The 71,326-nt window shown below is 46.9% G+C and overlaps 4 protein-coding genes and 1 pseudogene across 4 annotated transcripts; 2 read left to right on the top strand and 3 right to left on the bottom strand.

Annotated features, from left to right (window-relative positions):
• Positions 1-20,162: 20,162 nt before the first annotated feature.
• On the top strand, positions 20,163-22,828 carry LOC124664815 (annotated as a pseudogene).
• An 11,543-nt stretch (positions 22,829-34,371) lies between these two features.
• Positions 34,372-41,654, bottom strand: LOC124659624 (noroxomaritidine synthase-like). The gene is made up of 4 exons (XM_047197459.1): positions 41,223-41,654; positions 40,408-40,509; positions 34,875-35,464; positions 34,372-34,786 (listed from the first exon to the last, which is right to left on the bottom strand). Exons 1-4 carry the CDS (start codon positions 41,652-41,654, stop codon positions 34,372-34,374), a joined length of 1,539 nt encoding a protein of 512 aa, XP_047053415.1.
• Positions 41,655-42,165: 511 nt separating this feature from the next.
• LOC124659584 (noroxomaritidine synthase-like) lies at positions 42,166-43,772 on the bottom strand. Its single transcript, XM_047197427.1, has 2 exons — positions 42,652-43,772; positions 42,166-42,580 (listed from the first exon to the last, which is right to left on the bottom strand). Exons 1-2 carry the CDS (start codon positions 43,770-43,772, stop codon positions 42,166-42,168), a joined length of 1,536 nt encoding a protein of 511 aa, XP_047053383.1.
• Positions 43,773-45,022: 1,250 nt separating this feature from the next.
• On the bottom strand, positions 45,023-45,816 carry LOC124664814 (DNA polymerase epsilon subunit 4-like). The gene is made up of 2 exons (XM_047202248.1): positions 45,616-45,816; positions 45,023-45,555 (listed from the first exon to the last, which is right to left on the bottom strand). Exons 1-2 carry the CDS (start codon positions 45,814-45,816, stop codon positions 45,136-45,138), a joined length of 621 nt encoding a protein of 206 aa, XP_047058204.1. The 3' UTR covers positions 45,023-45,135.
• Positions 45,817-58,155: 12,339 nt separating this feature from the next.
• On the top strand, positions 58,156-61,076 carry LOC124662034 (type IV inositol polyphosphate 5-phosphatase 3-like). Its single transcript, XM_047199920.1, has 7 exons — positions 58,156-58,380; positions 58,461-58,560; positions 58,656-58,712; positions 59,026-59,116; positions 59,208-60,233; positions 60,308-60,416; positions 60,508-61,076. Exons 1-7 carry the CDS (start codon positions 58,345-58,347, stop codon positions 60,859-60,861), a joined length of 1,773 nt encoding a protein of 590 aa, XP_047055876.1. The 5' UTR covers positions 58,156-58,344; the 3' UTR covers positions 60,862-61,076.
• The last annotated feature ends 10,250 nt before the right edge of the window (positions 61,077-71,326 follow it).

The raw sequence follows: 71,326 nt of genomic DNA, 5'->3' as shown, positions 1-71,326 counted from the left end.
CCATGATTCACCAAGGGTGCAACTCTATACCGAAGAAGAGGTAAAAGAGGCCCGAGAAAACGATGTGGACTTGCTAGAAGAAGCAAGAGAATTAGCTTTGGCAAGAACAGCCATTTACCGACAAAACCTCAGACGCTATCATAGCCGGAAGGTTAACCCGAGGGTGTTCCGGGAAGGAGACCTAGTGCTACGCCTAGTGCAGCGCACTGAAGGCCGGCACAAACTCCCCCCCCCCCCATGGGAAGGACCCTTCATTGTGAGCAAGGCTCTCCACAATGATGCCTATTACCTGATTGATGCACAGGAATGGAAGAAAGCAAAGGCGGACAGGTCCAGAGAGGAGACCAAGCGTCCGTGGAATGTAGCTCTGTTGCGTCCTTTCTACTCTTGAAGTTGTGGTGTAAGAAGTTCCTTTTTGTACCTTATTCCCTATGAATAAAAGATGTCGGAACCTCGAATGAGTCTAGGGGACTACCTCTACTAAAGTTGCATGTAACATGTTTATTTTTTCAGTTTACCGGTTGCTTATTGAACGTTTTTTTCTTTCCGGTTTAGTAGTGTGCTAAACCCTACCGGAGTCTTCGACTCTGCTGTTGTCCGCAACCCGGCTTCATGGCAAGCAAGATAAACCGGTAGGGGATAAGCACATGAACTGCGAAGAGGGAGAGCGGGAATGAACAATCCGGAAAAATTTAACTAACCCCGGTTGTACCGATTTTTTGCAAAAATTTCGAGTTATTTCTAAGTTCAAGAAAGTGCTTGCTTGGTAAAAGAACTTTGTGCTCATACGCCAAAAACTCCCAGAGAAGGTAGGCAGAGCCAAAGCAAAAGAGCCAAGTGTGCATCGAATTGGATGCGGAAACAATTTCGGAATCATTGCAGTGCAAGGCAAAATCGGAACGAAAAGCAAAGTACTAAGTTAACGAACCAACATAACTTAATAAGTTACCGGTATAAAAGACACCGGCATAAAGTTGTACCACAACCAAAAGGATGAGTTTTATCTTACATCATAAACCCCGGCATACCGGGGTAGAATTTAACAAGTTTTGTTATGAAGCAAGCAGGAGCAGGTAAACTTGTTGTCGCAGTAAGTGCTTAAACAACGGGGGCTTCAGGGGGAGCGGCATTGGCCTCGGTGAAGGAGATATGCCCTAGAGGCAATAATAAAAGTGGTTATTATTTATATCTTTATGTTTATGATAAATGTTTATATATCATGCTAGAATTGTATTAACCGAAACATTAGTACATGTGTGATATGTAGACAACAAGAAGTCCCTAGTATGCCTCTTAAACTAGCTTGTTGATTAATGGATGATTAGTTTCATAATCATGAACATTGGATGTTATTAATAACAAGGTTATATCATTATATGAATGATGTAATGGACACGCCCAATTAAGCGTAGCATAAGATCTCGTCATTAAGTTATTTGCTATAAGCTTTCGATACATAGTTACCTAGTCCTTATGACCATGAGATCATATAAATCACTTATACCGGAAAGGTACTTTGATTGCACCAAACACCACTGCGTAAATGGGTGGCTATAAAGGTGGGATTAAGTATCCGGAAAGTATGAGTTGAGGCATATGGATCAACAGTGGGATTTGTCCATCCCGATGACGGATAGATATACTCTGGGCCCTCTCGGTGGAATGTCGTCTAATGTCTTGCAAGCATATGAATGAGTTCATAAGAGACCACATACCACGATACGAGTAAAGAGTACTTGTCAGGAGACGAGGTTGAACAAGGTATAGAGTGATACCGAAGATCAAACCTCGGACAAGTAAAATATCGCAAGACAAAGGGAATTGGTAATATATGTGAATGGTTCATTCGATCACTAAAGTCATCGTTGAATATGTGGGAGCCATTATGGATCTCCAGATCCCGCTATTGGTTATTGGTCGGAGTAAGTACTCAACCATGTCCGCATAGTTCTCGAACCGTAGGGTGACACACTTAAAGTTGGATGTTGAAATGGTAGTTCTTGAATATGGAATGAAGTTGGAATATTTGTTCGAAGTCCCGGATGTGATCCCGGACATCACGAGGAGTTCCGGAATGGTCCGGAGAATAAGATTCATATATAGGATGTCATTTTATGTGAATAAAATGTCGCGGAAGGTTCTATGGAAGGTTCTAGAAGGTTCTAGAAAAGTCCGGAAGAAACCACCAAGGAAGGTGGAGTCCACAAGGGACTCCACCTCCATGGCCGGCCAGCCCTAGATGGGGTGGAGTCCCAAGTGGACTCCACCATAGGGGGCCGGCCACCCCCACATGGGAGGTGGGAATCCCACCTTTGGGTGGGAGTCCTAGTTGGGCTAGGTTTGCCCCCTCCTATGGAAGGTTTTGGTTTCGGGTCTTATTCGAAGACTTGGACACCAACACTTGGGATCCACCTATATAATGAGGGGCCAAGGGAGGGGGCCGACTACCCCAAGACCATAAGCTGGCCGCCCCCCTTGAGTGGCCGGCCACCCCCTCCCAAACCCTAGCTTTGCTCCTCCACTTCATATTGCCCGCATAGCTTAGCGAAGCTCCGCCGGACTTCTACACCGCCACCGACACCACGCCGTCGTGCCTGTCGGATTCAAGAGGAGCTACTACTTCCGCTGCCCGCCGGAACGGGGAGGTGGACGTCGTCTTCATCAACAACCGAACGTGTGACCGAGTACGGAGGTGCTGCCCGTTCGTGGCGCCGGAACCGATCGTGATCAAGATCTTCTACGCGCTTTTGCAAGCGGCAAGTGAACGTCTACCGCAGCAACAAGAGCCTCATCTTGTAGGCTTTGGAATCTCTTCAAGGGTGAGACTCGATACCCCCTCGTTGCTACCGTCTTCTAGATTGCATCTTGGCTTGGATTGCGTGTTCGCGGTAGGAAAATTTTTGTTTTCTATGCAACGTTATCCTACAGTGGTATCGAGCCGTGTCTATGCATAGATGGTTGCACGAGTAGAACACAATGGTTTGTGGGCGTTGATGCTCTTGTTATCTTTAGTTGAGTACTTTGCATCTTTATGGCATAGTGGGATGAAGCGGCTCGGACTAACTTTACATGACCGCGTTCATGAGACTTGTTCCTCGTTCGACATGCAACTTGTATTGCATAAGAGGCTTTGCGGGTGTCTGTCTCTCCTACTATAGTAAAGATTCAATTTACTCTTCTATTGACAACATTAGTATCAACGTTGTGGTTCATGTTCGTAGGTAGATTAGATCTATATCGAAAACCCTAAACCACGTAAAATATGCAAACCAAATTAGAGAGCGTCTAACTTGTTTTTGCAGGGTTTGGTGATGTGATATGGCCATAATATGATGATGAATATGTATGAGATGATCATTATTGTATTGTGGCAACCGGCGGGAGCCTTATGGTTGTCTTTAAATTTCATGTTGAGTAGTTTTTCAAAGTAGTTGTAATAGTTGCTACATGGAGGACAATCATGAAGACGGCGCCATTGACCTTGGTGCTTCGCCGACGATGATGGAGATCATGCCCGAAGATGATGGAGATCATGTCCGTGCTTTGGAGATGAAGATCAAAGGCGCAAAGACAAAAGGGCCATATCATATCACATATGAACTGCATGTGATGTTAATCCTTTTATGCATCTTATTTTGCTTAGATCGCGACGGTAGCATTATAAGATGATCCCTCACTAAAATCTCAAGCTAATAAAGTGTTCATCCTTAGTAGCACCGTTATCAAGTCTTATCGTTTCGAAGCATCTCGTGATGATCGGGTGTGATAGATTCGATAAGTACTTACAACGGGTGCAAGACAGTTTTTGCACATGCGGATACTAAGGTGGCCTTGACGAGCCTAGCATGTACGGACATGGTCTCGGAACACGTGATACCGAAAGGTAGAGCATGAATCATATGATTGATATGATGAACACTTTGAGTGTTCGCCATTGAAATTACACCTTTTCTCGTGATGATCGATTTGAGGTGCGATGGATTTGGTTCGTGTGATCACTAAGACAATGCGAGGGATATTGTTTTGAGTGGGAGTTCACCTAGATTTTTAATTATGTTGAATTAAAATTTGAACTCAATTTGTCATAAACTTAGTCTAAACTATTGCAAATATATGTTGTAGAGATGGCGTCCTCAATCAATTTTAACCAGTTCCTAGAGAAAGAAAAGCTTAAGAGCAACGGTAGCAACTTCACCGACTGGTTCCGTCATGTGAGGATCTTCCTCTCTGGCGGAAATCCGCAATATGTGCTTGATGCACCGCTAGGTGACCCTCCTGCGAAACTGAAACCGATGAAGTAAAAGCTGTTTACGAAACTCGGAAAACTCGGTACTCTCAAGTTCGGTGTGCCATCCCGTGCGATCCGGAATCCGATCTTCAAAAACGTTTTGAGCACCACGATCCTCATGAGTTGATGAATGAGCTGAAAGCTATTTTTGAGACTCATGCGGCCGTGGAATGCTATGAAGCATCGAAACATTTCTTCGAGCTGTATGATGGAAGAAGGCAGCTCCATTAGTGAGCACATGCTCGCCATGACCGGGCATGCGAAGAAACTCGGTGACTTGGGAATAGTGATTCCTAACGGACCGGGGATTAATCGTGTCCTTTAATCACCGCCACCAAGTTATAAGAACTTTGTGATGAACTACAATATGCAGAACATGAACAAGGAGTTACTCGAACTCTTTGGCATGCTTAAAGTCGCCGAGATTGAGATCAAGAAAGAGCACCAAGTGTTGATGGTCAACAAGACCACCAGGCTTCAAGAAACAGGGCAAGTCTAAGGGAAAATTCAAGAAGGGTGGCAAGAAAGCTGCCACGCCTCCTATGAAACCTAAGAACGGCCCTAAGCCTAATGCTGAGTGCTATTAGTGCAAGGAGAAGGGACACTGGAAGCGTAATTGCTCCAAGTATTTGGCGGATCTGAAGAGCGGCCTTGTCAAGAAGAAGAAAGAAGGTATATCTGATATACATGTTATAGATGTTTATCTCACTGGTTCTCGTTCTAGTACCTGGTATTTGATACTCGGTTCGGTTGCTCATATTTGTAACTCGAAACAGGAACTAAAGAATAAACGACAACTGCTGAAAGATGAAGTGACGATGCGCGTTGGAAACGGATCCAAGGTCAATGTGATCGCAGATCGGCACACTTCCTCTACATCTACCTTCGGGATTAGTTTTAAGCCTAAATAATTGTTATTATGTACTGCGTTGAGCATGAACATTATATCCGGATCTTGTTTAATGCAAGACGGTTATTCATTCAAGTCCGAGAATAATGGTTGTTCTATTTTTATGAATAATATCTTTTATGGTCGAGCACCACAAAAGAATGGCTTATTTCTTTTAGATCTCGATAGTAGTGATACGCATATACATAACATTGATGCTAAGCGAATTAAATTGAATGATAATTCTACTTATATGTGGCACTGTCGTCTTGGTCATATTGGAGTGAAACGCATGAAGAAACTCCATACTGATGGATTACTTGAATCACTTGACTTTGAGTCACTTGATAGATGCGAAGCATGTCTAATGGGAAAAATGACTAAGACTCCATTTTACTGGTATGATGGAGCGAGCTACCGACTTATTGGAAATCATACATACCGATGTGTGCGGACCAATGAGTGTAGCATCGCGCGGTGGTTATCGTTATGTTCTAACCTTCACGGATGATCCGAGTAGATATGGGTATATCTATTTCATGAAACATAAATCCGAAACTTTTGAGAAGTTTAAGGAATTCCAAAGTGAAGTAGAAAATCAACGTAACAAGAAGATTAAATTTCTACGATCTGATCGCGGAGGTGAATATCTAAGTTATGAGTTTGGCATGCATTTAAAGAAATGCGGAATACTTTCACAATTGACACCGCCGGGAACACCACAACGAAACGGTGTGTCCGAATGTCGTAATCGAACTCTCTTAGATATGGTTCGTTCTATGATGTCTCTTACTGATTTGCCGTTATCATTTTGGAGTTATGCATTAGAGACAGCCGCATTCACTTTAAATAGAGCACCATCAAAATCCGTAGAAACGACACCGTATGAATTATGGTTTAATAAGAAACCTAAGCTTGTCGTTCCTTAAAGTTTGGGGTTGCGAAGCCTATGTAAAAAAGTTACAACCGGACAAGCTAGAACCCAAAGCGGAGAAATGCGTCTTCATAGGATACCCTAAGGAAACTATAGGGTACACTTTCTATCACAGATCGGAAGGCAAAATCTTTGTTGCTAAGAACGGAACCTTTCTTGAGAAAGAATTTCTCACTAAAGAAGTGACTTGGAAGAAAAGTAGAACTCGATGAGATTAATGAATCTATACTCGTTGATCAGAGTAGCGCAGTACCGGAAGATGTACCTGTACCGCCTACACCGGCAACAGAGGAAACTAATGATAATGATCATGAAACTTCGAACGAGGAAACTACTGAACCTCGCAGATCGACAAGGGAACGTGCCACTCCAGATTGGTATGATCCTTGTCTAAATGTCATGATTGTGGATAACAATGATGAGGACCCTGCGACGTATGAAGAAGCGATGATGAGCCCAGATTCCAACAAATGGCAAGAGGCCATGAAATCCGAAATGAGATCCATGTATGATAACAAAGTATGGACTTTGGTAGACTTACCTGATAGCCGAAAGGCTGTCGAGAATAAATGGATCTTCAAGAGAAAAACAGATGTTGATGGTAATATTACTGTCTATAAAGCTCGACTTGTCGCAAAGGGTTTCCGACAAATTCAAGGAATTGACTACGATGAGACTTTCTCACCCGTAGCGAAGCTAAAATCTGTGAGGATTTTGTTAGCAATAGCTGCATTTTTCGATTATGAGATTTGGCGAGATGGATGTCAAAACGGCGTTCCTTAATGGAGACATTGAGGAAGAGTTGTATATGGTACAACCCAAAGGTTTTGTTGATCCTAAAAATGCTGACAAAGTATGCAAACTTCAGCGTTCAATCTATGGACTGAAGCAAGCATCGAGAAGTTGGAACCGACGTTTTGATAAGGTGATCAAAGACTTCGAGTTTATACAGTGTCATGGAGAGGCCTGTATTTACAAGAAAGTGAGTGGGAGCTAGGTAGCATTCCTGATATTATATGTAGATGACATATTATTGATCGGGAATGATATAGAACTATTAAGCAAGTGTAAAAGGTTATTTGAATAACGAGTTTTTCAATGAAAGACCTTGGTGAAGCATCATATATATTAGGCATCAAGATTTATAGAGATAGATCAAGACGCCTAATAGGGCTATCACAGAGTACATACCTGGACAAGATTCTAAAGAAGTTTAGAATGGACGAAAGTAAGAAAGGGTTTTTACCTATGTTACCAGGCAAGGTCTTGAGTAAGACTCAAGGACCGGCTACGGCGGAAGAAAGAGAAAGGATGAATCAAATCCCCTATGCTTCGGCGATAGGCTCTATTATGTATGCCATGCTATGTACAAGACCGGATATAGCGCATGCCGTTAGTTTGACTAGCGGATATCAAAGTGATCCGGGAATGGAACACTTGGACAGCGGTCAAGAATATCCTGAAGTACTTGAAAAGAACTAAGGATATGTTTCTTTGTTATGGAGGTGACCAAGAGCTCGTTGTAACAAGTTACACCGATGCAAGTTGGAACACTGATCCTGATGACTCTAAGTCACAATCTGGGTACGTGTTTATATTGAATGGTGCTGCGGTAAGCTGGGCAAGCTCGAAGCAGTGCACGGTGGCGAAGTCTTCAACAGAATCAGAGTACATAGCGGCTTCAGAGGCTTCATCGAAGCGGTATGGATGAAGAGGTTCATTGTAGAGCTCGGTGTGGTTCCTAGTGCATTGGACCCATTAATCATTTACTTGTGATAACATGGGTGCCATCGCCAATGCACAAGAGCCAAGGTCACACAAGAGGCTGAAGCATATCAAGCTGCGTTACCACTCGATTCGTGAGTACATCGAAGATGGAGAAGTAAAGATTTGCAAAGTACACACCGATCCGAATGTAGCAGATCCGTTGACTAAAGCTCTCCCTAGGGCAAAGCATGACCAACACCAGAATGCCATGGGTGTTAGGTATATTACAATGTAATCTAGATTATTGACTCTAGTGCAAGTGGGAGACTGAAGGAGATATGCCCTAGAGGCAATAATAAAAGTGGTTATTATTTATATCTTTATGTTTATGATAAATGTTTATATATCATGCTAGAATTGTATTAACCGAAACATTAGTACATGTGTGATATGTAGACAACAAGAAGTCCCTAGTATGCCTCTTAAACTAGCTTGTTGATTAATGGATGATTAGTTTCATAATCATGAACATTGGATGTTATTAATAACAAGGTTATATCATTATATGAATGATGTAATGGACACGCCCAATTAAGCGTAGCATAAGATCTCGTCATTAAGTTATTTGCTATAAGCTTTCGATACATAGTTACCTAGTCCTTATGACCATGAGATCATATAAATCACTTATACCGGAAAGGTACTTTGATTGCACCAAACACCACTGCGTAAATGGGTGGCTATAAAGGTGGGATTAAGTATCCGGAAAGTATGAGTTGAGGCATATGGATCAACAGTGGGATTTGTCCATCCCGATGACGGATAGATATACTCGGGCCCTCTCGGTGGAATGTCGTCTAATGTCTTGCAAGCATATGAATGAGTTCATAAGAGACCACATACCACGATACGAGTAAAGAGTACTTGTCGTGAGACGAGGTTGAACAAGGTATAGAGTGATACCGAAGATCAAACCTCGGACAAGTAAAATATCGCAAGACAAAGGGAATTGGTAATATATGTGAATGGTTCATTCGATCACTAAAGTCATCGTTGAATATGTGGGAGCCATTATGGATCTCCGGATCCCGCTATTGGTTATTGGTCGGAGTAAGTACTCAACCATGTCCGCATAGTTCTCGAACCGTAGGGTGACACACTTAAAGTTGGATGTTGAAATGGTAGTTCTTGAATATGGAATGAAGTTGGAATATTTGTTCGAAGTCCCGGATGTGATCCCGGACATCACGAGGAGTTCCGGAATGGTCCGGAGAATAAGATTCATATATAGGATGTCATTTTATGTGAATAAAATGTCGCGGAAGGTTCTATGGAAGGTTCTAGAAGGTTCTAGAAAAGTCCGGAAGAAACCACCAAGGAAGGTGGAGTCCACAAGGGACTCCACCTCCATGGCCGGCCAGCCCTAGATGGGGTGGAGTCCCAAGTGGACTCCACCATAGGGGGCCGGCCACCCCCACATGGGAGGTGGGAATCCCACCTTTGGGTGGGAGTCCTAGTTGGGCTAGGTTTGCCCCCTCCTATGGAAGGTTTTGGTTTCGGGTCTTATTCGAAGACTTGGACACCAACACTTGGGATCCACCTATATAATGAGGGGCCAAGGGAGGGGGCCGACTACCCCAAGACCATAAGCTGGCCGCCCCCCTTGAGTGGCCGGCCACCCCCTCCCAAACCCTAGCTTTGCTCCTCCACTTCATATTGCCCGCATAGCTTAGCGAAGCTCCGCCGGACTTCTACACCGCCACCGACACCACGCCGTCGTGCCTGTCGGATTCAAGAGGAGCTACTACTTCCGCTGCCCGCTGGAACGGGGAGGTGGACGTCGTCTTCATCAACAACCGAACGTGTGACCGAGTACGGAGGTGCTGCCCGTTCGTGGCGCCGGAACCGATCGTGATCAAGATCTTCTACGCGCTTTTGCAAGCGGCAAGTGAACGTCTACCGCAGCAACAAGAGCCTCATCTTGTAGGCTTTGGATCTCTTCAAGGGTGAGACTCGATACCCCCTCGTTGCTACCGTCTTCTAGATTGCATCTTGGCTTGGATTGCGTGTTCGCGGTAGGAAAATTTTTGTTTTCTATGCAACGTTATCCTACACTCGGGGGCTTCAGGAGGAGCAGCATTGGCCTCGGGAGCTTCCGGCAGCACATCCTCGGCACCCTCATCTTCACCTTCCTCTTCTTCCTCCTCATCGCTGAGGTAGTCCTTGACATCAGGAGGAGGGGGGATGAAGGTGCGAACCTGGGCGTACTCAGCAAGCCGGTAGGCCCGATCCTGCCGCTTCGCGGTAAGGACCGGGTCCAGATCAGTTGGAGCATCTTGGCGCATGCCGAGGAGCGCATCCAGATCCAAGTCCGGGTACCAGGACCACGCGGAGCGCAGCGCGGTATCGGCTCCAGCACGAGCTACGGAGCACTGCCACTCACGAATCCGGCGCCCTGCTTCCTTTAGCCGGTTGGCGGTGAGGGTGATGTTGGCTGGCATCGCTTCTTCAGGCCACAGCACCTTGAAGAGTTGGATGGCGGCGTCCGGCAGATCGGCAAGGATCCGGTCCACTGAGCGCATATGTTGGACTCGAGCGGAAAGGGCGACCAGATAGTCATACCCGTCCCAGTGCGCGTCCATGTTGGGGAACTGCCGCGCCACCCGATCCTCCATCACCTTTTTCACGGCATGCGTCTGAGAGTCCGGGAAGTGCTCTACAAGAAGAAGGGAAAAGCATAAGCGTAAGATACCGGAAAACAATCTACCGGAAGGAAAAGGGACACGAATACACTTTCAAAAAGAAAAAGCTTATGAAGGGACAAGGCAAGAGCTTACGGAGAGCCAGTGCATCAATCTGCATGACCAGCCGATCATATTCCTTATGATCAGTGGTCATAACCTCAATGCGGCGCTCCGCCGCTTTCCGTGCCTTCCTCTCCTCCTCCAGCTCGGTCCTCAGCACCGCATTGGAATTCGTGGAATCATCCACAACCTCCGCCAGCCTGGCTTCGGCTGCTGCCTTGGCATCCTTCAGCTCTTGGTCATGCTGAAGCGCGGCCTGGATAGCCTGCTCCTTGAGCTCCCTGTAGGCGGTCTTCTGGGCGTCCAGTGCCTCGCGGTGCTCCTTGATGAGCTGCTCCTTTTCACCTGGGTACCGGAAAGAAAAGTGTTAGAAAAATTGCCCGCAAAAGCACAAGTTAACCGAAAAAGGAAAAGCGGTACCTTGGAGTACGGTGATCTGGGTCTTGAGGGCTTCAATGGTAACCTCCGGGACAGCTGTTGAACAAAAAGTTCATAAGTATTAGAAAAGAAAACGTTCCGGTAAGAAGATGCCGGAGGGAAAATAGGAAACAAACCTTGGCAGTGGCTGTGGGCCTCAGCAAGGTCCCGATGCTCCCAGAGAAGCTCCTCGAAGAGTTGCTTCCCGGCATCCGCCGTGCTCTCTTCAAAGGAAGATAGTTGTAAGAAAGAGGCCGGTTCTCCATGCTTTTACCTAAGTTTCGCGCTAAGAGCTATGCTCTCAACACGAAACTCGGGGACTGGGAAGATAGACAAGATTCGGAAAGAAAGAAACCGGCAACAACAGGAAAATTGCAAAAAAGATTGGTGAAACTTACCACCACGTTGCTGGTGGCGTCATACCACGCACTGTCGAACTCCTTCACTGCGCGCTTGAGACGCATGAAGTGTTCCTCACTGGACCGAGGCCCAGCAGGGTCTAGCGCCGGAAGACGATCCTTCCCCAGGCCGTGGGTGGATGCGGATATATCCGCATCGTTCCATTTTTGGGCATAGGGGAGAAGGTGCCCCAGATCCCGACCCTCACGCTTTAGCTCAACGATCCGGCCCAGGAGGCCGGAAGGTTTTTCTTGGACCATAGCAGCGGCGGGGCTGACGTGCAGCACTAGAGGCTGCGGGCCGCCGGCTGAGGCGCTGCCCTCCACGGCCTTCCCTCGAGAAGCCCCCGGCTTGAGAAACTTGGTGATCTTGGGGGTCTCGGGCGGCGGCTTCGGCTTGGCCGCGGAAGGTCCTTGGCTTGGTGGCGGTGTTGGAGTGGCCCCGGTAGGCTCAAGAATAGGAGCTTCCGGGGGCGGTGTAGAGGAGGCCGGCGCGGAAGTATCCGGCGCGGCCTTGGTGGGGGAAGAGCTGGAGTGCTTCTTCTTCTTTCTCGGGGCGAGAGGAACCAGAGGTTCCGCCCGCCCGGCAGCTTCGTCGTCGGCGCCGGTGTTGCTGGCGCCGGTATCCAGGTTCTCAGGAGGGAAGGTGAGATCCTCCTCCGCGCGGTGATCAGGAGGTGTAACGGCCACGAGGATCCGGTGCGGCGCCATGAATGCTGGCGCAGAAGCCGAAGGGAAGTGACCTCTGACACTGGCGCGTCAGACACAGTGCGCATGTCACTGACAGGCACTGTACGCACGAGAAATTCTAGACTTCGCCGAGGAGGTGTTTAATGACTAAGTTGCCGGAGGATAAGATACCGGAAAATGCCTTGCAAAGAGAGAAAACATGAGTCCGGGCAAAGATGCCGGATCTAAGCTAAGCGCCGGATAGATTAAACCGGTATCCAAAGACGTGAGAACCTGGCATGGTCTGTTGGATAGAATCCGCCAGACTATACCAGCTTCGGGGACTAATGTTGGGGGGATGACCCCCGGTATGCCAAAGGCATGCCAAACCGGATGGTTTGAGCCATCAAGATACCGGTTTAATGTTCATACCGAAGCACAAAGATAAGAGTTTGGCTAAGTAAAGCTAAGCCGGTATCCCCAAGAGGGGTATACCGGAACTGGGTAAAGAAGACACCGGGCTACCGAAAAGAAGAGCATGTCGTCAGGACTGGTCAAAGATTCTCTTCAGAGCTAGAGGACAAGGATGAGCTAAGCAAAGTGGCTTTAAACGAAGGCCTGACGATAAAGAGGAGGATGACGATGAAAGAAGCCGGAGGACGTCAGCCTCCCTGATTAAAGAAGACCCCGATGTCATCTATGATTAAAGTAACTTTGTAAAGTAGTTTGTCTAGTCAAAGATGCCATTAGGGTTTCTTGCCCTGTAAGCCACTCTCTCCCATATATAAGGAGAGGGGGTAGCCCTCTCCTCCGGGCGAAGGGCGAGGTGACGAGGTATGTACGTACGCATAAGTGAGCACTTGTTCTGAGAAACTTGTAACCTGTGGAGATCAATAAAGAAGATGATCTAGAGCGAGTTCTTCCTTATGTCTTTCTTCTTCAACCTCTAGCCTTGGCTAAGTTCTTGAGGAAACCATCCGGAAGTTCATCCCATCTAATCACAAACCCTCCCCTGAATCCTCTAGCGTCCATTCGGCCCCAACTTAAGCCATCCTATGGCATCTGTCTGTTCACCACGACGACAGGAAATAGGGCGGGTAGCCCAGGTAGCACTCGCGTAGTGCCATGAACAGAGAGATCTGCTGGACGATGTGGGGGGCGAGGTCGGAGATCTTGATGTTGTAGAAGGCGAGGAGGTGGCGCAGAAAGGAGGAGGTCGGCACCGCGAAGCCGCGATCGAGGAAGCTCATGAAGATCCCGAACTCCCCCGTCTGCGGCAGGGGCTTCGTCTTGTTTGCCGCCGGTACCCGCCACCTTTCACGGTTTAACTCCGGGATGATGCCCGCGAAGATATACAGAATGAGCACCTCCTTGGTCACCTTGGACCTCGTCCATCCTTTTGCCGGCATCGCAACTGTTAGAGGTCAAGCTGGAGAAGCTTGGAGGTTGCAAGCAAGAGTGAAGAAGAAGAAGAAATGGGGCGGAGTGACCCTTACTAGGTCACGGATGGGCATTTATACTACCTCACTTGCCCCAGATAAGGAAGGATATCCGCTGTTCAACGCCACCCCGGAATCGACGCCCGGAGATCAACAGCCAAGATTCGCGGCGGAGTTAGCTACGTGGCCATTAACTAGCCGTTACCCGTCACATCAAGCCCAACGGTCAACTGCGGCGCAACGGCTTGCGCCTCGGCCAACATGAAGCTAGCCATTGAAATCGCCACGTGTGTCCGCTGGACGACTCACGTCGACTGGCATACGCCGACTGGACAACTCCGAATAGCTCATTATGACTAATGATTGGGGTCTTGTTTATTTCTTCTGTTTCAAGAGCTCGCCGCCGATTCGCCTTGATCCATCACCAAGCCTCTCCGCGCCTTGCCTCAAGCTCATGTCGAATCTAGGACGCGCTCAGGGACTACTGATGGGGATATGCCCAAGGGGGTGTACCATTAGTCTCACTCGCCGCAGGAGAGAAGGCGCAAGAATAGATCCAGTCGGCCATGGAGACTTGGCCTAAAATCCTGGTGCGACTGGGCCTAAACCTCTAGAGTGGTGACTAGACCGAAGGCCCAGGCGCCTGAAGACTTAGTTTACTTGAGCGCGGGATAACAGATCTCGGGTTTACAACAACTGATATGATTCGGACTTATCCGCATGTAACCCTAGATCGGGAGTGCCTATATAAACTCCCGAGCTAGGGCCTAGATGACACAATCCGAGATCGCATCTCACCTCCATAGCTCTCGGTGCTCTACCGACTAAGCCCCGCCATTGTAAATCTCCACTGAGTAATAGATCTAGCAGGACGTAGGCCTTTTACTCTCCGGAGGGGCTGAACCTGGGTAAAACCTTGCGTCTTGTGCACCTCGCTCCGTAGATGGCTTCGTCACCTTGCCTCCGCATCAACAAAGTGCTGCAACCGGTAGCACCTGCCATGGTCATATCCATGACACCTTGTCCCACGGTGTGAAGGTGACAGTGTGCACACCGTATGTGTCTCTTAGAATAAACTTTACAGAAATACTTATAAATTTTGGTGTTTATTAGTACTATCTTTGGATGCTCAAAGTGATAGACCGGGGTGTCCCTAGATTTGGAACGCGACTTTAAGGAGTGCTTTTGTAGCCCTACACGGTGAATTGGTGTTCGTTATCCAACCGGAGAGTGGTTCAGAGTAGCCTAGTGAAGAGATGATATTTATGTATTCAGTTATGATATCATTGTTGAGAGTGTCCACTAGTGAAAGTATGATCCCTAGGCCTTGTTTCTAAACATTGAAACACCGTTACAACCAGTTCTGCTACATGTTTGTTTGCTGCCATTTTTATTTCAGATTGCAATTACCACTCATAATCATCCATATTACTTGTATTTCACTAATCACTTCGCCGAACTAGTGCACATATACACCTGACAAGTGTATTGGGTGTGTTGGGGACACAAGAGACTTCTTGTATCGTAATTGCAAGGTTGCTTGAGAAGGATATCTTTGACCTCTACCTCCTGAGTTCAATAAACCTTGGGTGATTCACCTAAGGGAAACTTGTTGCTGTTCTACAAACCTATGCACTTGGAGGCCCAACATTGTCTACAAGAATAGAAGCGTGCGTAGACATCAAGCTCCTTTCTGGCGCCATTGCCGGGGAGGTAAGGTAAAAGGTACTCATATCCTCTGGCTACTAAGCTATCTTCTAGTTGCTGGTAAGTGCTCGAAGTTATTTCCTTTAGAATCTACAATTATATATTTTTGTTTCTTGTTTTTATTTTCACTAGTTAGGCTTAATGGAAAACAACAACAAAAATTAAAAACTATGGAAGTTTATCTGCATGCTAATAACAATGTTAGTAGTATGAATTTTTTGAACACCATTATTGCTAATGCTATGGAAAAGTCTAAGCTTGGGGAAGCTAGTTTTTATGAAAATGATATTTTTAGTTCCCCAGCTTTTGAGGAGAAAATTTGCTATGATGATACTATGCCTCCAATATATGATGATTACAATGATGATTATGTTATTTTCAGTCCACCTACTATTGAGGAGAAAATTAGTTATGATTACAATATGTCTCCTATATTTGATGATTATGGTGATGAGAATATAATGATAGCTATTTTGTTGAATTTGCTCCCACTACAATTAATAAGAATGACTATGCTTATGTGGGGAGCAATAATTATTTTATGCACGTGGCTCATGATAAGAATGTTTTATGTGATAGTTATATTGTTAATTTTATTCATGATGATACTGAATGTTATTATGAGAGAGGGAAACATGGTTTTATGTATTTCAACAATACTAAGTTTCACCTCTTTATGTTGAAAATTTTGAAGTTGCAATTGTTTTGCTTTTCTATGCTTGTTGCTTTGTGCTTTCATGACTTATTTCTTTACAAGATTATTTTTCATAGGAAGTGGTTTATACTTAAATTTGTTTTATATTTGCTTATTGATGCTCTCTTTTACTTCAGTTCATATTTCTTATGTGAGCATCTTCTCAGACTACCGTGCCTAGCTGAAAGGCGTTAAAGAAAAGCACTCTTGGAAGATAACCCATGTTTTATTTCTACAATTTTTCTTTTTTTGAGTCTTGGAAACTGTTACCTATGTAATAACCTCTCCTTATCCTTTTTATTTCATTTTTGTGCCAAGGATAGCCTCTAATAGGAAGAAGGTAAGATTTGGGGAAATTTTTGTCCTGAAACAGATTCTATGTTGTCACCAAAAAAATTTGTATTCCCAACCAGAACGTCATATCGATCTGATAATTTTTTAGAATATTCCCCAGGTTGTTATATAACTTCCGTTACTTTTGCACTATTCGATTTGAGAAACAGAGGATTTTCTAAAAAAATCGATCTTTACCTATTGTTCTGTTTTGACAGATTTCTGCCACTATTTGCATTTGCCTCTTAATCTTTTTCTTTTTGAGTTCTTTTGAGAGAAACAGCTTTTTGAAGAAGTTGCTACAGTAGCTAATAGTTTAATGGATGTTTGACTTGTGTTAGAACCGAACCAAAGTGGATTTGTTATTTTGATTGCACTAATGTTGCTAATGAAAATTGTGTGAAGTTTTGTATGAAGGAAGTTTTCAAGTGTAGGGAGAGAAGAATGATGTGATGAGATGAAGGATGGACAAAAGCTCAATCTTGGGGATTCCCATGTAATCCCCAAAAAATATCCAAGAGGTACATGCGTCAAAGCTTGGGGATGCCCAAGGCATCCTCTTTTTCATCAACAAATATATCAAGTCATCTTTCAAGGCGCTATATTTTTATTGCTTCATATGCTATGTGTTGTTCTTGGAGCATCTTTATTTTTGTTTTTAGTTTAGTTTTGTTTTGCTTGCTGTAGCATATGGTTGGATCCCAGCATATTTTTGTTGGAGAATGACACACTCCGTTTTCATTGCATAGAACACTCTAGTTTCCACTCTTATTGTTCTGCGAGTGTTCTCTTTTGCTAGTACTGCGTTTAGCTCTGGTTTTCCACTCGTATTTTGTTCAGAGCTTGTTCGTTTTCTTTAGTTAGGTACGATTATCTCTCTGTTCTTTATTTATTATTATCTATGAGAGTTGTTTCAAATAAATTGATTGGTGTTGGAGACGAGTAAAATGTTTCATGCTTATAGTGGTGCAAAAGGAAGCTTGTTTAGACTAAAGCTTAGACTCTAGCATGTCATGTCAGATCTTATTTTAATTATATGCTTAGTAGTTATTGTTGTATCATGACTTGTCTCAAATAGCTGAGAGTGCTTAATGTGTCATTGAAAGAATCATGTGTTGTTTCCATCATACAAAAGCATAATATTGTGGTATTCTCCTTTGATGCTTTATTGAGTTGACTTGGCACATGCTTATATCATGTTATGATTACAAACCAGTCACCTTAAGCCTCTAAGATCATTTAGTTTTAGACTTGTAATATCACTTTATGCTTTGATTAATAATGTTTTGTCGTAATGCATGATTATGATCATTATTGCTCTCTTAATTGGTCGCTCCCAGTCTTTTGCTAGCCTTCGCATGTACTGAGTATGAGGTCTACTCGTGCATCCAACTCTCAAAAACCAAAGTTGCCAATTGAGTCCATCATACCTTCCTATATGTGGTATTTCACCGCCACTCCAAATTGAATTGCTTGTGTGCTACCTTTAAACCTTCAAAAATTATTACATGTTTTGTGTTCCTGTTTTAGCTCATGAGGAAGTGTTGAATGTTTTATTGTCTCTTTCATGTTTTTTGGCTTCACACTTTGACTAGCATGCATAATGTGCTAGTCCTTAATATTGCAAAAATAGCAGGCAAGCGCGTGTCCATCCCACTAAAATATAAATTGAACCAATAACCAAAATCTCCTAACACTATGTACTTGAGAAATCATGAACTTAGCTTGTTCAAACAAAGGAGAAGAGGAACTTTATTGTTCTCTCTGTGGGAGCCGCTCTTGAAGCCATTAAACATGAAAGGATGATATATCATTTGATGCCATTCATTGACATAGACATACATACCTCTCGAAATAATTTTTAACATCTCTATTGTATTCAAAATAAAAGCTCTAGCTAGCACACGAGTAATCTTGCTACCCTCTGCGCAGGGCCTTTCTTTTATTTTTATGTTGAGTCTTCATCTTCTTACTTTATGCACCAATTAAGAGAGCATAGTTGTCATTCTGAGTATAGTGTGCATAGTTCCAAAATTTATTATTGATTGATTCATGATTATGTTATTGCTTGTTCTCAAACTACTTGTATCTAGTCACCCTTTGAATTTTAAAGGTGTCCTAGAATTTATGTTTTTCTATTCCATGAAGAACAAGTTGAATACCACTTTGCTATGTTTTCTATATGCTGAAAAACAAATAGTTGCTTTCAATGCACTATTATTCATGATCTTTTGTTTGAGTTACTTCTCATGTTGTAACATAGTTGCTAAGTTCTATTGTTAGAATTGTATCTATCATACCTATGTTTAGAGTACTTTAATCCCAGCTCACAATGCTTTTACAATAACTTGATCAAGATTATGTTAGCTGCATGTCACCTCAAAAATTATTTTTGTTACCACTTACCTACTCGAGGATGAGCAGGAGTTAATCTTGGGGACGCTGATACGTTGCAAACGTATCTATAATTTTCGATGATCCATGTTTGTTTTACACCAATTTCTATATGTTTCCTTTACACTTCGTGGCATTTTTATGCATTTTCTGGAACTAACCTATTGACAAGATGCCACAGTGCCAGTTCGTGTTTTCTGCTATTTTTGCATTTCAGAAAATTTGTACAGGAAATATTCTAGGAATTGGACGAAACGAAATCCAAAGTTCCTATTTTTCCCGACCCAAAGACGGAGTCCAATGCAGAAACGGAGGAGGGCGCCGAGGCGGCCACACCATACCTGGGCGTGGCCCCCTCGGGCACCCACTGACCTCGTCCATTCTCCTATAAATTGCCTCCCGACGCGAAAACCCTAAATAAACCAGCCTCTATCCACAAAAAGTTCTGTAGCTCCGCCGCCATCGAAGACAAGTTTCGGGGGATAGAAGTCTCTGTTTCGGCACCTTGCAGGACGGGGAATTTCCCCCGGAGCCATCTCCATCGACTCCACCGCCATCTTCATCGTTGTTGCTGACTCCCATGATGACGAGGGAGTAGTTCTCCCCCGAGGCTGAGGGCTTTACCGGTAGCTATTAGGTCTATCTCTCCCGCATGGTATGATCTTTATGTGATCATGAGCTTTGTAATCTAGTTGAATAAGTAGATGTTATTCTTCATCTATTAAACTACTCAAGTGGTTTTATTATGTGATCCCCGGAGCCACCTTGTTCCACGTTGTGAAGGTGGCAGTGTGCACACCGTGTGTGTCTCTTAGACTAAACTTTACATAAATACTTATAAATTGTGGTGTTTATTAGTACTATCTTTGGATGCTCAAAGTGACAGAGCGGGGTGTTCCTAGGTTCAGAACACGACTTTAAGGAGTGCTTTTTAGCCCTACGCGGTGAATTGGTGTTCTTTATCCAACCGGAGAGTGGTTCAGAGTAGCATAGTGAAGAGATGCTATTTATGTGTTCAATTATGATATCATTGTTGAGAGTGTCCACTAGTGAAAGTATGATCCCTAGGCCTTGTTTCTAAACATTGAAACACCGTTACAACCAGTTCTGCTACATATTTGTTTGCTGCTATTTTTATTTCAGATTGCAATTACCACTCATAATCATCCATATTACTTGTATTTCACTATCTCTTCGCCGAACTAGTGCACGTATACACCTGACAAGTGTATTGAGTGTGTTGGGGACACAAATTCTTCTTGTATCGTAATTGCAGGGTTGCTTGAGAGGGATATCTTTGACCTCTACCTCCCTGAGTTCGATATACCTTGGGTGATTCACTTAAGGGAAACTTGCTGCTGTTCTACAAACCTCTGCACTAGGAGGCCCAACACTGTCACAAGAATAGAAGTGTGCGTAGACATCACCGGAACATGTGTTCGTCGAACAACAAATTGGTGAGGTGGAAGTAGTCTTTGTAGAGCCGGCCATGCCCACCGACTCGGTTGTGCGGAAAGTTGGCCAAGCGGCCCTTCTTCGAGCCCGATACACGAGCATCTGCTTGGCATGGTGGTCGTGGAGGATGGTGGCCACAGCTACCATCAGCTGCAACGTCTCGTCGGACTCCTCGTCGGAAGAGGCGTCTATGCATTCGCTCTGGAGCATCTCGAGCAACTACCTGATGTATCCGCGAGACACCAATAGTGGATCATGTAACAAGTCAAATTGGCGCAAAATGGCCGAAAATGACGTTTCAAAAGTTCGTCGGGATCATACCGCGCAATTGACTGTACAAGTCCTGGACATCGAGGCCGGTAGCTGCTTGGCGCAGATGCGCGGCCAACAAGGACGCGAGCGAAGCGGGTAGTCCTCTCCACTAGTCCAACTCTGAGCCTGTACTCCGGCGAGGTGTGCCACCAAGAACCCTGGGCCACTACGGCGGGGTGGCGGCGTCACCCTCGGGCTGCAAAGGAGGGGATGTGGACGCGAATGAAGGCATTCTAAGTTGATGTCCCTGATGTGCAGGGCCGCATAGGAATACAAGGTCATGCGGTACGTCCGCACAATGTCCACGCTGATGTATTCACTGGGCAAATATGGGCCGCGTTTGCATCCTCGCGGACAGGCCGGTCATTTTCGTCGGGGCGCTAGTCTAGGGTGCAAACCCATTCTCAGTCAGCGCAGACCCAGCTATAGCCTTTCATAGCTTCTAAAATCACCGCGGCTAAAGGCAATAGCCCGCTATTTTAAACTATGATTTTTCCTTTTTTGATCCATATGATAATTTTTATTGCAGTATACTAATTAGCCCATTCGAGTGTTACTTGATTAGTTGAACACTGTGGCTGATTTATGAAACAATCATGTGGTGAACTAGTATCACTTGAAGCTGAAAGGTGTTTCATTGCTGATACATTCCATGAAATAACCACCCACAAGCTATCCCATTTCACAAAGCTATATAGGTTTAACATCATACTGGTTACTGAACATATGTGTGTTACTCTTACAGTTTTGAACATTTTCGAAATCAGTTATGAATACACAGACCCACCATGTGTAGACATAGATTTTTACACATGTATATCCATATGTACACAGTACACAGCATCCTAGATCTGCATAAATTATATATGTAACTAAATATCTGAAACTAGCTGCCTAACTCACCACATGGACTATCAATAAATCATGCACCTGAAAATAATATGAGCTAAAGGGTACTCATTCACACTGTACAGGCTCAAAACCACATAACATGCAGTTGAGCATCACTATCACAGGTGTTATGCCGAAGGACAACAGGACAAGTATATCTGTGCAGCTCTTGACTTACTTAACTCAATGTAGCTAGCCTCCTACATCATTAAGGGATATCTTACTTACACAAGTTAGTTGGACATAACACAGGTGGTAGTTGAATGCCCCATGAAAAGGTAACCGAGATATGTTACCTTGCAATGGAGAAAAGGAACATATGTGACTGGAAATCTAAACTTGAATAGAAAAAGACTATACAAATACTTCATGCATATCTCGTCCACAACAGCTGTGCAATCCGTTAACCTTTCTCTAAAGGATAGCTCATCTCAAGACAATATATGCAAGACGCAAGTCGAAAATGGTGAATGGAACCTGGGTGCGCGCGCACCCATTTACGAAAAGTTCAAAAAAATGCTATTTAGTCGAGACGCAAGTAAAATATTTTAGTACTAACAGTTTACCTTCTACCCTGTGAAAGTTTCTTCAGTTTTGCCGATTTACACTTGTTGGACTTTAATTTGAAAAAAAAATTACAGCACATGAGATCTAATATTAAAAAAAATTACAGAAATTTATGAACCTACCATACCCTATCGCTGTGCAATTGGATCAGTGATCGGTGTAACAACTCAAGTCATCAACTCACCAGTCCACACTGGTCAAGTGGGCTCTGAACCACATGCCCAGCCCAGCCCGCAGGTCCATCTTTAAGTGTGCAACCATCGACACTTTTCGACCCGGTCTACATCTCAGCAATGCTGAACAAGCAGGTACCAGCCGTCACTTACAATGTCAGCCCTGTAACTAAGCTCATACCACCGATCAGGACTGTCCGGCTGACCCGAAACCGAGATGAGGACCGGAGGAGGATGGAGCAGTCACTGAGGCTGGGGGATTTGGTGGTCTGCCCTGAGGGGACCACATGCTGGGAGCCATACCTGCTTCGCTTCAGCCATCTGTTTGCCGAGCTCTTTGATGAGGTTTATCCGGTCGCACTGGTGAACTGGTCCAGCATGTTCCACGGTACCTCCACCGACAAGTCCAAGTATCTAGACCACTTCTACTTTTTCATGAACCCACGCCCGGCTTATGATGTTCAGTTCATGGACAAGATGCCAACCAAGATGGTGATCGATGGGAAGAGATGCGAGAGTTACGAGGTGGCCAACTTCGTGCAGGGTGAGATTGGTAGGATTCTTGGGTTTCAATCCACCAAGCTCACCCGTAAGGAAAAATACTTGAGGCTGGCAGGAAATGAAGGGTTTGCTGATACAAAGGAGTAAAGTCTCAAAATTTTACACTCGCAAAAGTCTCTAAATTGTAAACATAACACATTGATGGCTGTTGATCGCAACATAACATATGTTTGTAATATATAACATTTAAGATTTTTATAGCTTGCTTTTAAGTTATGCACATGTGACTTTGGTAGCTCAGTTAAGATCATTGCATGCTATTAGTGCGGTATGAGTGTATGACCACATTTTTTGGATCATTCAGAAAACTGTGAATGTACAAAAATCAGAAGCATACGTCAGTATACTTGTTATGCGTTGATCAGTTGTTCCTGCATAAGTTTGACAAATGCAAATCATTTATGCATCCCTAGAATTACAATATGATATAGTGACAGGTAAATATTAATAGCCTAAAAGAGCAGTGCTAAACATAGAGAACATTACATAGGTATGGAAGAAATGGAACTTCAAATTCAAACTGTTTCTAGAGCAGCCATACCTACTGAACAACTCATCCTTGTGGTTTCCATGCGACCAGCAGCCACTGGAGAAGTGCAGCGACCAGAGCGAGTGCTGCTTTCTTTCATATTTCGTTGATTATTAAAGTTATCAAGATAATAAACAAATACTGAATGTTAAATCTGACATCAATTTCGATGCCAATTCAGGACAACCTAAATAAGCTCAGTCCTCGAATTTTTCGCTCCAGCATTAATACTTGAATCTTTATAACAAAACAAGCATTGAGCCCGGGCGTTGCCACGAAAAAATACACAAAAACACAAGGAGTTAGGCAATGGCCATGAGGATTTTTGGAAGAGACTTGGTGTCATGGAACCATTCTGCCGTGTGGCTCCAGTAAAAAAAGGGTTGGTTTCTATGAGAGTAAAAGTGTATATATTTATGTGTGTGTTGCAAAAACTATTGGTCCTACGTATGAGTATAACATGTATGGATGGTTGTAATTGTTTATTCAAGGCCTTTTAAGATGTTGGTACCACCTATATTATATAACAGTGATGGAAGAGTAAACTCACCACCATCTCCAACCTTGATGAGGAACCCTAGGTCTAACTAAGTTAGCCCTGTACAGTTTTTTCTCTCTTCCTTTTTGCTTTCTCTTCTTTTTGTTTTTGGTAGCTTTGCTACTCTTGTATGCTCCCGTCTTCTCGACGGCTTCTTCTAATATATAATGACGCATGCTTTGGCATGTGTTCGAGAAAAAAAATATGATAAGGCAAAATGTACATGTTGCCTAGGTGCAAGTGAGGAAGTCATAAAAATAGAAAAGTAAATTTTGGTATAAAGATAATTCTGTGTGTTTCTTACACAACTACTTCAATTTTTTTTGCTTAAGCTGAAATGTACCTGTGCAAGGTTTTCTATAAGATCATCCACTATGTTGAACCGATTCGGAGGAAATATGGCAGGCCTTGGAATCTCTCTTGTTTCATTCCAATGTTAAAATCGGTTTTTATATTGGCCCATGATTAATAAATACATGCATTCAGCCTTTTGCCGCTTCTTCTGTTTCCAAACAATCTCTTACTGTTCTTCTCTTCCATGTGCGCAAAGTTTCGCTGCCCAACGATTTTTAAAAGATTCCATCCGGCATTCAAACCGACTTTCCACCCGTGTGGATGGTCTAACTTAAGTTCACACTTCACAGTAGCTTGGCTCTGAACAGGTACTATCAGCATCACAACCTGCAGCATTCATTTATCATATGTTTTGCTCCAACTAATGATTGTCCAAGCACAAACTGATCATGTGATTCTGAAAAATCCTGGGAGAAATCAGCTCTAGCGCCATGCATGTGTCGAGCCAAGATCTGCAATACCTCATCTGCCAAACTAACTTGACAGCTGCTACTGTCAGCTGTGTTAAAGCTATACATCTTATCGTTTACGTCTATCCAGCTCATTCCAGCTTCCTTCTTGTTCCCTATGCCTCTCAACAGCCTCCTCGTGACAGCATACTCACCCCATTTGTTACCTGCAGCATATATATTCGCAAGTAGGATGTAAGTCTTTGCTCCATCAGGATTGACCTCGATGATCCTTCTTGCAACCAATCTGCCCAGCTCCACATTCTTATGCATCTTGCAGGCACCAAGCAATGCTCCCCAAATAGATTCATCAGGAGCAAATGGCATTCTATTGATAAGGTCAAATGCTTCTCTCAGCCTCCCTGCCCGTGCAAGGAGATTGATGACACACCCATAAACCTCTTTCTTAGGCTGCATCTTATACTCAGTTGTCATTGACCTGAAGAAGTTCCATCCTTCATCTACTAGACCAGCATGGCTGCAAGCACTTATCAGGGCCAGGAACACAACATGGTCAGGACACACCCCTGCATGGATCATGGAACTGAAATGCTGGATGGCCTCATTGGCGTACCCATTCATCCCATACCCACAAATCATTGCTGTCCATGATAATTTATCCTTGCAACCCATCCTGTTGAACATTCTCTTTGCATCTGCTATGCTCCCACACTTGGAGTACATGTCCACCAAGGCATTGCTCAACTGTAGGTCCTCACCATAGTTTCTCCGAAGGACAGCCCCATGGACCTGCTTCCCAAGTCTCAGAGCTGCAAGACCAGCACAGGACGATGTAATACTAGTCAGGGTGAAACAATTTGGCTGAAGATTCATGCCAGAAAAAAGCTGCAAGGCCATTAGTGGATTGCATTGGCTATACCCAGCAATCAAGGTATTCCAGGTGACCGAATTCTTCTCAGGAATTTCGTCAAAAATCCTCCTTGCATCCAAAAGGTGTGCACAATTGCAGTACACGTGGATCAGAGCATTGGCAACGGCAACGTTTGCACTGAGAGCTTTCTTTAAGGACAGTAGATGAAGCTGCTGTCCGATACGTAAGTTGGCTATGGAAACACATGCATGTAGTGCAATAGAGCAAGTAAATGGGCTAAGCTCAACACCAACCTGCACCATAGAAAAAGCAGATGATGGGCCATGAGAACAAATGTGCGCAGAAATTCAAGCACAAGCAAAACTGACAAACATTAGCATATGGTGTGCTCTTTTAACATTTACTAGGCATAACAAGAGAAAATGGCCTAATAACATGTTTTGCTACTACTGCCAATGGTTACTATGTTATCATTCACACGAACTCAGCTAATACTGAGATCCAAAACAAAGCGTCAACTCGAAGAGTACCTAAATCATAAAATGAACTCCACAGTGATCCAAAGTTTAGACTTTAGAAACCTCCGGTATCATTTGGGGCATTCGTAGAGTTCTAACGGAGTAAAGGTAACATTACGGCATTCTTTTGTAGTTAGATGTTACAGGATAGCATACTTCATAACGAATCCAGAAATACCAACTTGATGTGGCAAATCCAGGTAGGCGTTTGACCAATTTCATGTTGTTTGAACCATTTCAACAATGAATATCATAGATTTGAGTTCATCAAATTATACCCATAGAGTTTCCGCCACAAAAAAAACATTCTCCGTACAGAGTACCGAAACACTGAGATACGAAATGGTACAGAGCAGAGCAGATAAGAAATACAAGACCGTTACAACAGTCACTTAGTCAGAGATGTCTCACCTGAATCATTGTTCGGAATAACTGTAGCCCCACGTGCTCCTGTCTCCACCGGGCATACCCGGCGATCATCGACGTCCACGATGCATCCGTGCGCGCACTCCCCAACGCATCAAACAGCGCTCTCGCGTCCGCCACGCCCTCTCGGCGGGAGGCGTAGGCATCAATGAGCGCGTTGACGACGTAGGGCATGCGATCCACGCCCCGCTGCACCGCGACAGCGTGCAGCGATGATGGGTCGCAGCCGCCAGCCGCACACGTGCTGCCGCCGCGGCACGCGGTCAGGACGCTGGACAGCGTGAACTCGTTGGGGCCGACGCCCGCCGCGAGCATGCCGCGGAAGAGGTCCAGCGCGTCGCCGTGGCAGCCGTTGGAGGCGTAGCCGGAGAGCATGGCCGTCCACGCCACGACGTCCCGGTCGCGCATTTCGTCGAACACGGCGCGGGCTTGGCGCAGCGCGCCGCCCGCGCACAGGGACTTGATAAGAGTGGTCGCGTGCTTCTGGGACATTTGGTTTTGCTTAGCAGGTTTCTTGGTTTGTTTCAACGTCGTGGTCGATACGGTGCCGCCGCGCCGTTGTTCCGGATCCCGCCGCCGAGCGGGGCCTGGCAGAGGTCCTAGCCGTGGAAGAGCAGGGGCGGCGGGGTCTTTGAGGTAGGGGTGGAGGAAGAAGGGCAGTACTCGCGCCGCGGTAGAGGTGGAGGTGGAGGCGCAGAGGAGGAGGAGGCCGGCAAGGGGGAGGAAGGAGCAGCGAGGCCGGAGCTCCAGGCAGCGTTCGCCTAGCGGTGCGGTGGAGTAGCGTCGGAAACCTCTCAAGAACAGCACCTTCTCTTAGAACTTTTTTCTGCGACTTCTCTTTGGACGGAGATTTGTGCAGTGATCTCGTTTTCTAAAAAAAATGAAATGCTATATTTTTTAGTTTTAAAAAGGTCTAAAAGAACCACGTATATATCCCACAAACGTGTAAAATATCAATTTCAAATACTTCATATTTTGATCTACACAAAAATGATAAAAATGTGGATCTGGATAATACATTTCAAATCTGCAGAACATACCAGATTTTGTTATTTTTGTTTAGCACAAAATAAATAAAAACTTGAGTTAAGATTTTGCATGATTGTGAGATGTATAACTGGTACTCGGGATTCAAAAGCACTTTCCGCTTCTCTTTGAGATACACTCTAATTCTAGGGTTTGCATTCTTTTTTCGAGGGATTTTGGGGTTTGTATATTCTGATCATGGGGCCGGGCTATTTTGGACGGTTTGGAAGCACGAAGTCAGGCACGGGACCATAGCAGGGCATGACACGGCTAATCGGGCTGTGCTAGGCATGAAGCCCGCAACAGGGCAGTCACCACACAACTTCCGGTTGTAGCCATGCTTAAGCAGTCTTTCGAGCCGCAAGATAATGCACGAAAAGTTTTTTTTTACGGGATAGGTCCCGAAGAACCTAGATGATGCATTGAAATAAAGCGGTGGAGTTACAGTTTAGATAGAGGATCTCAAAGAAAAAATAAATTTGTTTGTGCCGTGCCTTTTTCAGTTCAGGGCATGGGCTGGCTTCAGGTCGCATCAGGATATGTCTTACACTGTGCTTGTCAACGCCGTGTTGGCCAGCCAGATTGCCAGAATTCTCAGTCTTAAGTCTTGGTAGCCAAATAAAATGTAACCACCAAAAAATGTAGAAAAATGCAATTTCACGTGTTTACCAAAAATATTTGAACTGTGTTGCACTTTTCTCGGACTTAAAGAAACTTCAGTCTACTAAGACATAGCAAAATCATTAATTCTAGTGCAAAAACATGCATTCCGCTGCCCTGAAGAAAAAAGAACAAATCTATATTTATTTCATGGACACAAAAAGCATGTTTTATAAAGAAATTAATGGGTACATGATCTAAAAAAAAGGGTATATATTATGAGTATATGTACATGAGTGATTTTTTGGAATTCTTTTACGCTCTAAAGCATGCCTTTTCATTTTCCTAAAGTTTAATATTCTTTTCACTAGCAACTCTGTGATGATCATCAACTTCGGGCTATGTTGTAGCTATACATTTGCTAGATGATACTGATGGACTGATGGTACAAGGAAAAAGTGCGTAGAGGCGTAGGGCCAATGTCAATGCTTCTTCTAAGAGCAGAGAGAACGTATGATCTGATGGATAATCTCTGAAGCCGGCATTTGATGATCCGGTTACGGAAACTGAATGAGTGTCATCCACTCTCAGGTAATAACTGAATAACATCCAACAGGTTCAGGTAATATCCATCCAAGAATTGCTTTCCTTGCTCAACTTTACAGTGATAGCTCGCTGCCAGGCAGAAACACAGGTAGATACACAAAAGATGCATGTTTATAAATACATGAGTACAATTTTACATGAAAAATAATTAAAAGACTATCACATGACCAATCACCATAACATATTTTGTTCCCATGGCATGGTGACAATCTCAAACACAACAAACATATGTCTGCCACCTGTAAGTTATTCCATCCTGTTGAGATACATATCTTGTATATCTGGATGTGTATCCTCTGTAGTTATTGTATAGCGATACATATCCTTGTATTTACTATTGGGTCCGCCTCCTTCCTTGTATAGTCGAGGACGTGGCCTATATATGTACCGCCATATGCATCCGATCAATACATCGAGCATTGCATCTCCTTCTACATGGTATCAGACACCTCCTAGATCCTAAACCCTAGCCGCGCGCCGCCTCTCCTCCCCGTGCGCCGCACCCCCTCCCCCAACCCCTAAACCCTAGCAGCGCCGCCTCTCCTCCCTCTCCCGGGCCGCGCGCCGCCTCCCCTTCCTCATCATGTCAACCCCTAGCTCCAACCCCTTCGCCGACTCCTCCATCCCCGACCCCGGCCAGCTTCGCGCCGTCGCCATCACCGACCATGTCCCCGTCAAGCTGTCCACCACCGCCGCCAACTACCTCGCCTGGAAGACATACTTCTACCTCCTCTTCCGCGAGTACAACCTGCGCGATCACATCGACGGCACCGCCGACCTCCTCGCCTGCGACGCCGACTGGCTGGCCATCGACGCCACCATCATCCGCCGGCTCTTCCTCACCGTCTCGCCGGACATCTTCAAGACCGTCGTTCGGGAAGGCGATGATGCCCGCACGGTGTGGGGAAAGATCAACGGCCTCTTCACCAATAACAAGCTCCAACGTGTTGTCTTTTTGCAGCAGGAATTCTTCGGCACACCCCGGGCGATCAAACGTTGGACGCCTACTGCCCGCGCCTCAAGGCAATCTCCGACGAGCTCCGGGACCTTGGGTTCCGGATTGGCGACGAGCTCCTCCTCTCCACCCTCACCGCCGGCCTCGGCGAGGACCTCGGCAACGCCGCCTCCAACCTCACCCTCATGACCAACCCTACGTTCGAGCGGGCGGTCGACTACCTCCGGCCGGAGGAACGCCGGGCCGAAGGGTGTGCGCACCGGGCGGTCCACACCGCTCTATGGGCAAGCGGCAACGGCGTTCTTCCTCATGGCGGAGGAGCTCCACCGGCGCCCACCCCCGCCCCTCCACACTCGCGCCTCAGCCGCAACAGCACCAAGGAGGAGGGGCGGTGGCCGCGGCCGTCGCCGTGGCCGTGGTGGTGGCCGTGGCGGTGGCCACAACGGCGGCCCCGGCATCGTCGGTCCGCGCCCGGGTACTCACACCCCACTCCGCCGTGGGCGGGCGGACACAACCCCGGACGGGGGTCGTGCACGCCTACACCATGCCCGTTCCGCGCCCCCCCCCGTCCCCGGCACCGTCGGCCCCCGTCCGCCGACGCACCGAGCCTTCCTCGCTGCGCCACCGCAGGCTCCCGCCGGCCTGCCCTACGCTCCCGTCTACGGCAGCATGATGCCGCAGGCCCCGACGGCCCACCGGGACCCCGCGCCGTACACCGCCCTTCGGCACGCCCCTCGCCGGGCGCTTACCCTGGCGGTGGAGACTGGTTCATGGACACCGGAGCCTCCGCACACATGGCTGCTCACCCGGGTAACCTTTCCACTTCATCTCCGACATCCACTTCCTCTCGCATCATCGTCGGTAACGGTGCTGGTCTTCCCATCTCCCATATTGGCTCCACTCCTTTTCCCTCTAATTCCACACCATTGTCTCTTAATAATGTCTTAGTTTAATCACATCTTGTTCAGAATTTAGTTTCCGTCAAAACTCTTTCTCGCGATAACTCTGTAACTGTGGAATTTGACGAGTTTGGTTTTTCTGTAAAGGACGCCCGTACCCGGATGGTTTTGCACCGCTGTGAGAGTCCCGGCGACCTGTACCCCGTTCAGCCGTCTCCCTCCACTCACGCTGCACCTCGGGCGCTCTCTGCCGGCGTCGACCTTTGGCACGCTCGTCTTGGCCATCCCAGCTCCACCTCGCTCCGCCAAATAATGAGAGGCTTTTCTTTTTCATGTAATAAAATGGCGGCTCACTCATGTGACGCTCTGCCGACTAGGCAAACATGTTCGGCTTCCTTTTAGTACTTCATCCACAGTTGCATCTCTTCCTTTTCAATTACTTCATAGTGATGTATGGACGTCCCCTATACCGAGTCATTCTGGTTTTCTTTATTATCTTGTTATTCTCGATGATTTTTCTCACTTTGTCCGGACTTTTCCTCTTCGTAAGAAATCCGATGTCGCTTCAACACTCACCGCCTTTTATTCTTATGTGTCTACACAGTTCGGTCGTCCCATCCTCGCCCTCCAAACCGACAACGGCAAGGAGTTCGACAACACCACCATCCGCACCCTCCTCTCCACCCACGGCACCATCTTCCGCCTAACTTGCCCATACACCTCCCAGCCAGAACGGCCGCGCCGAGCGCGTCCTACGCACCCTTAATGACTGCGTCCGTACCCTCTTGTTCCACGCCCACATGCCCCCTCGGTTCCGGCCGGACGCCCTCTCCACCGCCACCCTCCTAGTCAACCTACGCCCGTGTCGCCCTCGCTGGAATTACACACCACCTAACCTCCTGTTTGGCTCACCCCCTCATACGACGGTCTCCGCATTTTTGGTTGTCGTTGTTTCCCTAGTACCGCTGCCACCACCCCTCATAAACTCGCACCTCGCTCCATTCCGTGTGTTTTTCTCGGTTACCCGGCTAACACCAAAGGCTACCGTTGCTATGATCCGGTCTCTCACCGCGTCATCACATCCCGGCACGTGTACTTTGATGAACACTGTTTTCCCTTTGCACAGGAACAGGTGAGGACTTCTCCTCCCGCGACTGACAGTCCGCGGCGTCGTGGCCCTACCTTGGTGGAGGTCCCTGGCTCGGCAGCGCCTCCGCGTGCTCCCTCTACTACAGCTGCGACACCTTCCGTGACGCCCTCGAGCCCTGCCTCGGGCTCACACGTGGCGCCCTCGAGCCCCGCCTCGGGCGCCGCCGCCTCGCCCTCGACACCGCCCGCATCGCCCTCGAGCACTGCCTCGGGCACCGCCGTGTCATCTGCGCCCTCGACCGCGTCGCCCTCGAGCCCCAGCTCGGGCGATGCTTCGCCTCCGGCCCCGCCTCCGCCTCCTCCACCGCCGGCGACGGGCCCCCTCACGCGCGCCCGTGCGGGGATTCGCGTCCCGAGCACGCGGTACCCCTCGGACGAGTACGTCTGCACCGCGTCGACTTCCGCGGCTTCACCAGCCACGCCGTCGCCTATGCCCACCTCTGCCCGGGCTGCTCTCCGCGACCCGCGAGTGGTTTGCGGCCATGCATGATGAGTTCGACGCCCTGCAGCGGAACCGGACATGGACGCTTGTTCCCCGCCCCCTCACGCCAACGTCATCACCGGGAAGTGGGTCTTCAAGCACAAGTTCCATTCAGACGGTACCCTCGACCGCCACAAGGCGCGGTGGGTGGTTCGTGGTTTTCGCCAGCGCGTCGGCGTCGACTTCACCGACACCTTCGCCCCGGTTGTCAAGCCCGGGACGATCCGCACCGTTCTTCAGCTCGCGGTCTCCCGCGCATGGTCCGTGCATCAGATGGACGTCTCCAACGCCTTTCTTCATGGCCATCTCGAGGAGCAGGTCTTCCGCCGACAGCCCACCGGGTTCGTCGACGGCGCCCACCCCGACCATGTGTGCCTGCTCTCGCGCTCGTTATACGGGCTCAAGCAGGCCCCACGCGCCCGGTACCAGCGCATCGCAGCGTTTCTTCACCAACTCGGCTTCCGCTCCACCCGCTCCGATGCATCGCTGTTCGTGTACAACAACGGCGCCACCACCGCGTACCTGCTGCTCTACGTCGACGACATCATCTTAACCGCCAGCTCCACGGACCTACTGCGCCAGCTCACCGACCGTCTTCGCGCTGAGTTTGCCCTCAAGGACTTGGGGCCTCTGCACTACTTTCTCGGCATCGAGGTCGTACGTCGCACCGACGGCTTCTTCCTCCATCAGCGCAAGTACGCCCATGAGCTCGTGGACCGCGCCGGTATGCTTAATTGCAAACCCGCGGCCACGCCTGTCGACACGAAGTCCAAACTCTCCGCCACAGACGGTTCCTTGGCCATGGACGCGTCATCTTACCGCTCCATCGTCGGTGCCCTGCAGTACCTCACCCCGACTCGCCCCGAGCTGCGGTATGCTGTTCAGCCAGGTGTGCCTTCACATGCACGCTCCGCGGGATCCTCATTGGGCTGCGGTCAAGCGGATCCTCCGCTACATTCGTGGTACCATGGACTTCGGTCTCTCTCTCCACGCCTCCACCGCCACGGACATTGTCGCCTACTCGGACGCCGATTGGGCAGGCTGCCCCAACACGCGTCGCTCCACGTCTGGCTACTGCGTCTACTTCGGCCCTTCGCTCATCTCCTGGTCGTCTAAGCGACAGCCCACGGTATCTCGCTCCAGCGCCGAAGCGGAGTACCGGGCTGTTGCTAACGCGGTTGCTGAGGTCTCCTGGCTGCGGCAACTCCTCGTTGAGCTCTCATGTCCCGTCGCCAAAGCCACCGTGGTCTACTGCGACAATGTCTCCGCCGTCTACCTCTCCGCCAACCCGGTTCACCATCGCCGCACCAAGCATATTGAGCTGGACATCCACTTTGTTCGGGAACAGGTGGTGCTTGGACACATTCGAGTACTTCATGTGCCCACCTCCCAACGATTTGCGGATATCATGACCAAGGGTCTCCCTACAACATCTTTTGAGGAGTTCCGGTCCAGTCTATGCGTTCGACCAGGCGACGCTTCGACTGCCGGGGGGTGTTGAGATACATATCTTGTATATCTGGATGTGTATCCTCTGTAGTTATTGTATAGCGATACATATCCTTGTATTTACTATTGGGCCCGCCTCCTTCCTTGTATAGTCGAGGACGTGGCCTATATATGTACCGCCATATGCATCCGATCAATACATCGAGCATTGCATCTCCTTCTACACATCCCACATGGATTCTTATCTAGTTTCATGTGCATATACAACCCAAGAAAGTAAGAACAGATAGCAGTACGAATCAAACAGCTGCAACCATCTTCATGTTGCTGAAGGCAAGGTCCTTCCCCAGGCAGCTTCTGGGCCCGTGGTTGAAACAGTTAATGCATCCAGAAATATCCAGAAATATCCTGGATCTGCCGCATATATATGTATAATTTTTATAGCATGTGTCTCTCACTCTCTCGTATTCCATCAGTAATGCATCTCTTATGCCATCTATATACTTTTTTATTAGACGTCAGTCAATCCGTCCCAAAAATCAGTGTCGCAAGCCAACGCTTGCTTTGAAAGCGAAGAAAACGAATGATTTGATGAATAGCCTCTGAGCTGGGGCATTTGATGATCCAGATCCATTCTCATATAACTGAATTAAAATAATAGAGCAGGATCCAAGAATTATTTTTCTTACTCAACTTTGCAAGGAGAGATCTGTACCGGACAGAAGCACTATTTATGTGTAGATACACGTAAGATACAATGGAATTTATTGATACAGTACATTGTTACATGAAACATTTGCAAACAAATTTACTTAAAAATAAGCTGTCCATCACACAACTAATCTCAAACACAACAAGCATATGTCATGGTCCATCTCCCATGCATGGATTCATAACCCAGCAATGTAAGGACAGATAGCAGTAAAAATCAAGCAGCTGCCTCCCTTCTCTTGAGCCTAACCATGACCCCGTTCCTTGTGTGCAGTACGATCGAGCTTTGAGGCATCATGGTATGGCCTTCCACCAGCTCCATCTTGAAGTTGTAAATGATGGAAGCAGCTACCATCTTCATGTTGCTCAAGGCAAGGTTCTTCCCCACGCAACTTCTGGGCCCGGAGTTGAAGGCGAGGAACTTGTAGCCTGGCACGTGGCGGAGACCGCCGCTCTTCGATACCCACCGCTCCGGCTTGAATTCCAGGCAATCCTTGCCCCATATCCCTTCAGCCCTCCCCATGGCGTAGATCGAGAAGACGATCCTTGTACCCTTGCTTATCCTGGCACCATTTGGCAGGACATCGTCGGCGCAGGCCTCCACCTCCTCGAATGGGGCCGCTGGGAAGAGCCTGAAAGAAACAGTACATCCGGTGCCTGGGTTAGTCGATCAGATGGTTGGGAGGGGCTAGAAGATCGAGGAGGTGAAAGCTGTATCACCTGAGTGTCTCTAGGAGCGCAGCTTGGAGGTAAACAGCACGCCGGAGCATGTCACCCTCCAAGACCGAGAGGTTCCCTGGCAACGTGGTGCTCTGCAGGGCCTTGATCTCCTTGAGGATTCTCGCCTCGACGTGCGGGTGCTTGCACATCATGTAGAAGAACCACGTGAGTGTGACAGCAACGAGATCCTTCGCGGCGAAGATGAATGCCATCACCGTGTCACGCCAGAACAGGGTCATCTGCTGCTCGCTCATGCTGGGATCCATGGGCCACTTCATCAACAAGGAGAGAACGTCTCCCTGGCTTTCCTTGTTCCCCTCTGTCTTCCGCTTGGCGATCTCTTTAAAGATGAACCCATCGATCACCACCCTTGCATTCGCCATCTTCTTCTCGCTCCCGACATTGAGCACCCTCAAGAACTTCCACAACCATGGTGGCATCATGTGCCTGAACAGCACCCCCTCTTCCACTTCCTTTGTGGCTTGGCCGAACGCATGGATCGGGCGAGACATAGACAAGGAGTCAAGGTCAGTTGCAAAAGCAGTGCTGTACGTGACATCAAGAAAGAACCTCATGAAGACGCCCTCCAGCTCTGTAAGATTGTATTATGTCTCACAATTGATACAAAACTGTTTGGGGTACAAGGGATATAAATAGTAGAGCCAACCGACTAAGCCTAAAACCCTAGCTTGCGTTACAAGTCTAACTTAACCGAAACATATAATCTAACATCCCCCCGCAGTGTCAACGTGGGGTTCAATCACGTTGAGACTGAAACGAATGTCATGAAATGGCTGTGTTGGCAGTCCCTTGGTAAAGATGTCGGCGAACTGCGCTGTAGTGGGAACATGAAGAACTCGAACTTGGCCCAAAGCAACTTTCTCCCTGACGAAGTGAATATCTATCTCAATATGCTTTGTCCGCCGATGCTGAACTGGATTGCTGGACATGTAAACCGCTGAAATATTATCACAATAAACAATAGTGGCCTGCTGGATGGAACGATGAAGTTCAGCCAACAACTGTCGTAGCCAAACTCGTCTCAGCAAGCTGCATGTGCAACAGCTCGATACTCAGCTTCGCGGACGAGCGTGAAACCGTAACCTGTCGCTTGGAAGACCATGAAAGCAAATTGTTACCCATAAAAACACGAGTATCCGGACGTGGACCGACGAGTGTCGGGGCATCCAGCCCAGTCCGCATCGGAGTATGCTTGTCAAACTGGTAGGTGAAGTGGTGTTTATGTGAAGGCCATAATGTAATGTTCCTTTTAGATATCTAAGAGTGCGTTTCATGTGATTGTAGTGAGGAACTCGTGGATCATGCATATATAGGCAGACTTGTTGGACAGAATAAGATATTTCTGGGCGTGTTAGAGTAAGGTATTGTAGTGCACCCGCAATGCTACGGTAGAGAGTTGGGTCTGAGAATGGTTCGCCATCAGCAGAGAGTTTGACGCTAGTGTCAACAGGTGTACGAGCAGGCTGACAGTCAATCATGCCTGCGCGGTTGAGAAGATCTAGAATGTACTGACGTTGGGAAAGAAAAAGACCATTAGAGTCACGTGTAACGGTGATGCCAAGAAAATGATGAAGCACACCAAGATCAGTCATAGAGAATTCAGAGTTAAGCGAGTGTAATAATATGATCAAGAAAAGTCTTAGTGGAAGCAAGTGAGAATGATATCATCAACATAAAGAAGAAGATAAGCTGTGTGTGTGGAAGTGTGATAGACAAAAAGAGAGGTGTCGGTGAGAGAGGGAGTGAAACCGATTGTTTGAATGTAAGTTGAAAAACGTTGGAACCAAGCCCTAGGGGCTTGTTTGAGACCATAAAGAGATTTTTGAAGGAGACAAACATGATCGGGAGCAGAGGAGTCTTCGAAGCCTAAAGGTTGTTGACAATAAACAATTTCTTGGAGAGCACCATGAAGAAAGGCATTTTTGACATCGAGTTGGTGAATGGGCCAAGAAGAGGAAGTGGCGATGCTAAGAACAGTGCGAATAGTGCTAGGCTTGACAACAGGAGAGAAGGTCTCGTCGTAGTCGATGACGTGCTGCTGAGAGAAACCACGACAAACCCAGCGAGCCTTGTAGCGAGAGAGAGTTCCGTCGGAGAGAAATTTTTGGCGGAAAACCCATTTGCCGGAAACAATATTTGCACCGACAGGGCGAGGAACAAGGCGCCATGTATCATTGTGAATGAGAGCAGAAAACTCATCACGCATAGCGGCAGCCCGATTAGGATCGAGAAGAGCACTTTTGTATGTTTTAGGGATGGGGGAGATCGGAGAAGTGGTGGCATGAAGATTGAGACGCGGCCCTTTTGGAACGTGAAATCCCGTTTTGGCCCGAGTGCGCATTGGGTGATCATTTGTGGGAGCTTGGGTAGGAACAACATGGGGTGGTAGAGGTGGAGTGGGATGAACAACGACGTCAGGCGCAGCGGATGAGTCAGACGTCGAAGATGGTGGAATAGGTGGAGAAGGAGCGGCGGGGGAGATGGGTGTATCGGGTGGAGGTGCGGACTCGGCAGAGGAAGCAGCCGACCCGGCCGTCGCGGCGGTGGAGTCGACCGAAGGGACCGCCGCGGCAGGCGAGGAGGGCACTGGGGTGGCGGTAGGAGCGGTGTAGTAGTGAGGAAACCTAGCGGGGTGAGCTATGGGATGATGTAGGGTAGGCGATGGGTCAATGGGAGTTTGGGAGGGTGTCCGTGTGGAGAAAGGAAAGATATGCTCGGAAAAAGTGACGTGCCGAGAGATGTGGACGCGGCCAGAGACGAGATCCAGGCAGCGATAACCCTTGTGTTCATCAGAGTATCCTAGAAAGACATAGGGAATGGAGCGAGGTGATAGTTTGTTGGTGGAGATGGCGGCAGTGTTTGGAAAACAAAGACAGCCAAAGACGCGAAGTTCAGAGTAGTTGGGATGACTAAGATAAAGAGAGTAGAATGGTGTAGAGTTTGTATTGGACTTGTGAGGCCGGATGTTAAGTAAGTAGGTGGCTGTGCGTAAGGCTTCGGCCCAGAATTTTGGTGGCATTGAGGAGTGGATTAAAAGGGTGCGAATGATGTCGTTTATTGTGCGAAGCGAGCGTTCTGCCTTGCCGTTTTGAGGTGAAGTGTATGGGCATGAAAATCAGAGAAGAATGCCATGTTGAAGAAAGAAGTTTCGGTTTTGAAAGTTATCAAATTCTTTGCCGTTGTCACATTGGATAAATTTAATGGGAAGAAAGAAGTGTGTGGCGACATATTTTTGAAAGTTTAGGAAAATGGTGTGTACGTCTGATTTGTTGCGTAAAGGAAAAGTCCGGACAAAGTGTGTGAAGTCGTCTAGAACGACTAGATAATATTTAAAGCCGGAGACACTAGTATGGGGAGATGTCCATAAATCGCGAGTGCAAAAGTTCAAAAGGAAAGGTACTAACAGTAGTAGAGGAACTAAAGGGCAAGCGAACATGTTTTCCTTGCCGACAAGAGGGACACATGGAGGTATTATGACTATCCTTATTACAATTTATTGAAAATTCGCTAAGTATAGAAGACAAGGTAGCGTGGTGGGGGTGGCCGAGACGGTGATGCCGGAGGTCGACGGACGCCGCCATGGAGGTGGGTGGGTCGTGGGTGGCGGCGCCATGGAGAGTGTAGAGGTCGCCGGAGCTATTGAACCGAGCGATCTCCGCTTTGGTCCGGTAGTCCTTCACGGATAAACCAAACGGATCAAATTCCATAGAAACAAGATTGTCACGGGTGAACCGACGAACGAAATTAAGTTTTTGATTAGCGCGGGTGCAATAAGGACATCACGTAGTAGGAGTTGTTTGGTGGGTGTAGGTATGGTGGTTTGGCCGGTGCAATATATAGGTATAGTAGTGCCGTTTCCTAGGACTATGGATGAAAGTGGTGTGGTGGAAAAATTTGACGAAGCATATTACTAGAAGCGTGACATGTGACTAGAAGCACCGGAATCGAAAATCCAGTCCATACATGAGTTTCCCCGGGCAGCGAAGTTGTTCATGGCCTGCAAGAACGCAGATTGGTCCCGGCTCGGTGAAGGAGCGGAGGTCGGTTGATGCAGCGAGGCGGTTGGAGCAGGCGGCATGAGGACGAGCGAAGGCTGAAACAGTCGGGGGTGCCGATATGGCATGTATGGCATCCCCCGTCGTAGTAGGCCGGGGCGGCGTGGTAGGCGTTCGGCGAGGCGCGCTGACCGAGGAGTCCAGGGGAACCGGTGTGGGGGCGAAGACCCGGCGCCCGAGCACCCGTGTAGGCCGGAGGAGCGCCGATCGGAGAGGGGCCGCCCGGGGCATGGACCAAGCCCGAACCATGCCGGTCCGGGGATCGGGAGGAGGGCGCCGGGTAGGCGGCGCGGCGAGTGCCGGCGCGAGGCATCGGTACCGCCGGTGGCGGGCGCCAAGCGGGAGGAGCGGCGAGTGCTGGCGCGGGCATCGAGGCGGCCGGAGGAGTGGCGGATCGCGGCGGCCGGCACATCGGATTCTTGCCCTTGTAGTTGGGGCCGGGACGCCGGCCCGAGAGGAGGCTGCCCGGCCGAGGCCGGAAACGGTACCGGGGTCCCGCCGCGGCGGTGGGCTGGCTTGTCGGGCTCGCCGGTGCGGGAGTAGGCAGCAGGGGCGGCCGGGTGGAGGCGGCGAAGACGTGAGGCCGCGCCTCCCGCCGTGTGAGGTCATCATCGGCGTTCGCGCAGCGGGGACCGGATCTCCTTGAAGGAAGGGCGAGGCTGCATGAAGGGAATCATGGCCGCTTGAGTCTTGAACCGGTCGCCGAGCCCTTGGAGAAGGATGTTGATAAGCCGGCGATCGGGCACGGGATCGCCTAGTTCGCGGAGCTCATCCGCCATCGTCCGGATGCGCCGACGAGTAGACGCCGAGCGAGGAGTCCCCCGAGGGGTGTTGCGGATCGCGGAGTGGAGGTTGTTGATCCGGGCGTCGGCGTTGTCCTGGAAGAGGCCGGCGCGGGGACGCCCAAAGGGCGGCGGCGGTGGCGGCCTCACGGAAAACGAGATTGAAAATCTCCGTGGACACGCGTGTGTAGATCCATTGGATGATGGCGAGATCATCTGTGATCCAGCGAGCGTCGTCAGGACGAGGGGCGGCGTCGGCGGCGATGTGATGACGGAGGTTGCAGCGCCCGAGGTGAACCTCAAAGAGGTGGCGCCAATGGTAGTAGTTGTGTTGGGCAAGATCGAAAGTAATAGGTATGAAGGGGGTGACATCGGCTATGGTGTCTGTGTAGGAGAGAGGAGTAGCCGTGGGATGGGTAGAAGAGGCCGAGACCTCGGCGGCGGCGGCGGCCTTGGCTTGCTGGTCGAAGTAACCAGGCGGCGGCGGTGGCGGCTTAGGCGGCGGCGCCATAGGTCAGGATCGATTAGTCTGATACCATGTAAGATTGTATTATGTCTCACAATTGATACAAAACTGTTTGGGGTACAAGGGATATAAATAGTAGAGCCAACCGACTAAGCCTAAAACCCTAGCTTGCGTTATAAGTCTAACTTAACCGAAACATATAATCTAACAAGCTCGACCTCCGAGCCGAACTTAGCCATGTCATCAAGGTAGGGTAACAAGGTCGTGCTGGCCTTCCTCGTGATGGTGGACATGGCGAAGGATCTAAGGCCCTGTTTGTTTGGGCTCGAGCTTGAGCTTTTACTGCTTTTGGGTCTTTAAAAGCACAAGCCCAGACAAACACCTAACTTCTAGGTATGGGCTTCTACAAGCACTTCTCACATTTACACTTGAAGCCCATAAGCACGTTCCGGGGTACTTCCCGCAGCTTCCCGTGGCTTCTCACTTACAAAACGAACCGGTATACAATAGCAGCCCAAAAGTTTGTGTTATCCCCCATCGCTCCTTTAGCCCAAAATGATATATTTTTTGCATCTTGAGAAAAAATTTAGATTCTTAGTTAATTAATATTTTATAGTAAAATCTTTTTAAATAGAAAGTAATAAGGAAAATAATGTTTTTGTTATTATTAAATAATAAGGAAAATAATATTTTTTTATTATTAAATAATAAGGAAAATTATATTTTTGTTATTATTAAATAATAAGGAAAATAATATTTTTGTTATTATTAAATAATAAGGAAAATAATATTTTTTGTTATTATTTTCTATTTTACATTTGACCAATCTACCAGCCGTCCTTGATGCAGTTCGCCAAACAATAATTTTACATTTGACCAGCCATCCAGCTCCAGCTGCTGGATGCAGTTTGCCAAACAGCAATTTTACATTTGACCAGCCATCCAGCTCCAGCTGCTTCTCAGATCTTACCAGCTCCAGCTGCTTTTTGTTCAGCTGCAGCCCAAACAAACAGGCACTAAATACACGGGAGCCAAGGTTGACCATCACCATATGACGCTGATATTCCCAGGACTCAAAGTCCGACACAAGGATCGCACCACCCAGGAAATCAAGCATCTTGGCAAAGTCATTGCCTTTCGGGTACTTCTTGAAGTTGGCATTGAGGCAGTGGTTGGCAGTGGCGGGGTCGCAGGTCACGAAGAAATTCATGTTGAGGAACCATGGGCCAAAGACCATGGAGTTCCACCCCGCCTCATGGAGGAAACCTGCAACCTTGTCATGAATGTGGTACAGATTCCTCAAGAGGAAGGGAAGCATACCCACGACAGGCCAGTTCACTGGGACGTCACTCTTTTGGCACCGCCGGATGAGGCGGAGGAGGGATATGCACAAGAAGCAGCTGATGGATAGGTATACCTCAGGGTAGGACACAAGGAAGCTCCAGAAAGAGCCCATGGCTGCACAAGGATACGAGATGCAGAGGGAAGAATGGCATGGAGATATTCTCTGTTCTTAATGGACTAAGCAGGCTTGGCTGTTCTTTGTTCTCTGCTCTTATGGTGTATATATAGGTGTGCACCGTGCTTCATTGGTAACAGAATTGATCAATTATAATATCATGCCATCAGCTCCACGCAGAGGCATACAGCAGGCAGTCATGATCTGTTGAATTAAGTTGAGCTACGTTTGAATAATTTTTTGGATGGATCATTCAAAATGGACAGTGTAGTAAACTGAGACAGGCCAGGAGGGTCAATTCAACAGAAAAAAAAATTCAATGTAATTGTCAGTAACTACTCCAGTGAATAGTGATGTTCATATAAGATGCATATTCTTTGTAAATACATGGATACAATTCTACATGAAAATAACTAAAATACAATCAGACCAATCACTACAATATTTTGTGTTATCCATTCCACCCCGTAATCCCGCACCTAGTTTCATGCGCAAAGGGCAGCAAAAATCATGCAGCTGCCTCCCTTCTCTTGAGCCTAACCATCATCCCGTTCCGTGTGTGCAATATCACAGAGCTTTCAGGCATCACAGCATGGCCTTCCACCAGCTCGACCTTGAAGTTGTATATGATGGAAGCAGCTGCGATCTTCATGTTGTTGAGGCCAAGGTCCTTCCCCAGGCAGCTCCTGGGCCCGGAATTGAAGGCCAGGAACTTGTAGCTCGGCTCGTGGCGAAGGCGCCCGCTCTTCGAAACCCACCGCTCTGGTCTGAACTCTGCGCAGTCCTTGCCCCATATCCCTTCGATCCTCCCCATGGCATAGAGCGAGAAGATGATCCTTGTGCCCTTGCTCACCTTGGTACCGTTTGGCAGGACATCATCGTTGAGGGCCTCCTTCTCCTCAAATGGGGTCGCCGGGAAGAGCCTAAAACACATGCACATCATGGGTTAGTCAGATGGTTAGGAGGAGCTACACAAAGCTGAATGATGTGTCACCTGAGTGTCTCGAGGAGCGCAGCTTGCAGGTAAATAGCAGGACGGATCGTCTCGCACTCAAAGACGGAGAGGTTCCCTGGCCATGTGGTGCTCGGCAGGGCCTTGATCTCCTCGAGGATCTTCGCCTCGACATGCGGGTGCTTGCACATCATGTAGAAGAACCACGTGAGTGTGACAGCAACGAGGTCCTTCCCAGCAAAGATGAACCCCACCACCGTGTCGCGCAGGAACTGGGTCTTCTGCTGCTCACTCATGCTGGGATCCATTGGCCATTTCATGTACATGGACAGCACGTCTCCTTGGCTTTCCTTCTCTGCTTGTGCCTTCCGCTTCGAGATTTCCTCATAGATGAATTGGTCAATCACCACCCTTGCATTCGCCATCTTCTTCTCGCTCCCAACTTTGAGCGTCCTCAAGAGCTTCCACAAGCTTGGTGGCACGACGTGCCTGAATAGCATTCCCTCCTCCACTTCCTTTGTGGCTTGGCCAAACAGAGGGATCGGGCGAGACACAGACAAGCAGTCAAGGTCAGTTGCAAACACAGTGGAGTACGAGACATCAAGCGAGAACCTCATGAAGACGCCCTCCAGCTCAACCTGCGAGCCGTGCTTAGCCATGTGGTCAAGGTAGGGTAGCAAGACTGTGCCAGCCTTCCTCGTGATGGTGGACATGGAGAAGGACCGAAAGGCACGGCTAGAAAAGATTTGCATCGCCACACGGCGTTGGTACTCCCAGGATTCAGAGTCTGCCACAAGCAGCCCCTCACCTAGGATGTCAAACATCTCGGCGAACTCACTGCCTTTCGGGTAGTTGTGGAAGTTGGTATTGAAGCAGTGGTTGACAGTGGCTGGGTCGCAGGTTGCCAAGAAGTTCATGTTGAGGAACCATGGGCCAATGATCCTGAAGGTGCATCCCGCCTCACGGAGCATATCAGTGACCTTGTCATGAATGTGGTACAGATTCCTCACGAGGAAGGGAAGCATGCCAACAACAGGCCAGTTCACCGGGATGGCGCTCTTCTGGCACTGTCGGACAAAGCGGAAGAGAGAGAGGCAGAAGAAGCAGACGAGGGCTAGGAAGATCTCAGGGTAGGACAGAAGGAAGCTCCAGAAGAAGCCCATGGTTGAACACAGTTATGAGATGCAGAGGGAAGAAAAGCATACAGCAATTTAGGCTAGCTCCCCTTGCTAATGTCAAATGCATGGTTTCGGTACTGATATAAAGAAACCGCCTATGAGCAGCTTCCCCGTGGAATAGTTAATCAGTTTCCTCGAGTTAAGGATGCAATGATTCACAACATTCATGTGTCCTAATATAACTGCTATAATTCTGGAGTAGAGGTGTCTTCTATCCCAAACAGCGTATTCTAGAAAAAAATCCCAAGCAGCTTTATTCAGAATCTGACTTCTCAAGAACTAGACATTGTACATTTGTCTGTCAATACACACTTAATGTAAGTCACTGGATAAATCGTGCCGATATGTTGACTATATATGCACTGAAGAATCAATGACCCATCATAGTTATATGTGCTCACACATAAAAACCATTTAACTTTTGCTGTTTCTGATTCTAATCTTTATAAGACTGAATGAATGGTTATAATCCTCTTTAGACCAGTCACCAGTGACTAACTGGGACTCCGAGAAGAGCATTTCTGTACATCTTAAAACTAATGTTAGTTCTGATTTGTTAGTTGATTTGTTCACCATGCAAACACCCAAAACGTGTGGGATTACACTCATGTAAATTTTGTGATGCCAGTACATCCCATGGCAAGAGGGAAGTGAACTGCGCATTTGGGTCATACCGACACGTCTTAACTTCTTAACCAGAGGTATTACCTAAGGGCAGCCTTATTGGAGTATTCTTACGCCAGTGTACATCAGCCAAGTCACGGCTGAATCACTAAAAATAAACCTAATCATTATTTGGTGCGAGAGGGAAGTGAACTGCTTGTTTCCATCACACCGACACGACTTAACTTAATAACCAGAGACATTAGCTAAGGGCAACCTTGTTGAAGTATTCTCGTGCCAGTGTACATCAGCCAAATCTGTCACAGATATACGCATCAATCGAAGTGTCATCATTTCTTTTGCAACTTCTCTGGTTAGCAGGTCCGTAACAATGGGGTAAATCCTAGTGAACCACTGAAGAAAGTGTGGTTGTATAACCTTCTAAGAAATTAGTAACACCCTTACTCTTAGCATCAAACCAAATCCCAAAGGAGAACATTTGTTTCAAACAGGCCCCGACTGATGAGATAACAAGGGTAACAGGGAGCTAACTGGCTGTCCAATACGCATTGCAGAAGCCTAAATCAAGGTATGATGTGAAGAAATGCGCAAAGATAATTGCATAATTTTGATTTGATAAATGCATAGGTTCCAGTTTCATCACATGGCAGGTAGGATAGGAGTACATCTAACAACTTAAGACAAGCAGTTCATGAGTAGTACAGATAGAGAGAGACACGCAAATCTAGGTGACCTTCTGGAAGAATCCGTCGATGCGGCGGGTCCCACGCGGCAGCGGCTTGGGTGCTGCTGCTGGGGCGGCGGCATCAGATCCGGAGCGGGCGGCGCGAGGCGCCTCCTCGGCGGTGGAGAGGCAGTCGAGGAGGAAGTCGGCAGTGGGGCGGTGCGCGCGGGCGGCGGCGCGGACGTCCGCGGCGCGCAACCCCCGCCGACCACGCTGGGTGGCGGCCGTGTGGGCGCCGGCGGCGAGGGAGCCGAGGAAGAGCTCGGTGGCCGCGGCGATGAGCAGCGACGCCTCGGCGGTCACCTTCTTGATGTCGCGGTCCAGCCGCATGATCTTCTTCACCCTCCCCAGCGGGAAAACCGTGCTCAGCACTTCCGCCTCCGCCGCCTCCTCCGCATCTGCTTGGACCTCCTCCTCTGCCTCCGCTTGGACCTCCTCCTCCATCTCCGCCTGGACCTCGTCCTGTGCCTCCGCTTGGACCTCCTCTTCAACTTGCTCCATTGCCTCTATGTGCGCTTCATCGCTGGCCGGTGCCCCCTCCTCCGCTGGGGCCTCCGCGTCGACCTCCGCCCGCTCCTCGTCTTCAACTTGCTCCATTGCCTCAACGGCCTCCGCCGCCCGCTCCTCCTCTCTAACTTGCTCCATCGCCTCGGCGTGCTCGTCGGCGGCGGCGGTAGCCATGGTTAGTGCTCGGGAATGGCAGATCTCGTCGGGATGGTGCTTGAATTGTGGAGCGAAGTGGCGGGGAGACAGAGGAATTTTCCCGCGCGACCGAAAATGGCGGCGGCGGTGGTTGCCGCGCCGAGGAAAACCTGCTGCGGCTGATGAAGTGGGCCTGCGTGGCCAGAATGGGCCCAGAATCTTTTCGCTCTCTGATATGTACAAACCCACGACAGGCCCGTGGCTCGCACGGTCCATCCAAGTGTCATCGCCATTCGCCAACGTCAGCGAAACACACACAGCTCAATTTGTTTTTGAAAGGGGGCAAAAGCTTTCCCCAATCTATTGATTAAGCAGAAATTTTAAAGAAATGTAAAGATGGATATTTCACGGATTACTCTTCAAAAATTATTTTACCCGAATGCTTTGCACCCGCTAAAATCAACAACCGGGCCTCCCTCTTAACTTTATCTAAAAATCACCCTCATGTTATCCCCATTTCAAATCTCTGATATGGCTAGCGAAGAGAGGGCTTTTCGATTGTTCCACCAAGTTGAGATTGGGATACCTCTCCATTGCCTAGGGTAAATAGTGGGGACGCCAATCCACTCTTTAATGGCACCCCAAAATTAAATGGTAAAATGACAACCGACAAAGAGATGATCGACGTCCTCCTTGCATTGCTTGCAAAGGGGGCAGAGATCGTAATTTGGCATCTAGGCTTTTTCAAGTGGTCCAACGTCCAAATCCTATTTTGAGTAGCAAATCAAGTGAAGAATTTTACTTTCGGCAGTGTCCAAGCCTTCCACACCATTCTCCTCATGTTGGAGGCGATTGAATCCAAGAATTACATTCATATGCCAACTTGAACAAGTATTGCCCCTGCATCGTGAGCCTCCAAATTATATTGTCCTCAACGTTCTCTTGGAGTTGAACGTTGTGAATAAGAACTCAAAGCTCCACAAATTGCTTAAAGTGCTCAAAAGTCATTTTTTCTCCAAATTAATCTTCTTTACCCAATTGGTCTCATGCAACACTTAGTAAACTTTCAAATTCTAAATATGCCATCTCTAGTTTTTTTCCATTTTGTTTTCTCATGGTGGTTTTCACGCATATTACCACCTTAATCTAAATATGCCCTCTCTTGTACAGTTTGGTCGGGTTTTCTCTCTTGCTTAATGAAAAGGCAGTGCTTTTGCCGGTTGCTCAAAAAAAAAACTTTCCAATTCTTTTTCTTGGATATATAAAAAATTAGAGGTGGAGTCTCTTTAAGCTTCCTTCCTTCCAGCCACGGAGCATGCCAAAACGGAGTCATTCCTAAGCATGATAGCAGTTGCAGCGTAGAAAATCTACATCTGCTCGTTCTCGGACCCCACCCAACATTTCTTGGGTTATATGTAACTGATGACCCACAAATATAGGAGATCGCAACAGTCTTCGAGGAAAGTAAAACCCAAATTTATTGATTCGACACAAGGGAAGGTAAAGAATACTTATAAGCATTAACAACGGAGTTGTCAATTCAGATGTACCTGAAAAAGCACTAGTAACAGGGGTGATGTGAAACCAACAGTAATATGAGAGCAATGACAATAGTAACACAACAGCATTAGCACAGAGGAGATGGCATCAGATAACAAAAGGACCAGGGTTCCCAGGTATCTACACTAGTGGTAGCTCTCCAAATAACATGTATTGGGTGAACAAATTACAGTTGGGCAATTGATAATTGTGAGAGCATGAAAATGCATGCTATGAAAAGATAAAATTTACTGTAGTATTTAATTGGGCATTACAACATAATACATATACCGTAATCCAACTGCGTCTATGACTAATAATCCACCTTCAGGTTATCATCCAAACCCCTTCGAGTATTAAGTTGCAAGCAATAGATAATCGCATTAAGCAATGTGTGTAAAGTAAACAATAGAATCATCCTTAGACGAAACATTGTTGTTTTCTCCCTAGTGGCAACAACACATCTACAACCTTAGAAGTTATAAAATCACTCTCCTAGGAAACTATAGGCATGAACCTACTATCGCGTGGGCAGCGCCGAGGCAAACCTGCTGCGGCTGATGAAGTGGGCATGCGTGACCAGAATGGGCCTAGAATCTTTTCGCTCTCTGTTATGTACAAACCCATGACAGGGGGAGCAGCTAACCATCACCCCTTAGCGGGTGGAGCTAACCATCACCCATTAGCATTGGTTTATAACCAACGCTAAGGGGGTTCTGTTACTGGGCCTCGCCCATTAGTCGGTTATTAAAAAAATCAGATTCGAAAATTTGCTTAGATTTAAATTTGCTTAGATTTAAATTTGCCTATATCCGAAAATTGCTTAGATTTAAAAATTACCGAGATTCAAAATTTGCTCAGATGTGAAATTTGCTAAGATTAAAATTTGGTTACTTCAAAAATTTGTTCAAATTTGAAATTTGCTTAACTTTACATTTTGCTCCACTTTGAAAATTATTAAAAAGGAAAAAAACAGAAAAAATAAAAACTTAAAAAAACAAAGAAACCGACAGAAAACCGAAATCCAGAAAAACCAAAAAAAAACCATAGCCTGCCTCCCAGCAGGTTAATGGGACGCGGCCCAAAGCACTTCCGCGGGTCAAACCGCGCGGGTGATGGTTTGTAACCATCACCCGCGGGTGATGAATAGGAAAACGCCCCCTTAGCGATGGGTTATAACCCGCGCGGTTAATTAGGCCCATTAGTTCGGTTGTTTCAAAATTTATTTAGATTTGAAATTTTCTCAGAATTGAACTTTTCTCATATTCGAAAATTGCTTAGATTTCAAATTTTCCCAGAGTTAAAATTTTCTTAGATTTAAAAATTGCCCAGATTCAAAATTTGCTCAGATTTGAAATTTGCTATATTAAAAATTTGCTTACTTTAAAATTTGTTTGAAGTTGAAATTTGCTTAACTTTATTTGCTCCACTTTAAAATTTGTTAAAAAATAAAAATGGGAAAAAAATTCAAAAAATTCGAAGAAAAATCGAAAGCAAAACGAAACCCAAGAAAAACCAGAAAAATTGGACAAAAACCGGAAAAAACCGAGGCCTACTGACCCCCCTGCCTGTTGATGGGCCGTGACCCAAACTCACCCGTTAGCTGAACCACGCGGGTGATGGTTTGTACCCATCACCCGCGGGTGATGAATAGGATTCCGCCACGACAGGCCCGTGGCACTCTCAGGGTTCATCCAAGTGTCATGCAGAAGCCTATTAGCTGCTCATCGCGGCGCTGGGCCACGTCCATGAGGGGTGGGTTGTTTTTCGGGTTTTGTTTTACACTGGTTTTGTTCGGTTCCGCCATTTTTTCAGTATTTTTTTGTTTCTCGGTTTTCTAGCTTTTACTAGTCGGTTTTTAAACATTTTTTAATTTTGAACATTTCTAGATTTTGATTTTTAAAATTTTGAAGAAGAATTTTTATTATTTTTTAACATTTTTCAACTTTGAACTTTTTAAACATGTGAACACTTTTTTTCAAATTTCAAAATTTCTTGAGTTTGATTTTTTTTTTTAATTTCAAGTTTCTTGTCTGTAAACATTTTTAAAATTTAAACAGAAAGAAACAAAAGAACAAAAAGAATCAGTACCTTTTGTCGGGCCGCGTTTGGAGCGGCCCATGATGAGGCCGCTTCAGGCGGGCGAGCGCTCCATCCCGCTTTAAGCGGGGAATAGGAGCCCCCAAGTAAGGTCAGTGAAACCACATACAACAAAATTTGTTTATGAAATGGGAAAGGCTTTTCAGAATCTATTGATTAAACAGAAGTTTAAAAAAATATAAAGATAGTTATTAACCCCTCTGCCTCTGGGATTTATCAAAATTTGTATGTATCTACATACTATTTAGTGTCTAGATATATTCGAATTTTGATGAATATCATACAAGTTTCATGGGATCGACTGAGTACATGGGATTACTCTTCCGACGTTGTTTTACTCAAATGCTTCGCACCCGCTAAAACCCACAACTAGACCACCCTCTTAAATTTATCAAAAAATCACTTTTAGGGGTGCTCGTTCAAATCTTTGATGTGGCTAGCGAAGTAAGCGAAGAGAGGGCTTGTCGATTTGGCGTAGAGCTACCCGCCATCATGTTCCACCAAGTTGGGATTGAGAGACCCATCCATTGCTTAGGGTAAAGGGAGGGGATGCCCAATCCACCATTTAATGGCGCCCCAAAAGAGAATGGTGAAACTAAAATTGACAAAGAGATAATTAATGGTCTCCTTTGTTTGCTTGCAAAAGGAGCAAAGATCGTAATTTAGCATCTAGGATTTTTCAAGTGATCCGTCGTCCAAATTCTGTTTTGAGCCAAGCAAAGAATTTTACTTTCGGCGGTGCCCAAGCCTTGCACACCATTTTATTCATATTGGTGGCAACTGAACCCAAGAATTGCACTTCATATACCGACTTGAACAAGTATTGCCTGTGTGCCGTGAGCCTCCAAATTATATCGTCATCGGCGCTTCTCTTGGAGTTGGATGTTGTGAATAAGAATTCAAAGCTCCAAAAATTGCTTAAGGTGCTTCAAAGTGAAAAAAAAAATCGCAAGTTAATCTTATTTATCCAAATGATCTCATGCAACACTTGATAAACTTTTTCTCTTGGATATCTCAAAAATAGAGGCGCAATCTCTTTAGGCTTCCTTCCTTCGAGCAATGGGGTGTTCATTTGTCTCTTTAGGCGCAACCTCTTGTGTTCCGATTTTTGCTCACACGAATGGGGGACAACGGAGCTTCTTTGAAAGTTTGTGCACTATCCAGTAACCTCTTCAAAGTTCTCAAAAATCGTTGCCAAGGTTTGAATATCATTTTTTATTGGCGCTAGAAAGACCATCGGCATCATCCGCATAAAGTAAAGTTTTAAAGATAATGTATTAAAATCACACGAGTCTTCTTCTCATCTCGCCGGCAAATGTACAGTAACAATCCATGTCAGGAAAATATATAGTATAATAACCCTTCTTGTAAATACCGGATAACATAACATATTGTGCTAAACAACGGCTAATTATTGGTGAAAAAAGGCTAACCACAGTACATCGAGCGACTAGAGACTCGTTTATCTCATGGTTAACTGTTTTGACCGATGTCTGACAGCGACCTGAGGCCTATGGTTAGCAAGACGATGAACACCACTAATTTTCTTCCGAGATCGTGGCTTGACAAGGACCCTGAGATATCACACGAACCCTCGCGATTTCGCCAGTGGATGATCGTGCGTGGCATGCGCGTGATCGTCAACTACGCTCCTGCTATGGCCTATGGGATTCAGATCGAATCTCATCACTGACGGCAACAGCCATGGCTTCCAGTTTTCCACCATCTTGAACGCAATGATTTGATCGATTCCTCGACCATACTACGACATCATTTTAATCCTGTTCTGCTCGGGTGACGGTTTCTGAAAGTGAAGACAGCCTTGCCACGGTTTCTGCATTGTTTATGGGTCACGCGGCAAGACTCGGAAACGATCAGCGATGGTAGTACTTTGCTTAAACGGCTGTGTGCACGCGACGAAAAAGAGGAGTTGATTAATATGGTGCGAGGAAGAAAGTACTCCAAGAACCTATAGCTTTTGCTGCCATGGCAATGCCTTTTTATCTACTGTATTGGATTTGGATACCGTTGCAGCGTGTGGAGCACCGGGACCTCTTTACGGAGGTGTCTTCACGGTTGGAGGATACGGCCAGGGATATTTTATCCCAACATGGGTGGCAGCGTGATCTTCGACTGGATCCTCCTAGCTAGTCTTTGTTTATGGTTTTTGAACTATGTTTTTATTAGAACACCTGTGTGGTTTTGTAACGAATCTGTGAGCGGCTGTGTGCATCTTAGTTATGCAGAGGCCGGGCTATCGCAAGTAATAAAGTGCCCATTTTCGAAAAATATCCGTGCCCAATAAAAACGAGCTAATTAAACGGTCGTAAAGGGTCTGTATTTACCATATATAAACTGTGGTACTAGGCTACTAGCATATAGGAGTTTATTAACTGATTATTTTAATTAACGACGGTGCATATTTCTCTCACAATTATGCAAGGGCGGTGCTTGCTTTGATCGAGCTATAGCTTTGCTTCTTCTTTTTTTAGGTTTCAGTGGACCGAAAATTAGTTAATTTGGAGTCTATATATTTTTTCTTTAAAAAATGCTACCTCCGACCGAGTTTAATCGACACGGAGCGTAGCATGATTAACATGCACCTAGTCAGCCTACTGCGTCGATTAATCAAGACATGAGGGAGTAGTTCATAAGAATATTAAATATATTCATCATGTCATAATATTTGTTTATCTCTCTGAATAGAGTAATATGGTTTCAGCCGACTGAAAGTGAACTAATTCGCTGTCTATTTATAAATATGGTCATGCATATCTAAAGAAATGTTCACCCTAATACAATATCAGAAGAAATGTACTAACTGATAAAACAAGTTAAGGACGGTGCATTTTGCTCTCACAATTATGCAGGGACGGTGCATTGATAGAGCTAGAAAGAATCCATCTCTACAGAATTGGACCACTCCTTTTGAGATGATGATGATGGCTTCACAATCACAAATATATACTCTAATTCCACGGAAACAAAGCACCCATCAGACCTACATCGAGGTAGCTCACACTGCGAACGAAGATATTAGGGCATCTCCAACGGGACAACGCATTTCGGACGTCCAAATTGTCCACGGACGTCTGTTTGCATCGCCTGACAGACGCGAAAATGACCGCGAGGCGCGAATTGTCCGACGCATTTTGGACACCTCACTGTTTTGTTTACCTGCTTCTTCTTTTCCTTTTTGTTGAAAAACTCTCCAATTTGTACATCGGTTGCAAGTTGTTCTTAACGAATCTTTGAATGAGCAAGTTCAAACGCGAAAACAAGTAGTACTGATAACTCGAATCGAACAAATTCAAACATATTTAATATACAAACTAGAGAACAAATTTAAAAACAAAGAAACTATAAGCTAATTCTTGGCCTTCTTGTTAGAAGGCCCTCCCTCGTCGTCCTCACGGACGTGCCTCTTGCTTGTCACTTCCTCCTCGGAAGAGGAACTGCCGGACGACGCGTCCGTGGAGGAGTTCCAGGCGGACGAAGTGGCGTCTTCATCGTCGTCGTCGGTGAACGGACGACGACGCGTCGCCTGCGCCCGCGCCCTTGCCCGGGCCCTTGCCTCCTTCCTTGCCGCCGCCTTCTCGTCCGCCGCCTCCAGCGCCTCCAGCCGTGCGAACTTGGCGTCGGAGTCCTCCTCCTCCTCCTCCTCCTCCTCCTCCTCCTCCTCCTCCTCCTCCTCCTCCTCCTCCTCCTCGTCGCTGCCAACGGTGCCTCCATCCTCCTCGACCCCCGTCGGCGTGGAGCCAGGGTCCGGCAATGCAGCCATCTCGGCGGCTTGCCCTCGCTCTCCGAGTCCGACGGCAAGGACGAGTTGCTCATGGCGCTTGGCTAGCCGGTGTTGGAGAATAAGAAGAAGAAGATTGGCAGGTGGTTCGACGTGAATTAAGCAGGCGCAGGGGTTATATTCTGCGGGGATTAATGGCGGCGCATATAACTAAGAGGCCTGCGGTTGCTCTTCCGCGACGGTTCGGCGCTCCATTCCGGCGGTTAGCGGGTTGATCGGCGCGGTTGCCACTCCGGCAGTTGCCACTCCGGCGGTTGACATCGGTGTGCTTGCTGTGCTTTAATTCGAAGCCGATCGAGCCAGGGTCGCTGCCACCCGTGGGGGAAGCGAGCGGACGCTAGGCGCGACCGCGCAACGTCCGCGGAGACCCAAACCTGGCGCATATTTGCGCCGCGTTTGCGTCGCTGCGGACGCCCCGGACACGATGCGTCGCCCCGCTGGAGCAGGGTGCAGACGCATTTTCGGTCACGGCGGACACAAACGGTTGCTCAGCGTCCGTTTGCGTCGCCCCGTTGGAGATGCCCTTAGACACTAGCTAGGTTTTGGTCTTCGGGGTGGCCACTCAGGCTATTGCCCCAACGACTGAGTATTAGTTTTGGCTCGGTGGGGTTTCCTCGGAATGTCCCCCCTAACTAAATACATGCCCTCCTTGATCTTCCCTCTTCTTAATGAAAAGGCAATGCTCGTACCAGTTTCTCTAAAACAAATCTGCAAAAAGAGGAATTATGATACTATCGTAATTCCCATAAAACCAATGTACACAAATAGCAACATTACGGTATACCAATATGTTAGCCACCTTGGTGTCAACATCATCCTGTCTTTCTTTCATTTCCAAAAAAAAAAAAGTCAAGAGCTTTCATTAGTTCACATATGATGTTAATCCATAGGCATCTAGTCCTTGTCATTTGTCAAGAATATTACACTTCATCAGGTGCTTTTGGGAAGAGTTTAAACAACATGCTCATTTCGTGCTGGTACCTGTCTTGGTTCTGGCATGTAGTACGATCCAAATCCCATGGCTGCAGGACACCGTGCATTGCCTCTGCACGATCGGCACTGGACGCGTCCGTTTGTGATGGACGCTTGTGTGGTTCTGCATGTGGAATCTGATCCATGGACCAGAATCCGGTCTGTTCGATCTGCATGGTCCATTCTTGGCCAATTAGTTGGGTGGACCATGCACGTGGAGCATAGCCATATCGGCGTGAAGCCGCTTTGAGCTGTACGATGGAGACCAAGCGAGTGTGAGGTTTCGGAAAGGAGCAGATTAAAGAGACGAAAGGAGACGCCTAGGTGCCATGGAATTAGACGCCTAGTGTGAAGAAAGGGCCGATTCATGTTTGGACCTGTCGATGCAATAGTTGTAGCAAGGCAACAAACACTAGCCACAAACAGATGCTGCACTTTATGGCAGAGTTTGGCAAATTTTAGCTACGAAACAAACACAGATGAACAATCGGTTTACTCACCGTGCCATTAAGTGAAAGATACATTATTGAAGACTATAATGCATTTTTTTATTTCGTTTTTGATAGATGCGGAGATGCGTTAACAAACCTACGCAGAGTGAGGATTTCTTTTGTTCCCGGTCTGCATGGAGCTATTATTTCGTATAAATTCAAAAAAGGTGTATTTGTAAGTTTCAGAACAATCCCAAAAAAAATAGCATGTACATGTTTGATTCATTACGAATTTACTAAATTCAGTGGATAATATTTTCAAATGTGGCTTGCATATACATACAATAAAAACATAGTGATAAAAAATAGAAAACTGTGGTAGCACTATTCCCAACCAGAGTCATCACAATTTCTTTATTTTGTTTTGTACGCAAGTAAGAACCATGCTCAACGAAAAATTTCTCATCCATACTGATTTAATATATGAGAATGATATTTTTAATTTATATCTGTGTTTAAAAGATCGAAAATAGCTCACTAGACCCCCGTAGCCAAAAAAAAAAGATACTGCTCTCGCGGACACCATTTATGAGTCAACATGGATCAAGTTTTTTTTGGTTGACGCAAGAAGAATATATCTGTAACTTATTATATGGAAAATAACAATATCTACGTGAAATATTGGAAAGTAAATGAATAGGGGTTACATCTTGCAAAAACCAATGTTTTGGTAATGAAAGGCCTCTTGAGCAAAACAAATAATTATAGTTCTTGGAGTCATTACCTTAAGGTTAGCAAAATTGATGGGTCGCAAACTGGCGATAAAATGAGAATCAACCTGAGGTTGGGTGATTAGAAGGATGGTTGTACCCCCTACACAGCAGAGTTCAAACCCCATATTTAACATATGTGTGTCTCATAAAGGCGGAATATTCGTTCAGTGGGAGGCGATGTTCCCGTCGACAGCGAGGCGTATGTGGTGACTTCGTTAATTTCAAGATCCAATCCGCCGGCTCAGTCTTCCGGAGGTGCTCATAGGAATAGGGTGTACAAGTGTGCGTTCATAAGGATGAGTGTATGCGCGTGTATGTGAGCATCTACATTTGTACTGTGTTTCTCAAAAAAAAAAACTCACGATAACACTAGTGTGTTAATATTCTCAAAGCATCCATGGCAAGATAACATCACATTAGCAAACACGGGTGGTGGCCGGTCTTAAGGTGTAGGCTGAAAAGGCAGGCTGGACATAATTTTTTTTTCAATGAAAATCCTGTAGGGGCACTACCTATTCATAAAAAAACAATAATTTACAAATTTATTCCAAAATAAGCCTTTTTAAGAGGAAAAGCACCTAGAAACCTCCAACGCAAATTGAGACTACTCTCACCTAAGATAAACACTAGGCTTAATTTGCATGTCGCACAACCCCCGTCATCTCCAATAATTCCTAGAAGGCAAGATGCAACCTCTATTGTTTAGGAAGCCACTAACTAGAAAAGATGTGCTTGCTCCACATTTCACATGCTCTCCAAATGAGTTAAAACACACATTGGATGTGTGCCTTGCCTTGCTCTTAGGAACTGTCGGATAATGTGGTCTTGTGGTTCCACCACGAATTGTCAAAGTTGTGGCTCATAACCGATGACAAGATATGACCAAAGCTCCATAAGATCCTAGACACTATGTCCTTGCAAAGATGAATGATGGCTTAAGAACTCGAGTAATATAACTAACACATAGTTCTGTTCAGGGTCAACCTCTGATGGCGAGGTTCTAAACCCCAAAAACCGACACAAGTTTTATGTGACGCTCTTTGTTCTAACTGTGTGGACCCAAGAGGAGGCCACCATTCCCACTTAAGTGCATTTTGTTACACTTTTGTTTACCTTGAAAAGCTTACTGGGAGGTAACCCATCCCAAATTGCTCGTGAGCAAATATGCTTAAGTGGGAGATCCTTAGGATATGAACTTCAGAGAAAAAATATACCCTCTCCGTCAATAATAAGTGTCATGATTTTAATTCAAATCGAAACTAAAACTAAAACTGCGGAACTTATTATAGATTGGAGCGAGTATATTTCATTTGCAACGTAGTTTTACCGATCATTTCAAGCATCTACTAGTGTTTGAGTCTATAGGGTTTTTGGATCTAGTGCACTACCTACCTTTTTAGGGGGGGTCAATTTACATGGCCAACTGGTAGAAACAAATGTCCATGTGGATGAACCTAACAAGCAACAACCACACAAGTGTATGTCTTGTCCTCAGGTGAAATTCAAATTAAGTAGAAACTGGTACTCCCTCTGTTTCATAATTCTTGCCCTGCAACAACCACACAAGTGATTTTTTTTTTTGCAACTAGAATACAGTTAGCTTTGCCTGGAGATTTCATGCCCCCTATATTTTTAACTTTGTCTGAATCTAAAACATAGGTTAAGGGAGTGACCTCTTTGTTGATACTGCATTCCTGATAAAACAATAACAGAGTTGTGAGAAAATGACGTGAAGGCCAATTAAGAAGCTAGGCAAAGAAACATAACTTAGTTGTGTCTGTCAAGGGTCAAGCCACAGATTACGACATGCATCGCCCCTCCATCATTACTTGGAGATTGTACCGGTGATTTTTAAAGGGTCTATGTCACTCGGTTATATGATGACCACAGCAAGACACGTTTAAAACGCATATGAAAATATATGCGACATGTCCACATGGTTTTTACACGAGATATGCAAAGACTAGTGCAAGCAAAAGAGATGGTGGAGTGCACACATCTGCATGATTCACTTGGGCTCGAGGTCATTGCAAGGTGGCCTACTTGATTCCCTTCATCATGAGGCATAGATTGTGGTTGGTGTCAACCACCTAGTTACAAAGATGCGTCTTGTCCCAACCTCTAGCAGAAGATGTACTATCAAATACTCGGGGCATAGGAAACAAACAAAAATAACAACTCGATTATAATCTCTAAGAAAATACAGTACTAAACAAGAAAACCACGGGCCGAAAAATCAACAGAAATTTTCTCTAGAAAAATAGTAAACAACAAAAACCCGAGTGTCTGTCGATGACTCCCCTGCCGGTCTAAAAATTCGACATCGCTTCATCATTGTTATTAAGCCCATTCCAATCGTCATATAAGTCAGCTCTATTATATACTGCCAGCCACATGAATAGGATAGGATAGCCATATCATGTCCGGGCGGCTGAGGTGAAACAGTCGAGGTTACCTTGCAATTAAGCTAAGGATGACACTCCCTGCAAAAAGAAAAGAAGCTACGGACAACACTGAAATTTGGACCAGCGGTGATGTTCATGTGAACAAACCATGGCATTACCGTGATGAAATGTCAACGTGGTTAGGCTAATAATTAGGCTGATTAGGCAGCAGGCGTCAGCGTAACTGCACGGTTTGTCGCCGAAAAACAAAGAACATACGCGTGGCCCAGATCGAACATCCCTTGTCGCCCGCGTAATGGACACTCGTCCATTTGATTATATAAACGGCTCTGGATTGGCGCCACCACACCTACGCTGGTTAGCGCTCGAACAGACGCCATGTGCTCTTGTCCTGTCTAAGCATATATCATTATCGCAGCTCACGGGAACCCGTACCACCACACCACTGCAGAATTCAGATTCAGTTCGCAAGCGGCTCAGGCTAGCGAAGAGTGCAAGGAAGAAGAAGAACTCAGATTTCTCCTAGAATTGGCCAAGAGAGAGACGACATGGTGGAGCAGAGCCAGAGGAAGCCAGGGGATCAGGTAGGGAAGACGGCCCTGTGATGTGATTCTCGGTGAATGTTTGGTGTGATTGATTTTGGGTTGTGTGGGGGTGGGCGCAGGTGTTCTGGCCCAAGGTGGTGCTCAAGAAGTGGCTGAACCTCCGGAGCAAGGACTACATGTTCAACGCCGACGAGGACGAGGACGACGGCGGCGAGCAAGGTAGGTAGGCTCGGGCATCAAGCCTTTGGGTTTGTGTTTTGGTGGCTAGAGACCACGACTTGCCTTACTGAAGAAATTCCGATTCTCTTGTGCAGAAGAGAACTGCGGCTGCGATGGCGGCGGCGAGGCAGACGGCGGCGTGCCGATCGCCGGTGAGTTTCCGTTATATGTTGGTGGATTGACGTCACTCTTGCGCGTGTGTGCGTCGATGAATCCATGATGTGGTGTCGCGTGTGTGTATGTTCTTCTTATCCGATCCTGGAAGGGGGGAAAAGTGCAGGTTTGGACTGTTCACCCCTTTTGGGGAAAGACTTCATGTCCATGGTCATTGATGCTGTTTGACCTCTGCATTTCACACTCAACAGCGTTGCTTCTGTCGATCGAACACTTGCCTAACACCAAAGCAGAAACATGTTTAGAGTTGATGAACTTTTTCTAATCAACAACCCTGTGCTGTTGTTGCAGACGAGAGCCAGGTGGACGCCGCGCCGTACAGGCTGCGGCGGCGGAACTCGGAGACGATGCGCGCGCAGTACATCAACACCAAGGAGCTCAGGTAAACACCTATGCTTGCTTGCTTCAATTTCAGCTCGATCACAGCACATTGTTTTGCCATGGTGTGCTGATCGATGATTGGTTCCTTGCAGGATTTGCATCGGCACGTACAACGCGGCCGGCAAGCCCCCTCCGGACCGCCTGGACATCTCCCAGTGGCTCGGCACCGACACCGGCGGCGAGCAGGCCGACATGTACGTGCTCGGGTTCCAGGAGGTGGTGCCGCTGAACGCCGGCAACGTGTTCGGCGCCGAGGACGGCCGGCCGGCGCTGGCGTGGGAGGAGCTCATCCGCGACACGCTCACGCGGACCCAGCCCTCCACCTCGAGGCCCAAGTACAGGTACCGCAGCCACCCGGCCACCCCGACTCGCGACGGCTCCGACGAGCTGTTCCCCGGCGGCACGGACACCGAGACCGACGACGACACGCTCTTCAGCTTCCCGGTGCAGGCCGAGGAGTACATCGCCTCCACCCCGAGAATGCTCGGGGCCATGCACGATCCAGACGCCGGCCAAGACGAGCAGCCGCAACAGAGGACGCTGCTGAAGACGATGAGCAAGACGGACAGGATCGGGCTGGCCTGGCCGGAGCAGCCGCTGGACCTGCTGGCAATGTCCACCGCGTCGACCTCGATGTCATCATCGTCGTCGTTCAAGTCGTCGAGATCGTTCGGCGCCCACAGGCCGTTCATGAGCTCGCGGGTGGCCGACGAGCCGCGGGACGACGGCCCGGCGATGGCCGCCGACCTCGACGACGCGGTGCCGTTGCGGGGCAAGAAGAGTGGCGCCAGGTCGCCGTTCGTGAGGATCGTGAGCAAGCAGATGGTGGGCCTCTTCCTGACCATCTGGGTGCGGCGCGGCCTGCGGCGGTGCGTGCAGAACCTCAAGGTCTCCACCGTCGGCGTCGGCGCCATGGGGTACATCGGCAACAAGGGGGCGGTGTCGGCGAGCATGTCGGTCTACCAGACCATGTTCTGCTTCGTGTGCAGCCACCTGTCCGCTGGCGAGCGGCCCGGCGACCTCGTCAAGCGGAACGCCGACGTGCAGGAGATCCACCGCCGGACGCGCTTCGCCGGGCCCGGCGGCCTCGAGCTGCCACGAGACATCTACGACCACGAGTGAGTGATTAGGATCACACACGCATTGCATTGATCGATGCATCACAAAATCTGACAAACATGTTCGTTTTCAGGAGGATATTCTGGCTGGGCGATCTGAATTACCGGATCGACGTGCCGTATGGCAGAGCGCACGGCCTGGTCGCGGCCAAGGACTGGTCTCAGTTAGCAGAGAAAGATCAGGTAGAATCACTGCCCGATCTTCTTCTTCTTCTTGATCAGGTAGTAGATGAATTTGCATCTGAGATATAAGTGTGGTTTATCCTGTCTGCAGCTGAAGCGGGAGCTGAGGAAGGGACGAGCGTTCGACGGGTGGAGCGAGGGTGTGCTGGAGTTCGCGCCGACGTACAAGTACGAGATCGGGTCGGGGAAGTACATCGGCGACGACCAGAGGGGCGGGAGGAGGACGCCGGCGTGGTGCGACCGGGTGCTGTCGTTCGGGAAGGGCGTGAGGCTGCTGAGCTACGGGAGGTCGGAGCTGGCGGTGTCGGACCACATGCCGGTGGCGGCCACCTACGCGGCGGAGGTGGAGGTGTTCTGCGGCAGGAAGCTGCAGAGGGCGCTCACGCTCACGGACGCCGAGGTGGAGACAGGGGAGGTGGTCGTCGTGCCGGACCTTGGATTTTGATCGGCATCGCCAACACACACTGGACAATGCAGAAGGAAAAGTTCAGAGCTGAATCCTGCTGCTAACATCCCCATTGTCCTTGTTGAATTTTTTGTGTGTGATCTTTGGTTTCTTGGGCGGGATGGTGTCGTGTGAGATACTTTGACGAAACATGTCTAACCGAGTTTTGGCACCATGGAGGCCTGGACTTTTTTGAATTTTATAAGAAGGAAAAAAATATACTAGCATATTTTCGGGGTTCATACATTTTGTTTGAAAAAGATGCATATGTATATGCCATGGCCTACATACACAACTGGCTATGTCGTGCCATCGGTTGGCTCCAGCTTTTCACTCCGGCCATGCCACGAGCATTTTGTGCTATAACCAGAGTGGTAGGAAAATTTTGGAGCTCACGCAGCTCCATGCAATATCCCAAAAGAATCTCCGCAACAACAAAAAAAAACTATGTGTTACAATAGGTGCAGATCCTTTATGGCACGATAATTTTATAAATTAATCACTGCCTGTGAGAAGATGAGGGCATGCCAAAGCATGCACTGGTTCGCTGTAACCATATCTAAGCCCCCACGTGTCTCGTAGACACGACTATGGGCGTGATTGGTTGCATGTATTGAGTCTACATAGCGATGTGGGGCGATTTGATGCCTATCCGCCTTCCACATTGTGGCCAACACATCCCTCAAATCATCTCCGGGCCAAACCCTAGGGGCACAACTGGATCAACCGCTTCTATTGAGCCACCCTCGCCTCATGCATTTTGGACAACGTCGCGTACGAGTAGCTACAAACAACAAAGATAGTGTGAACTCTCTTGGTGCGTCAAAAATGCGGCGGGGGAATTCCAAATCCACTACCCCCCCATTCGAGATCTTCCTTTCTTCAAGATCCATGGCAATGGTGGGTGCTTCTTCACCAGTTGGGACTAGGAGCTCCTCCACGGGCCTTCTCCATCTTCCTCGAGATGTATCGTGTTGAATCCTTTTCCAATGTCTGTAAGAAAGCTCTAACCCTGGACCTGGTAGATTAGACCTATATGCATCCCAAATGTGCGTGGATCTATGCAGATATACAGATTTGTGATGGTCGATGTAGGGTTTCAGTTCCATGGTTAAGGTGTGACATATTTTGTAGGCCATCATGTTGCACATGCGGCACTCGACGTGGTGGGAGAGGACTTCTACATCAGCCACATTCTAGCGGAACCTTAACCGCTATCGGTCTACGAGGATGTGTCACTGATATCATCTCCGTTACAACATTACTCTTTAGATAGATCTTGTGCATATTAGGGTTTGCAATAAGTTATATTTTTTTTTTTGTTGTGAACCCCTACATGTGGACGAAAAGGGAAAGCAGATGGACCTTGGAAATCCTGGAATAGTTGTTCTTGTGGTTGTTTTTGCTACAAATTCTGCTATAATTGATTCCATCCATCCCCTCTACCTCCACCGAAGTCTCTAGCCATATTTCTGCCACCTCTACCATGATCTGACATGCTAACTCCCTCTTGATCCCCAATCCAAGGCTGATCAAAAAAATTATCATTATCCAGATCATCTTCTTCAACCCCCAGATAACACAAACTCGGTCTCTCCAGAAGCAGTGTTGGTGGAGGAGGGGAGGCACAAACTCTAGGAGATGGTTCGTGCTTTATATCACCCTTTCTCCTAGTAGAGTTGTTGAGATGCCCTAGAATATGCCAAAGCCGAGGAAAAAGGAGCTCCATCTCTTTTTCCTCTTGTGCTCCCAGCCCACGTCGGCGCTTTCCCCATATCAACCTCCTTGTTTTTCGCTGTGCTCCATGTATGCGATTGAAAGTTCAGAGATGGTAAACCTAGAGGGGGTGAATAGGTATCTATAGATTTTAATTCTTTCTTTGCAATATTAGGCTTTGCGAAATATAAAGATGAGCCTAATGCAAAGTAGGTGAAACAACCTATATGAGGATACAAGTAACTCAAGCACGAAGGCTCTCACAGGCAGTTATATCACAAGTAAGGAGTTCGGTTAGAGATAACTGATAGCACGCGGAGACGAGGATGTATTCCCGTGTTCCCTTCCTTTACAAGAAGGTACGTCACGTTTGGAGGGGTGGAGGTCCAACGAAGGATTCCCCACGCCATGAAGGCTCACCCTATTCTCCGGAGCCTATCCCACGAAGGAATAACTCACTCACTTGTAGTAGACTTTGAGGTAGCCTCCAAACCTTCACAATCTTGTCAGGAGCAAATCCACAGCCCGGATGCTTCCGGACCACTCTTGCCCACCTAGGGTTTCCAAGGAACCCTAGAGAGCAAGCTTCTTGATGAATACAAGGGGGAATGAGATTTGGCTTAGTAGAACAGTAGATCGGGTCCTCCTCTAACGTTTCCCCGAAGGGATTTGAGTTTGGGTGGAGGAGGAGGGAGATCTGAGGCTTTTGGTGTTTCTAGCAATGGAGTATGAGAGAGAGAGCTCAAGAACAGCTTGTAGTGTAGTGCCTAACCCTTCAGAGGTAGGAGAAGGGGTATTTGTAGTGTCACTTGAAATATGGCCGTTGCTCACTTGACACATCAGCTTTCTCCCGAGATTCCCGGTCAACCGGACCATAGACCGGACCGTCCGACGCAGGGCCCGGTCGGACCGGACCAGGGACCGGACCCACCGGTCCAAACCGGGCGGCAGACCGGACCGAAACCGGAGCGTCGAAATGCCTCTCGGTACTCCTCACGGTTGGTGTGAGCGCAGGGGCCGGTTGGCGCCGGGGCGCCCGGTCATGCGCCCGGTCCGACCGGGCCAGCGACCGGACCCGCCGGTCCAAACTGGGCGGCTGACCGGACAGGAATCGGAGCGTTCCAGAGGCTTACAGTAGCCCTCCCGGTTGGTGTGAGCGCAGGGGCCGGTTGGCGCCGGGGCGCCCGGTCGACCGGGCGGCAGACCGGAAGAGTTCGGCGCACAGGCCGGTCCGACCGGGCCTGTGACCGGCTAGATGCTGTAGCCCCTCTTTTTGATTGTTGTCGAAGTGGGGGGTCTCCTTTAGTCTTCTTATTCCTTTGATACACCATTTATGCCTCTTTGGCTAATACCTGAGATTATCCTTATAAACATGTATTAGGCCAAATACTCTGGCACGGTGTTATTGTTACCAAAATAATGGATAAGGGTAAAATACCCTTACAATCTCCCCCTTTTTGGTATACGATGACAAACCGAGCTAGAGTCGCATATAGATATTATGATAAGCTCTAAACCTTGATTCCATATAAGATATTATGACAGCTCCCCCATAATGTGTGCACTTGGAGAATTTGCGTTTGAATGCAAAGTGCACCATTTGTGGAATATGAGAAGCTCCCCCAATATCTTTAGGAAACAAGCATGGTATGGACATGTATATCAAAATATATAAGCATAAGGCATGATCATATAAGAATCAAATAAAGCAACACCCATGGCTTGTGACAACCAAAGAACCCCGTGAATCCTAGACTCTACTCTCTTCTCCCCCTTTGGCATCGGAACACCAAAAAGGCGAAGAAAAGAGGAGAGATGCTAGCGCACCTATCAGTAGAACTCATGCCCAGCGGAATATGAGCCCTCGCCATCAGCATCCTCATCCTCATCCGCATCACCGTCATCCTCTTCAGCATCATCATCAGAAGGGGCACGTGCAGGCCTAGGAGGAAGACCACCATGAGCATACATGGAGAGGTCGAAGTTCTGGAGCATCTCATCAGTAATTGGAGGCATCTCCCAAGCAGGTGCAACCACAGGCTCCATCTCAGGTCCAGAAGGAGGAACAGGGACATTCCTTGCAGCTATGAACTCATTATGTCGCCTCCGGGTCTCCTGGTTCAAAGCAAGACTCTGATGTGCAACATCATTGGTATTCTTGCACATTTGCCATAAGCTGGAGAAGAAGCGAGAGGCACCGCGTTTGGGGCGCCTAGAGTAGCTGGAGCTAGCTGCAGGATCATGTCGCTCCTTGGAACGGCGCTCAGAGGGCATCATGGCAGGGACTTCCGGACGTGTGTCCTGAGCGGGGAACTTGAATGGTTCCATTATGATTCTTTGATCTAGCATGTTGTTGGGAGGAGGTACCATCTTGTTGATGAGCTGCTGAACGTATTGAGCATAGTTGGGAGTCATGCGGCCTAGAACAGAACGCTTCAGTTCACAGTGAAGGAGATCACAACCATCAATTTTCCTTATGTTGTCAGGATGGCAATAGTACATCAGATTCAGGTGGTAGTTCCTGACTTCACTGGTGTTGCCTGACTTGCTGATGAGACTCTCACGGAACATCTTGGCAAGTAAAAGATAAGAGTAATACATCCCAGAGATAGTGGGAGGACCAGTTGTAGGGTTGGGGGATAGCAAAAGGAGATGTCACCTTTAACGAGCTTAGGTCGAGAATGAATCTTGAACCCTTGAGCACGGCCACCACCAAAACCCATGGCTTCACATAACTCATTATAGGTGCATGAGTACTTCTCCTTGCCAGTCATCCAAGTCATAGTGCGATCCTCATCATCATGGAAGAATACGGTGCAATGGAATTGACGGACAAGAAGGGGATAGTATGTCCCTTCTCTTTGGTCATCATCAGGCTTCATGCACACAAGATCATACAGTCCCAAACCCTTCAAGGTATCAACCACAAAGCGGTACTTGGTGGATTCATGCAAGGCAAGCTCTTCAGCGTTGATGGCCTTGGGCATCACAACAGCACCATTCTTCATACACTCTCGAGTGTCGTAGAACTCATCCCAGAGGCTTGCTTGAGTCTTGGTCCAGAAGAACTTGTCCCCACTAGTGTAAGTCCGTTGCACAAAGCGATATGGATTTTTCCTCCTCAGACTTTGCCAATCACCAAGATGTGTTGTGCCCACATTGTAGTCTAGCACTATTTCATCATCATCTTGGGCTGCGTGTTTGTCTTTCCTCTTAGTGCCAACTGTCTTGCCTCTTCCCCCAGCGGAGCTACCAGTGTCAGTAAACTGAGGTGCTTTAGAAGGCACACGGCCGCTAGAACGGCGTCTCGGCGGCACCGTAGACTTTCCTCCCTTGGCAAGATTGCCACGGTCTTCACCACTCCAACTATCTGTGAATTAGCAAATAGAGCAAGGATAGCAGTGGGGTAAGTGTACATGTCATCAGTAAATAGGGAAGCCAAAAAGCATAGTATATATTCAAGTGTTTTGATGGAATTGTGCGAACACGGGGCGACCCGGCGTATGGTCCGGTCAAACCGGACGAGAGACCGGGCTGGCCGGTTTCCCATCCGGTTGACCGGGCCACGCGCCGGACCGGCCGATTGAGAGACCGGTTGATCGGGCCTATGACCGGGTCTGTCAAATTGTGAGGTGTTGCCCAGAATTTCTACCACAAAATCATGCAAAAACTCATAAACTTGAACATAGACTATAGCATTAGAGTGAACAATGTGCATAGGGGTGTGAGACACTCTAGATGGCATGCGGACTTACTAACCCTAATCCTAACTGTCGAGGGTACTCCTCGGCAATGCCCTCTGATTGGGGCTTAGGGTTGATGGAATCCTGTAAGCTGACACGAGACATCGGTTCACAGACAAGCGGGGAGAGCGATTTACCCAGGTTCGGGGCCCTCGATGAGGTAAAACCCTTACGTCCTGCTGATGTCTACGGGTGCTTCTATTCTTGTAGACAGTGTTGGGCCTCCAAGAGCAGAGGTTTGTAGAACAGCAGCAAGTTTCCCTTAAGTGGATCACCCAAGATTTATCGATCTCGGGGAGGAAGAGGTCAAAGATATCCCTCTCATGCAACCCCTGCAACCACAAAGCAAGAAGTCTCTTGTGTCCCCAACACACCTAATAGGTGCAGTAGTTCGGCGAAGAGATAGTGAAATACAGGTGGTATGAATAAGTATGAGCAGTAGTAACGGCGCCAGAAAAGTGCTTTGCTATCCAGGACTGGCGTGTGGTTGATGGTGGTAATTTTGCAGACAGTACAGATGCAGTAGAACAGTAAACAAGTAGCGATAGCAGTATTGGAAACAAGGTCTAGGGATTATACTTTCACTAGTGGACACTCTCAACATTGATCACATAACAGAATAAATAGATAGATGCTAGACTCTACACCCTCTTGTTGGATGATGAACACCACTAACTGTGTAGGATTACACGAACCCTCAATGACGGAGTTAACAAGCTCCACAATATTCGATGTTCATATTTAAATAACCTTAGAGTGCATGACAGATCAACACAACCAAACCAAGTACTAACATAGCATGCACACTTCGTCACCTTCACGCTACGAAAGGAGGCATAGATCACATCAATACCATCATAGCAATAGTTAACTTCATAATCTACAAGAGATCACAATCATAGCCTACGCCAAGTACTACACGATGCACACACTTGTCACCATTACACCGTGCGGGAGGAATAAACTACTTTAATAACATCACTAGAGTAGCACACAGATATATTGTGATACAAAACACATTGCAATCATAAAGAGATATAAATAAGCACTTCACTATGCTCTTCATAACGAGTGAATAAGTATTCGTGAAATATAGCCTAAGAGACCCACACGGTGCACACACTATCACCTTTACACACGTGGGACAAGGAGTCTCCGGAGATCACATAAGTAAAATCCACTTGACTAGCATAATGACATCTAGATTACAAGCATCATCATATGAATCTCAATCATGTAAGGCAACTCATGAGATTATTGTATTGAAGTACATAGGAGAGAGATTAACCACATAGCTAACGGTACAGCCCTTAGCCTCGATGGAGAACTACTCCCTCCTCATGGGAGACAGCAGCGGTGATGAAGATGGCGGTGGAGATGGCAGCGGTGTCGATGGAGAAGCCTTCCGGGGGCACTTCCCCGTCCCGGCGGCGTGCCGGAACGAGACTCCTGTCCCCCAGATCTTGGCTTCGCGATGGTGGCGGCTCTGGAAGGTTTCTCGTACCGTGGCTTTTCCGTATCGAAGATTTAGGTCAGGGACCTTTAAATAGGCGAAGAGGCGGAGTCGGAAGGCTGACGGGGCGGTGACACGGTAGGGGGGCACGGCCCACACCCTGGCCGCACCAGCCTGTCATCTGGGGCCCACAGGGCCCTCCTCTGGTGGCTCTCGGGTGTTCTGGAAGCTTCATGCAATTCTAAGATGCTGGGCGTTGATTTCGTCCAATTCCGAGAATATTTCCTTACTAGGATTTCGAAACCAAAAACAGCAGAAAACGAGAACCGGCACTTCGGCATCTCGTCAATAGGTTAGTTCCGGAAAACGCATAAAATCATCATAAAGTGTGAACAAAACATGTAGGTATTGTCATAAAACAAGCATGGAACATAAGAAATTATCGATACGTCGGAGACGTATCAGCATCCCCAAGCTTAGTTTTCCTACTCGTCCTCGAGTAGGTAAACGATAACAAAGATAATTTCTGAAGTGACATGCTACCAACATGATCTTAATCATACTATTGTAAAGCATATGAGATGAATGCAGCGATTCAAAGCAATGGTAAAGAGAATGAGTAAACAATTGAATCATATAGCAAAGACTTTTCATGAATAGTACTTTCAAGACAAGCATCAATAAGTCTTGCAAAAGAGTTAACTCATAAAGCAATAAATTCAAAGTAAAGGCATTGAAGCAACACAAAGGAAGATTAAGTTTCAGCGATTGCTTTCAACTTTTAACATGCATATCTCATGGATAATTGTCAACATAAAGTAATATGATGAATGCAAATATGCAAGTATGTAAGAATCAATGCACAGTTAACACAAGTGTTTTCTTCTAAGACAGAAAGAAGTAGGTGAACTGACTCAACATAAAAGTAGAAGAATGGCCCTTCGAAGAGGGAAGCATGGATTGCTATATTTGTGCTAGAGCTTTTATTTTGAAAACATAGAGAGAGCATAAAAGTAAAGTTTTGAGAGGTGGTTGTTGTTGTCAACGAATGGTAGTGGGCACTCTAACCCCCTTGCCAGACAAACCTTCAAAGAGCGGCTCCCATGAAACATTTTTATTTTTGGGTGGCACTCCTTCCAACCTTTACTTTCACAAACCATGGCTAACCGAATCCTCGGGTGACTGCCAACAATCTCATACCATGAAGGAGTGTCTTTTATTTTAGTTTTAGTTAGATGACACTCCTCCCCACCTTTGCTTTCTCAAGCCATGGCTAACCGAATCCTCGGGTGCCGTCCAACAATCACATACCATGGAGGAGTGTCTATTTTTTTTTGTAAAATTATGAAGGTTAATTAATTTGGGACTGGGAATCCCATTGCCAGCTCTTTTTGCAAAATTATTGGATAAGCGGATGAAGCCACTAGTCCATTGGTGAAAGTTGCCCAACAAGATTGAAAGATAAACACCACATACTTCCTCATGAGCTATAAAACATTGACACAAATCAGAGGTAATAAATTTTGAAGTGTTTAAAGATAGCACTCAAGCAATTTACTTTGGAATGGCGGAGAAATACCATGTAGTAGGTAGGTATGGTGGACACAAGTGGCATAGTTTTTGGCTCAAGGATTTGGATGCACGAGAAGTAATCCCTCTCAATACAAGGCTTAGGATATTAAGGTTGTTTGAAGCAAACACAAGTATGAACTAGTACAGCAAAACTCACATAAGAACATATTGCAAGCATTATAATACTATACATTGTCTTCCTTGTTGTTCAAACACTTTACTAGAAAATATCTAGACCTTAGAGAGACCAATCATGCAAACCAAATTTTAGCAAGCTCTATGTATTTCTTCATTAATAGGTGCAAAGTATATGATGCAAGAGCTTAATCATGAGCACAACAATTGCCAAGTATCAAGTTATTCAAGACATCATACCAATTACCACATGTAGCATTTTCTGTTTCCAACCATATAACAATTAACGAAGCAGTTTCAACCTTCGCCATGGAAATTAAAAGCTAAGAACACATGTGTTCATATGAACCAGCGGAGCGTGTATCTCTCCCACACAAGCATTTATTCAAACAAAACAAAAACAAGAAACATACAGACGCTCCAAGTAAAGTACATAAGATGTGGCCGAATAAAAATATAGTTTCAAGAGAAGTGACCTGATAATTTTGTCGATGAAGAAGGGGATGCCTTGGGCATCCCCAAGCTTAGATGCTTGAGTCTTCTTAAAATATGCAGGGATGAACCACCGGGGCATCCCCAAGCTTAGAGCTTTCACTCTTCTTGATCATATTGTATCATCCTCCTCTCTTGACCCTTGAAAACTTCCTCCACACCAAACTCAAAACAACTCATTAGAGGGTTAGTGCATAATCAAAAATTCACATGTTCAGAGGTGACACATTCATTCTTAACACTTCTGGACATTGCCCAAAGCTACTGGGAGTTAATGGAACAAAGAAATCCATCCCACATAGCAAAAGAGACAATGCGAAATAAAAGGCAGAATCTGTCAAAACAGAACAGTCCGTAAAGACGAATTTCTAAGAGGCACCAGACTTGCTCAAATGAAAATTCTCAAATTGAATGAAAGTTGCGTACATATCTGAGGATCACTCACGTAAATTAGCATAATTTCTGAGTTACCTACAGAGAATTAGGCCCAGATTCGTGACAGCAAGAAATCTGTTTCTGCGCGGTAATCCAAATCTAGTATGAACCTTACTATCAAAGACTTTACTTGGCACAACAATGCAACAAAACTAAGATAAGGAGAGGTTGCTACAGTAGTAACAACTTCGAAGACTCAAATATAAAACAAAGTTACTGTAGCAAAATGAACACATGGGTTATCTCCCAAGAAGTGCTTTCTTAATAGCCATTAAGATGGGCTCAGCAATTTTAATGATGCACTCGCAAGAAATAGTAGTTGAAGCAAAAGAGAGCATCAAGAAGCAAATTCAAAACACATTTAAGTCTAACATGCTTCCTATGCATAGGAGTTTTGTAAATAAACAAGTTCATGAAGAAAAAAGTAACAAGCATAGGAAGATAGAACAAGTGTAGCTTCAAAAATTTCAGCACATAGAGAGGCATTTTAGTAACATGAAAATTTCTACAACCATATTTTCCTCTCTCATAATAATATCCAGTAGCATCATGAGCAAACTCAACAATATAATTATCACATAAAGCATTCTTATCATGAGTCTCATGCATAAAATTATTACTCTCCACATAAGCATAGTCATTCTTATTAATTGTATGGGAGCAAATTCAACCAAGTAGCTATCATCAAATATAGGAGGCATATTGTAATCATAATCAAATTTATCCTCCATAACAGGCGGCACCAAAAGACTACTATCATTATAATCATCATAAATAGGAGGCAAAGTATCATCAAAGAAAATTTTCTCCTCAATGCTTGGGGGACTAAAAATATCATGCTCGTCAAAGCCAGCTTCCCCGAGCTTAGAATTTTCCATAGCATTAGCAACAATAGTGTTCAAAGCATTCATATTAATAT

Source organism: Lolium rigidum, chromosome 6 (assembly GCF_022539505.1).
Source record: "Lolium rigidum isolate FL_2022 chromosome 6, APGP_CSIRO_Lrig_0.1, whole genome shotgun sequence".
Lineage (NCBI taxonomy): Eukaryota > Viridiplantae > Streptophyta > Magnoliopsida > Poales > Poaceae > Lolium > Lolium rigidum.
The sequence above is the reverse complement of the archived record's forward strand: the minus strand, read 5'-3'. Positions and strand labels throughout refer to the sequence as shown.

Bases quoted from the DNA above. Each gene is read 5' to 3' on its own strand.
- LOC124659624 (XM_047197459.1), bottom strand. From the start codon at position 41,654: ATGGGCTCTTTCTGGAGCTTCCTTGTGTCCTACCCTGAGGTATACCTA. The intron at 40,510-41,222 runs GTATTTAGTGCC...CCAAACAAACAG, and splicing joins TGGTCAACCTTGGCTCCCGT to GGCCTTAGATCCTTCGCCAT. The intron at 35,465-40,407 runs GTTAGATTATAT...AATCTTACAGAG, and splicing joins TCGGCTCGGAGGTCGAGCTT to CTGGAGGGCGTCTTCATGAG.
- LOC124659584 (XM_047197427.1), bottom strand. From the start codon at position 43,772: ATGGGCTTCTTCTGGAGCTTCCTTCTGTCCTACCCTGAGATCTTCCTA. The intron at 42,581-42,651 runs GTGACACATCAT...CATGTGTTTTAG, and splicing joins GCGCTCCTCGAGACACTCAG to GCTCTTCCCGGCGACCCCAT.
- LOC124662034 (XM_047199920.1), top strand. From the start codon at position 58,345: ATGGTGGAGCAGAGCCAGAGGAAGCCAGGGGATCAG. The intron at 58,381-58,460 runs GTAGGGAAGACG...GGGTGGGCGCAG, and splicing joins AGAGGAAGCCAGGGGATCAG to GTGTTCTGGCCCAAGGTGGT. The intron at 60,417-60,507 runs GTAGAATCACTG...TCCTGTCTGCAG, and splicing joins AGTTAGCAGAGAAAGATCAG to CTGAAGCGGGAGCTGAGGAA.
- LOC124664814 (XM_047202248.1), bottom strand. From the start codon at position 45,816: ATGGCTACCGCCGCCGCCGACGAGCACGCCGAGGCGATGGAGCAAGTT. The intron at 45,556-45,615 runs GTCCAAGCGGAG...GTCCAAGCGGAG, and splicing joins TGGAGCAAGTTGAAGAGGAG to GCAGAGGAGGAGGTCCAAGC.